We start from the raw sequence: 72,089 nt of genomic DNA on the forward strand, positions 1-72,089 counted from the left end.
AGTAGGGGGGGGGGGAGCACTACTCAGGGATTACTCTTCAACTAAGAAAATAATGAAATCCCCCCCCCAAAAAAAACTCTGATTAGTGGCCTGCTCCTTGAGCCTCACAGGTTCTGTAACATCAAAAACCTTCTTCTCCCCACTCAAATAAAACAGTGCCAGATTATAGTGTATGCATTTACAATATAAATACATCCCACTGGTTACTATGAAGGGAAGCTTCCTGACTGCAAAGTTGCTATTACTCTGGTGGTTTTAAAAGCCTACTATAAGGAAGGTAAAGTGACAGTATAGCTTATGTAACCCGATGCTTTTTGCAATAGATGTAACATGGTTGCATGCTGCTGCAATGGCTGGAGCAGTGGAGAAGCATACTAAAGAATGCTAACAGGATGCTGAAGCTTTATGTTGGAGGAAGACAGTAAGACCTCCTACCAGCAAAAAACATCCTATCTTCAGTTGAACTGCAAACATGTGGGGGTGGGTGGGGTGCAGTTTTACTTTACTTTTAAATAAAGTGACATAGAGCCAAAAAGAAATCAGTTTAGCTCAACAAAGCAATTGATTTCTGATATCAGATTGCTGCCGTAATGCCTTGTATAGCATGGCCTTATGTGGCTTTCCAAGTGCGATGAACTAGAAAAAAACTACAAGTATAAAAATAAACCCTTTCCTTTGTAGAGGCAGAGATCAACAATAGGATACACCGATCAATGCCTATGTTCCCCATCCTAGCAAGGAGGAGATGTTATTTTCCTTTAAAGTGCTTTTAAGATTGTTGTGTTGTGCCCTAGTTCTGCAGGCTGAGTCCCTGCTTCTTTGATAATTGCTGTGGTGAGCAGTGAAGCATAAAATAAGATAAACATTCATTGCAGATGGGGAAAGACAATAACACACAAAAAGAAGAGCCCTTTCTGTGGGTCATCATAATTTGTTGGATTCTGGACAAAATGCAATGTGATCTGCATTCTGATTCAATATTTTGCCACCCAGAGAAGAAAATGTGAATTCTAATTTACCTCAGAGTTGGCTAGCAAAATTCTCCCATTTTGCAATGCTGGGCTTCTGAGGTAGAAACTAGGAATTTTCAGGGAGTCATTTGGTGCCCACCACTCTTTCCTTGCCTCACCTTTCTGAAAATGTTTGTTTAATGCTAGCATTAAAAAATATAAACGTGAAGCTGGAACACAACAAATAGTTTTCTATGGAATTATCTTTATTTTCACGCTTCCACATCAGCAGTCTTTGAAAATAAACATGATTGAGAAATACAGCCTAATTTTCTGATTGGAACAATGCCGAAGAGTGAAAAATATTTCCATCAGTTTCCCTCATTCCCTTCCACAAAAATACATGTTGGGTGAATTTTCAGACATACAGATTTTGGCCCACGTTTGTTACATTGAGTTTCAGATTTTTATGATTAGCACAACTTTCATCGTTTTTAACAGATCATAGGCACTAAAATATTTCTCATAACTTTCATTTATGTCTTTAGTATCAGCGTGGTTATCTTGTTGGCACAGTATTATTTATCTGCACATAAGGTTGAGGTTAATAATGGCTGAGGAGCATGTACCTCTAGTTTATTTCTAGTGAAAGCAGAATGTCCTCACTTTAAAATTTATTAGCCCATTTCTGGCTCTACCAGCATCTGTGAAGAGGTTGAAGGCCAATTATAGATCTACTCTATCAATAATTTTAATTGCCCCCAACAAATCACATCAAAGTGACCAATTTTGATGAGGCAACAAATCAGTAATGGATTTCACCTAACCTTCTATAATCGATGTATGAGCCAAAGGTTCTCAAGTTCTAAAAATGATGCACATTCAATATCCAAATTTATGGCTCAAAAGGTTCAGTGTCATCAACTACTAATTAATTATCACATTTACCATATGTCTTTCTTAGCCATAGATCACAGTTTCTGATCTTCAGAAGAACCCAAACTAAAAGAAATTTCAACCATTGCCTTCATAAATTAAGGAAATGGGTTTATTGACCGTACCTTATGTACAAATGATTATACATAGATATGCAGTCATGAAACATAGCTGAAGATATTTAGAAGGGAGGAAGCTAACATTGTTTCCATGTAAGGTAGATAAATTTCTCAATTGTCATCATCTCCCATTTAACTACAGAGGCAACCTTAAGAGATGAAGTGAGCATCATAAATTATACAGAGATTCTGTTTAGATGCAGTGAACTGACCAATTGGAATGGATTGAAAAATAATTACAAATAGAAACTTGATTGACTTCCAGACTTGGACCAATTGGAAGAGAAGCCCTTCACATGCTAAATATCTGCAAATCAGAAAGTTGTGGAAGGCCAGAAGTAGGGATAATAATAATAATAATAAAAAACAATTTAGTAAATTGGTAACTTTACATGGACCTTCTTATTTGCATGAAGATGCTGAAGACAATGTTTCTTATGATTTTGCTCCCTGTTGGAGAATTAGGAATGTGTAAGTTAGAGATATAGTACATATGTGATATGTGCTTAATTCATATTTTCATATAGACAAATTTGTTTTTCCTTTCCAGTTAATACGCAGAATGAAACAGCTACCCTTTGGCATGTAGTTTTCCATATTCTACAATGCAGTTCTGTCCAAAAAAAGGCATAGAAAATGCACATAGCATGATACAGTGCACACAAAAATGAATATCTTTATGAAAGTGCATGGCAAATATACTATAAACAGGTTTTTTTGCTAAAACATTTGCTTATTAGACAAAATTTGTAAAATGCATACATTAGAATACAAAAGTTTCATCATTTTCATGGATTTTTTTTAATCAAAAGGATCAGAAACACAATATAGTATTACATCAGAAAAATTAAAAATTTGAAGAAACCAAAGCATATTAATTTGGTCTCATAGGTGGAACCCTCTGCATGAAAAATGTCTGTGAAGGGAATGCTGATGGGACAGAGTTCCCATCCCAATCAAAAAATGTCAATTAAATGAATGAATGAATGAATGGCAGTCATAAAGTCACCATGCACCTGTACTCATTAAAATCCCTTTTCTCCAAGTAAACTAAGCACATAGTTTACTAAGCATATTGATCAAGGGTTACAAATAATGGAGAATACAGAATAACAGAGTAGGAAGGGAAATTACCACCTGATGTGCAGGTGAGGTTTCTTTTATCCCATTCCTATGACCACCTAACTCAGTCCTTTCTTCTATTTCAGCTCCTCCCCTTAGTCAACCTTGATTTCCAGTTATAATAGCTATTAAACTGGCTGAACATTCTGGCAGTTTAATCCCTAGATATGAGATAACACTTCTGATTATGGAAGGGGGAAGCTAGGGCAAAGAGTATTTACATTGGAAAGAAGAGATTGTGAAAAAAATATGGGAGACTTTGCCACATTGGAAACTCTTTAGGGCAAACATAGACTTGGAAAAGTTCATTATTCTTCAGAAACTTGTTGTTTGGTCTATTATATGTGATAAAAATCAAACCCAGCAACCCATTGTGAAATGCCTTGATTGTCTTTCTTTCAACTTACAACAGTTCATTTAGTTACTGTTCAAAGTTACAACTGCAACTATAAGTCACAAAAAGTGACTTATAATTATTTTTCACACTTAACAACCATTGCAGCATTCCCATGGTCACGTGATCAAAATTCTGACACTTGGCAACTGACTCGTATTTATGACAGTTGCACTGTCCTGATCCCCTTTTGTGACCTTCTGACAAGCAAAGTCAATGGGGAAGCCAGATTCACTTAACAACTGGGTTACTAACTTAATAACAGCAATGATTCACTTAACAACTATGGCAAGAAAAGTCATAAAATGGGGTCAAACTCACTTAACAAATGTTTCACTTAGCAACAGAAATTTTAGGCTCAATTATGGTTGTAAATAGAGGATTATCTGTCCTTACTGACTCGCAGGTAAATGAATATAATATTTAATCTCAAATAAATCTTAAGAGTAAGCTACCTTTTTCTACTGTAGTCTGAAATAGCATCATGCAACCTGGTAACAATAGAAAATTTCCTCCTTGGGCTTCATTATTTAAAGATAGGCTGGAACTAGGGGTGTAAGAGGGAATCCAAATGGGGACCACAATCACACTAATGAAGGCCCACCCCTTTTTACATGCATCCCTTGTGCAACACATGTACAAAGGGGGGCCAGGCTTCAATTATACAATTATGGTCATCATCTTGGTTTTTTTATACCCTCCAGAAACACCTCTGCCAAAAAGTCAAATTACAAGCACTATTACAGCAAGGAACAATGATTTCAATTGTATATACAGTTTCTTGAAAACTGTGAATTGCTTGGGACACACAATATTTCTGAAAACAGATGCAAAGAAACAAAAAGTTCTGTCAATTTGTAGGAGTCCTAAGTGCCATGGGAAAAATTCTGAGGACGTTCATGCTGCATAAGAGCATATTAAATTGTCTTTTTAAAAAATAGAGCAGTTACATAAGAAATAAAGGCAGGCAAATCAGCTCGCTCTGCACAACTCTTGTTCTTCTGGCTGATTGTAGGTTTCATTTCTTATTTTTTGCTTTTGCGTTATAAATCATATGCAAGTTTTTGCATTGCTGTGGCAAAATAAGTGTCCAGGAGTGGGTCATTCTCAAGTTGGTTATTTCTTATATGTTTCCCCCCCCCCACACACACACACTAAGACAATTTTGGCATTTCATTTTACAGCAGTTCCCACTGAAGTCACATTTTGTTTTCTAGTTTTCCAACAACTCAAGGATGTCAACACGGAGCACTGTCAGATGAGGTATATTCAAACTGAAAGACTGTCAGCCTTTCAGTGCCAATCTTTTCTCCAAGAGATGAAGGAGAGAATGTGAAAGAAGTATATCACAAAATTATTTTGCTTCCAATTTGCCACCTTTCCCTCCTCTGGGCTGTCACCAGTGGGAGAGACTGTTCAATCAACTTTAATTTAGAAAGTCCAAACAGATTGGTATGATATTTGTTGAAAAAAGCCCTCACCTGTAGCAGATTTATGTAAACCATTGAGAACAATAGAAAAAAGTAATCCATCAAATTTGTCTAAGACGCATTCATCCTGCTGTCACAGAGTACAAATCTGGCTAATCTAAGAGGTTCCTGGATTAGGGTTTTCACAGAATTGTTAATATTGTATCGAAGAGTGGAGGTAGCACTGGAAAAACAATTAAAGAAAAGATGATTGAGGTTGACCAGCTTCAATGGATGATTTTCATGCTGATCATGCTGCGTATTTAATTCTTGCAAACAGAACACAACACAGTTCAAGGACAGAGTGTATATGCAGCATTCACAAAGTGACAGCTCCATTCTCTGACAATGTCAATGAAAAGGTTTTCATGGAGATCCTGAGCCATGATCATCACTGTGATGATTTTACAGCTGCTCTTGTACTGATGGAAAACAATGATCCAGTGATCGGTTCTTAGAAATTGCTGACATCTGAAGAGAATAAGGAAGACCTCAAAGGGAACTCAGCCTGGATATAAGCAGAAGTCTTCAGAAATATGAAGAGACCCTTCTAGAGTGTCAAAAAGCACTAGAAGTTGGTTTCCTTCTCCGTCATGCCAAGCACTTCCTTAATTGGATGCTGGGATCCCATTTCAGAACTGCCAATTAGATGCTTCTTTGGCTGGGGCAAGTCTTCTGATGGAGCAGTGAGCTGGTATAACCGCTGTAGAAAGACAAGGAGAATGGCAAGCAGTATCTCTGTTAATTAAACAATCAGGCAAATTGGCATCCAAATTAATCTGCCTCAGTTGGGGTGGACAAAGGCAGCCCCAAAGGCCATCCATTAAATTTTCATCAGGCAAGTTTATTGGAATATACATTTAAAACAGCAGATGGGAAATGGCTTAATGCTTTGTGCTTTTTTGCTTTTAGGTTCACTGCTTGTTGAGATATGGCAGCACACAATAAAATACCCAACAACGCTTACAGTAGGGATGATTTAATGGATTGCATACTTATAAAAGTATGGGATTAGGAAGAAAAACACACTCATTTATTGTGGCAATTAGAGATGAGAATTTTGCTTTCATTAAGGCGTTCAGGTTTTTATTTTCCAATCTTAAATTTGTTTTATCCCATTCCTATAAGAATTTGCTTCTTTGTTTTTACCTCATGAGAATATGCATATTGTCACATTCATGCAATTATGGCAAACTAGATATTTTTATATTCAATTTTTAATCAGAAAACTACATTATAAAGCTTGCAATATCATTGGTTTTGGTTCATATATTGGTTTGAGAAGTGTAAATTAGATAAAAGTGGATTTAAATGCACAGCAAACTAGCTATTCTTCCATACCCATGAGGGGAAAGGTTTCATAAGTCAGCATCCTATGTGGATAGTTCTGTCTCTAATAGCTTTGTAATAATGAACAGCTTCTATCTTTTTTCTCCATAATGGTCTAATAAACTAAATACAGTTTCACAACCTGGAGACCCAAGCAGGCCATAGGACTTCATTGGGCCTTCAATTTCACTTAAAAACCCTCTGCAAAAAATGTCAGCTAAGACTCCTGAAAATTGCTATAGATTTATTCCCGGCTAGCCTCAATCTTTCAGAACTTCCTTTATCTGCTTCTCTACCACCTTCACCCAACGTTAGTCATTTGAGAAATACAGTGTTGCATGAAGTTATCATTTTTTTCTGAGAACCATCTGTTCTTTAGGCTCTAATTCAACTGTGGTACTACAAGAACAGAATCTCCTCAAAAGGGTCATTGTGAAAATGGAAGGGGATATACTGTTTCTATCTGGTATAAATAGTAAATAAAATTAATGAAACCATTTTTCAATGAGTTGCTCAACAATCAAGAAGCCTCCACTCAAATTCAGAGGTCCTTGTGCAATTCTGGCTTGCTCATTTAGATTTCTATCCATTTGAGATCAAGCAGAAGAAAAAAATATTGTCCTCTCCTTACTAAAGTTAACTAAGAGGTCTTAATTTTCACAACTCCACATGTCTCTTTACATTTAGATGAAGGCTTTATCATGTGAGAAGTTGCCAAATGGATGTGATTAGACCACCTCTGAGGCAAATTGCGGTACTCCAGGAGTTATATGTACTGAACAGTATGGCTGCTCTCTAGAGTGCTTCAATATCATTTTTGTAAAATCATTATGTTCTCTAGAATGGTTGCACAAATGGAAATATTAGCAGTTATAGTAAATATATTATTTGTTTATGGCACCCAACATGAACCTATAATCAAATCCACTGGAGGTGCCCAGTGTATTTTTTAAGGTATTTGAATAGTAGAATGTTCACAAACTAAATGTTGGTTTAAACACTAAAACTGGGGCTGACTGTGCTTTTCTCTGTGGAAGTAATTTTAAAACTTTCTACTTCTGGTACTATTAATTAACAGATTTTCTCACTATATTGTTCCGTATTTCTACTTTTCTATTAAATGATGTGCAAAATTTACTCTAGGTCAAATGATTTTTTTTGTTTTAATTATTATATAATAACTGATGTTTTTTAACATTAGCTCCAGCTGTTTATGTTAATTATATTCTGTATTATTTGTTTTGGCCTTTGGCAATAACAATAAGCTGAATTGCAAACAGCAATCCCAATGTAAATTATGTTTTGCCCTCACCTTCTTCCTTTAGTGTTGTTACAGTCCATGTTTACTACATCAAGCTCAGTTCAGATTCAAGCCATGCTGTTCCAAATTCAGATTGAAGGGATTCTACCCAAGATTTAATGAAAAGTGGTTTTCCCCATTCCAATCCATAATACACATTTGCAGAACAAAATAGGATAGAGAATGTGTCTCTCTGATAGATAATATAAGATAAACTCCACATGCTGGATTGAGCTTTTTTTTTTTTAAAAAAAAAGTGTGATCAAGAGCACAAGTTTTTTCTAGATTAGACTTCCTCAGTTGGAATATTTTCTAGATGAAGAATTTGAAATACTCATAATTCACTATCCAATGCAACTGTTGCTGAGATTTTGAGAGATGAAGTCCACATGGCCAAAGGATTGCCCAGGTTGGCAGTTAAAAAGTAACTTAAAAGGACTCCAAATACCTCAGAGGAACAAAGACAAGAATATCTGCAATCTATGTAACGTAAACAAACAAATGAAGGTGATTTCAGAGGAAATGGCTAGTAATTACATCCTGGTAACTCTACTATTTCTTTCAAGCTTGGGCTCCAAATGATAGAAATATACAATCTAAGGTTCAAAATGTAGGAACTAAATAGGAGTAACTCTGGTATACGCACAAATGCACACAAATTATTTGTATCAAATAAATGGACAGAAGTGAGATCTAATGCACCTTAGAGTGTGTTCAATCATAGCAACTTTAAGACTTGTAGACGTCAAGTCCTAGAATTCCCCAGCCAGCATGGCTGGCTGCAGAAATCTGGGAGTTGAAGTCCACATGTCTTAAAGTTGTCAAGGCTGGATATCCTCTCTTAGAAGGAAAGATTTGAGTTAAATTGATAAGGGCTGGCTTTCCAATTATTTAACAATAAAAGCAACAACCCAGGTAGCTTTATATAAATCAAACTGCTGAAAAGAAATTGTTTTAAATATCCATAAGTGATATGTGAGCTGTCACTTCAGAACAAATTTGTAATCTACAAATATATGAATTATTCTGGCTGACCTTCAGTTTCTGGAAGAATGTCAAGTAGAACCTTCAAACTCAAAGAAACTAATTCTTGGTTTAAGATGGACTCATACACATATTTAGCATAAATCCCTCTGAATTTTATGGGATTTCAGTTTATGCTATCGCAGCAGGTAACTACATGTTCTACAATTTCTTCAGCTTCTTTGCAAAAATGACATTTGCTGTGTGCTTATCATTATTGGGTTTTTAGTATTTTAATTAAAATTATAAAAGGAAGATTAAAAACCAGCAAGAACTAATACAAAGTAAGAAAAACAAAAAAAAAGAAAGAAAAATAAGAAAGAAGCTAAAAATAGAAAAAGAAAGAATGAAAAGAAATAGAAAAAGGTCTTTTCCAATTTTCTTTAAAGTGGTTATAACTACAAATACAAAATTGCTTCTTACTTTACGGTTACAAAAAAACTACCCTTTTTTTAAAAATCTATCTTTTCTAAATCTTCAAAACCAAACATCATAAGATCATCTTTTTCTGTTTGATGAAAAAGTCTATACTGTAAGAGAAAATCCTGTAAGAGGTTTCCAGTTAGCAGTATATGTAGATATTGTCTTTTTCTCTAATCAAAGAAATCAGTTTAGCCACCTCTGCAAGTTCCATCCTCTTCAACAATTGTTAGTCTTGGTTGCTTTTGATCTTACCATATTTTGCTTCAATCCTTTGCTTTGCTGTCTGGGTCTTTGTCTCATGTTATCCACTTGAGGTGGATGTTAAATCATTGCTGACATATAATGTCATTTGTTATTACATTAGAATCGCTAATCAGTAAATAAAGTCCTGGGGACATGGCATCACCTTTTTAAAGTCTTGGGGATGGTTTATTTCAGAGCTTGTGTGGGATTTCCCAGCCTTTTGAACTGAATTACAATTCAAATTATTTCATTAAGATAAATGAAAGTATTGAGTTCTATTGTTCTTCTATATTGTCATCCCATAATCTACATATATCAGTGAAGAATCATCTATCAACGAGAAGAAATGGCTGGGTTTACACATTGGCTTATTTTAATCATGGTTTGTAGAAACACAAATTCAGGACTTTTTCAGTGGTTAGATAAGCCATAGTAGTTGAACATATAAAATTAAACTTTCATGAACACATTAGTTTATAATGCTAAAACCAAATAACTCACATAATGTCTCAGTGTGATTTGTGAATTCAACCAATGTTTACCTATAGCTATTGCAACATACTGTATTAATCATAGTTATAACCCGAAGCAACTTTTTGAATTTTACAGGGACTTTTTGGTTTGGATCCCATTTGCTCAATGCCCTAGTCTTTTGAGGAACAGCAACAACTATAATTATGATCATCAATTAGACAATATAACAATCTATGGTTGGCAGTGACTTATTCTGATTTGTTATCATTTGCACAGTGTTACGTTTCTAGTTAGAAGACAAAAAAATGCGTAGCTACAAGAAATAAAAAATACATTTTGTCACCTTGAAAAGGGATTGACATATGAAACATTTCTTAAGGGCTTTGGGATTATTTCTCCATTCTGTCTTTGATTATTTGCACATATTTTTCTACTTGATTTGATCAGTATAATGGCAATCATAATTCAAGATGCAGACAAACTAAATATGTTTAAAATACACAAACAGCATTTATGAAGAGGTCTTGGAAGCACTAAGCGTTTAGTCTTCTACAATTATCAGTAACTAAACTTGCTTCTGTTAGTTCTTTCATGTATCAGAAAGCGTCTGACTTTCTTCCATTATGAAAAGGCATCAAACTAGCTTTGATGGTGTGGCTTTACTTTGCTTATGGAAAAAAAAAAACAATTATCCTAGGATACAGAATACACCTTTTTCAGTAATACAAAATTGCCTGAAAGAACCTGTCAGTTATATCCCTTATGAACAAATGGCCAGTCATGTAAAATAACCAAACAAAGTTCTGGAACCTCAGAGAAGTCCTGAACTTATTACCTCTTTGAAAGATCCTTTGGTTTTCAGGAAGCTGATAATAATATAGGATGGTATGCAGATCATAGAGGACAACGCCAACACCCAACCCACTGCAATCCCCCACGGAGGATATTCATAAACATTGTTGTATTTGAGGGGTTGGTATCTAATGAGGGAAAACAGGAAGGTAGCCTGAGGATGACAAGAACAGATAGCATGACAGCTACGCAGTAGTAAATTAGAAACATCTGTAAGAGATAATTAAGTAAAAGAAAAAAAATACATTTAATCAAGGTCTTTCAGTATGTCTTTTTTCAGCCATGGGCGAACAGAGTCTATAGTGAACTCCGATCATGCAAGCAAAAGTTGAGAGGGTTGTTAGGATCTGCAAAGTGCCTGCTGGCTTCAGCTCAGACTTGGCGTTTAGCTTTCCTTTTTTATTTTATTTTTTGCTTTCCTCCCCACCCCCCAAGTATAGGAAATCCTTGACTTACGACCACAATTGAGCCCAACATTTCTGTTGTTCAGTGAGACATTTGTTAAGTGAGCTTTCCCCCATTTTATGACCTTTCTTGCTACAATTGTTAAGTGAATCACTGTAGTTGATACATTACTAACACAGTTGTTAAGTGAATCTGGCTTCCCCATTGACTTTGTTTGTCAAAAGGTCACCAAAAGTGATCACGTGATCCCGGGAACACTGCAACCGTCATAGATATGAACCAGTGGCCAAGCATCTGAATTCTGATCACATGACCATGGGGATGCTACAATGGTTGTAAGTGTCAAAAATGGTCATAAGCCACTTTTTTCAGTGTGTTGTAACTTCAAACAGCCACTAAGTGAATAGCTGTAAATCAAGAACTAGCTCTATCAGCCAATAGAATGTACTGCATTCTCTTCTATGGTACAGCTGAAGTGATGGTATTAATTCAGAGTAGCATGTATGGTATTCTGGACAGCTCAGCGGAACATGTTTATTTTGATTCCACAACATTCTCCATACAAGAGATGGACTGGATTGAGGAAGGGAAGGTTGCTGTATTTTCTCTTCAAAATCCCTGATGGCCTGTCGTTAAGCCTGGCAAGAATTAAAGCTGTATTGTGAAGGAGAAGGAGAATTTTGTATAAATATTTAAGAACAGCTAAAGGTTACAAAGGTCAGAGTTAGAGTGGTAAAAAATTCTGCTCCTGTGTTCCTTCTGTAAATGCTAGATCACTTGTAAGGCTCTCTCAGATTGACCTAAGAATCACAAGAGGTCAAGTTTAAAGCTCTGATATATGTCCATGAGGAATCAAACTGTTGTCAAGAATTAACTCGATGCAATAGGTAGCTTTTCCCCCAAATTAATTTTAGAAAATATATCAACTGGCAAATCCTGGTGCAGGGCTATTTGATACCCAGTCTAGGTCCAGCTTCAAGCTAGTGTTTGAAATGCAGTGAGGACATGGTGTATTGCTCTCAAGGAACTGGATTGAATTACCTCCAATTTTTTGATATCTTTATAGGTACAATTTCCATGCAATTAAGTATTAGCTCAGCATTTTTGCTCTACAGTATAAACTGAGATTGCAGTGGAAGCATAATTATTTCCCTGCTGGCTGGCAAATCTAATTATTACATCAGAATTTTTTTTCTGCATGAGATGAAATATATGTTTTTCTTACCCTTTCCAGGTATGAGAAGATTGAAACACAATTCCTAAGGCATTAAATGTTAAGATGTTTAAAGATCTTAATTTCCTCAATCAAATTGCCAGTAGTTTTCCATTCATGGATGACTTTAATTCTTTGCTTTGTGGATATAATCACTTTTAATTTACCACAATTAATTCCTAATTTTTGTCCCCTGCAATAAGCGTTTGAAGCTTGTAACTCCAATGAAGGCCAACTTCAAAATCTTCAAGAAGTTGATCACATCATCTGTGTAAATAAAAACACTTTTGCTAGCACTAGGAGATGAAATTCACTTTTGCTTAAGGTCTGAGTTAAGGAGTGGATTGAATAAAGATTAACTAAAAAGGGGGCCAGAATACAACCTTGTTTAATTCCTCTTACAGTGAGAATTGGACCTGAAACAACTCTGCTTACTGTACATTCAACATGTAAATAGAGCATCATAATTAATCTAGTAATTCAGAAATCTATAGATGTCTTTAATAATTTCTACCACAATCCTCCCCTGGAGATCAAATTTTCAAATCTATAAAGGCAGCAACAAGAACAAGATCAAGAGTAATATTTTTCTGTTGGATGGTTTACAATACTACAGTATTCAATAGTTGCTTGTTCTCTTTTAGTCAGCCAAAACTTGTTCTTTTTCTAGCCAATCACTGACTTTCCCACATGGATGTTTGGCACCTGGTTTATTAAAACATTTAAGAGACTGATCAGATGAAATTAGCAGGAATAGACTTATTGCCTTTCTTAATGATTGGGACTGCAATAATACCAATATTTAAGCATCTGGATACAGCACTCAATATGTGTGAAGAGAGAAGCCAACACAGACGACTGTCATTCTGCATTAGCTTTTATAAGTTCTGCAAGAATCAGATCTTCTCAACTGCTTTTCCATTTTTTTAGATGGGATATAAATTTGTAAGTTTCCAAGGTTGAAACTGGAGGCCTACCAAGAAGGGACTTTATGCACTCAAAAGACTACTAAAATATTCAACCTATTTAATAGGCAAATAGTTAAACAGAGATATTGGGCTTTAGGCCTGGGCAATGGTTTGGGAAGCTGAACTGGCAATCAACTGTTGGAAGGCAGTTTTTAATTGCTTGTAACAATTTTCTCCACTTTTCCTTTTGTATCCTCATTATCTTCTCTTTGGAGATACACAGAACCTGGTCTTGGGACCATCTATATACCCCCAACTTCTGCTATGTGACGTACATCCTAGAAGCTTGAAGGGTCATTTCCTCAAAGATGAACCTATAATTCACTCAGTTAATCAAACTAGATCATTCTAAACATCCTGCCACTTTTAATGGGTCACAGGTCATGGCGTAGATTTTTTTTTTTTTTGCATTGAATTGCATTTCCTATATTCTGGAACTACAGGATGGGATGGGATGGGATGGGATGGGATGGAATGGAATGGAATAGAATAGAATAGAATAGAATAGAATAGAATAGAATAGAATAGATGGAAGGGACTTTGGAGGTCTTCTAGACCAACCCCCTGCTCAAGCAGGAAACCCTATACCAGTGGTGGTGAACCTTTTAGAGACCAAGTGCCCAAACTGCAACCCAAAACCCACTTATGCATCATCGGGTGTTGGGTGGGTGTGGCCCATTGGGTGGGTGTGGCTGCGGTGGTAACAGCAGACTTTGCAAGATCTTTTTTTTTCCGCGAGAAGTTGAACTTGACTGATTGATTGAACCTTTTTTTTTTGTACACGGCGGAGGAGGCCTAAAGCAAAAAGGTTTTATAAAACCCAGCTGAAGGCTGATGACTGGAGCAACGGCACGCATGCCCACAGAGAGGGCTCTGAGTGCCGCCTCTGGCTCCCGTGCTATAGGTTCACCACCACTGTCCTATACCATTTCAGACAAATGGTTGTCTAGTCTCTTCTTAAAAATTTCTAGTGTTGGAGCATTTACAACTTCTGGAGGCATGTTGTTCCACTGATTAATTGTTCTAACTGTCAGGAAATTTCTTTCTAGTTCTAGGTCAGGGGTCTTCAAACTTGGCTCTTTTATGACTAGTGTTCTTCAACTCCCAGAATTCCTTAGCCAGGCACGCTGGCTGAGGAATTCTGGGAGTTAAAGTCCACAAGTCATAAAAGGGCCAAGTATGAAGACCTCTGTTCTAGGCCTTCTTATTTAAATAAGACCATGTCTTGATGACATTTTATCTAAACCTGCTTCATTTTGTGCTGTGCCATTTATTGATATAACTAACAATAGATGAGTATATTTGTAGTTCAGGGTTAACTGTAGGCTCCTCCGTGCTCACTGAGCTTGGTGATTTTCTTGCAGATGTTTCATTACCAAACTGATGATGTTATCTAGTTTGGTAATGAAATGTCTGCATGAAAAACCACCAAGTGAAAGAGCACCAAGGACCCCCACTGATGTATTTGCAAAGTATATCTGTATCTCTATTTCTCTTCCTGTAGATTCCTACCTTTGGCATCTCATTGTAAAACACTTGAATAGATCATATAAAAATAATTAAACTAAATTAAAAATAGCTAAAAGGAATTACTAAAAAGAATAATGCTAATAGAAAGAAATATACAATTAATAGTAATATTTTTGTAATATCAGGCAAGGGAAGTTAAAGATTTTTTTCTACACCATCACCACCCTTGCCATACATGTGTAAAAGACATAGTCAATGCACTTACCAAACAAATTCCAGGTGTGAGGTAGAGCCAGCAGTATTTAATCAGGGGCCAGGGTTTGTAGCCAATCATATCTTCAATATTGTCATAAAACCGATCAGCTCCTTGACCGTTACAAAAGAGAATTTTATATAAACCTCATGCTGTCAGAAACCAGACAGATAAAGAAAAAAGCCACCCCTCTGGCCTGGAATTCAATTGTATATCTTCTCTAGGAGATCAAAGCAATCTAAAGCTCTCCATAGGAATCTGCTAGCTTAAACCAATTTTCTACAGCCCTTCAAATCATTCAGTATTTCTCAAGATTCTGGATTAGAATTCTTACCATTCTTTTAGAAAGTGTTACCTTCAGGTAAATTGGATTGTGGCTGCCCTAATCTCCAGCTATCATGGGCAATAGAAGACATACCTGTATTATTGGACATTAGGAAAATGTGAGATAGTCTGAATGATTGGAACTGTAGTCTAACATATCAGCAGGCTGAGAAAGGTTGGTCGAAGGGATAAAGGCAATTTTGTCACCTTCATGATTAGAGTTTTAAATCATGTCTCTCAGACCTCTGTACAATTAGAATTAATCCTTTCAAGATGACAGACATACTAAAATCATATTTATAAAACTAAAATGAAAGGCAAATGTTACAGTTTTTATTGAAACATTAGAATAATAACAATGGGAACTTATACCTGTCAACTCGGTAGTAAATGCTTACTAAATTTAAGGAGATTTATGGCCATAAAAAGCCTTTATTACCAAGTCCCAGATAAATTGGACTTTTAACTCTTACAATCTTTTAGCATAAAAGCAGGCAATCCCATTGCACTAGTCAAGAGGCAGAAATGGAAGAATCTGATTTGGCAACAAAATGGTAGCCATTGTATCATCTGACAAATGGTGCCAAAGGAGGCAATTGGATAATTCAAGGAAGAAAAGAGCTTAAGAGGTTTTCTTGTTCCATCTGAACTATTCTAAGCAACATGAAGGACAGTCATGTTAATTTACAATGGCAAAAAAAAAACAACCCAAAAATCTGGTAGGACCTTCTATGAGTAACACATTGTATTAAAAGGCAATAAACTGACATAAGCTGAAGTTCATGAGATGCCTAGAGTAGTTAAATTGATACAAGATTGAAATTGGGGTAGGAGGAGGGACTGGAAAAAATAGGTCAGTTACATAGACCCAGGTTACATGTAAGGCAAATTCTAAGCACCTGATCAGTTAACAATGGGGATGTGGGTTTTGACAAACATGGGTTTGTCAAAAATAGATCATGCCAGACAAATCTTATTGCATTCTTTGACGAAGTGACAAAATTAGTGGATCAGAGGAATGTTGTGGACATAATTTACTTGGACTTCAGTAAGGCATTTGATAAAGTAGATCACAACCTACTACTTGATAAGATAGAAAAATGTGGGGTAGACAGAATCACCACCAAATGGATCCGTAGCTGGCTGACTGGCCGTACTCAGCGAGTGGTCCTCAATGGAACTGCATCTATATGGAGGGAAGTGTGTAGTGGGGTGCCCCAGGGCTCTGTTCTGGGCCCAGTGCTCTTTAACATCTTCATCAACGATTTGGACGGAATAGATGGGGAACTCATCAAATTTGCAGACGACACCAAGCTGGCAGGAATAGCCAACACTCCAGAAGACAGGCTTAAGATACAGAAGGATCTGGACAGACTTGAACACTGGGCACTAACTAACAAAATGAAATTCAATAGTGAAAAAAGCAAGGTTCTACATTTAGGCAAGAAAAACCAAATGCACAAGTACAGCATAGGTGGCACCATGCTCAATAGTAGTAACTGTGAGAGGGACCTCGGAGTCCTAGTAGACAATCATCTAAATATGAGCCAGCAGTGTGCTGCAGCTGCCAAAAAGGCCAACACAGTGCTAGGCTGCATTAACAGAGGGATAGAATCAAGATCACGTGAAGTATTAATACCACTCTTCAATGCCTTGGTAAGGCCACACTTGGAATACTGCATCCAGTTTGGTCACCACGATGTAAAAAAGATGTTGAGACTCTAGAAAGAGTACAGAGAAGAGCAACAAAGATGATTAGGGGACTGGAGGCTAAAACATATAAGGAACGGTTGCTAGAATTGGGTATGTCTAGTTTAATGAAGAGAAGGACAAGGGGGGATATGATAGCAGTATTCCAATATCTCAGGGGCTGCCATAAAGAAGAGGGAATCAAGCTATTTTCCAAAGCACCTGAAGGCAGGACAAGAAGCAACGGGTGGAAACTAATCAAGGAGAGAAGCAACCTAGAACTAAGGAGAAACTTCCTGACAGTGAGAACAATTAATCAGTGGAACAGCTTGCCTCCAGAAGCAGTAAATGCTCCAACACTGGAAGTTTTTAAGAAGAGACTAGACAGCCATTTGTCCAAAATGGTGTAGGGTTTCCTGCCTGAGCAGGGGGTTGGACTAGATGACCTCCAAGGTCCCTTCCAACTTTACTACTACTACTATTATTATTATTATGTAGGAGATGAACCTGAGGGAGACTGAGCCCGAGGGAGGGGTCAAATGTGTCATCAGTCATGAGTCCCTTTGCACCCACCAAGAGATCTAAGAACAGCTCATCATGAATTTCTTATTTACCTCCAAATTGCTTTGATCACTAGTAGTTCAGATTCATGTGGAGAGCTTAAACTTACAATAAATCTTTATATCCATTTGAACTGCCTGGATCTCCTGATTTCCCTAGCGCTTGACAGGTGATGTATTACAAATCTCTGACATATTCTTATAATCTTAGTTATTCCTCTCTTGCTTATTCATCATGCTATCTGAATTGCCCTTCAATTCTGAATTATTTCTGGCCATGTCAAAACAGTCTTTGCCATTTCTTTATATAATACAAAGGCAATACTCCCCCCCCCACTTCTGTAAATAAATTCACTTCACGGAGATGTAATACTTGTGACCCTCCAGCACTGTGTTTCTCAATTTTAGTAATTTTTAGAAGTGTGGACTTCAACTCCCAGAATTCCCCAGACAGCGTTGCTGGCTGGGGAATTCTGGGAATTAAAATCCAAGCATCTTAAAGTTGCTAAAGTTGAGAGACACTGCTCCAGAGCTTCCTGCACTGTAGCTTCCCACATCCATCACTTTCATCTATGCTTTCTAAGTCTTCTACAAGAATCTCAAAGGACCTGATCTATCCCTGATCTTGGCAGCGGAAAGAGAGAGAGAGAGAGAAATATATGTTCCCTTGCTCTTCTATACCCTAATCAACAAAATCACATTGCTGATAAGGGCCAGAAGGGAATCAGTTGTGCCCAGTTGTTAAGCTTGCTTAGCTTCCAAAACAATGCTACTGTTGAGAGTGAATATTCCCTGGTTGCTAAGCAACTGAGTTCCAGGATGTAGGCCCATCCTAGAAGTTATACAATCAGCTCTCCACTAAAGGTAAAATGAATCTGCAAAACTGGAGGGAGTCACAGTAAACAATACCAACATTCCTTCTACTGCTGATGGTTTCCTTCCTTAATTTTCCTTCCCAATAATAAGCAATAGTGAAGTGATGTAGTTTTAGATTCTGGCTTCCAATTTACAACAACTCCCAAAGTGTGTTAGGTTTTGTAAAAAGTAGGATTCCTTCCACCCCTTTCAGTCCTCGCAGGCTGTTCCCTTTGGCAGTTGCAACAACAACAACAACAAGTTGGCTGGAAACTAGAAGATCTTTCAAAGGAATAAATCAGAATGCAGTAAATCCTCACTTTTTAGCAACAACCATCTGCTTGACAGGCAGGAGGGAATTCTGCCAAGCTGTGGGCGGTATTTTCGAGGCTGGCAACAGACAAGCCTAGAAACATGTGTCTTTATTCACGACATTTGCTATTATGCTTCATGGTGTAAACAAAGAGGATCTGGCCTGCCAAATCAGACACCCTGGACATGTGTTTTTCATATCAAAACTGGGTGAGGGTTTCCTGGATGGGAGGATGAGGGAGAACTTAAAGAGTTAAAGAAATCAGGGAATTCTTAATAATATCCAGATGCACTATTTTGATACAAAAATAGCTATGAATGTTTTGTCTTGCAATAATCTAAAACAGCAATCATTATTCCGAGTAAATGAGGAGAAAGTTCTTTTACCCAGTCAGTTACGTTGTAGGAGAAACTAAATCCAATCAACTGACCCATGGTCTCTGGCCTCCTCCTCTAAGTAAAAGAGTGGCTGAGAAAGGCTGAAAAAATTTCCTAGTTGCAAAACTAATTTAACAACCCAGAACGCATCTCTAACAATGATTGACTAAGACCATCCAGTCCCTCTGCCTAATGGGAAAGATTATTCTTTAATTATTTTTTTTAATTTAAAGGTATTCCACCTTTATTATTTTTACAAACAACTCATGATGTGGGGACACCTTCTTCCTCCTATTTTTCCCACCACATCAACCCTGTTTGATGGTTGCAGAAATGGCAAAAATTTCTGCTTATTTGAAGGATCATACACAAGAAAGATATATTATTGTATGGAGAAGATGGATAGATTATATTCAGAAAAAGTATGGGACTACAAAGTTTCATTTATTTTATGAGTAAATTTTATAGCAACTGTTGTAGAGATTTGTTTATATGACTTAATTTAAGGGGAGTTAAAGGTTAAGTATGATGGTTTTTTTTCTTTTCTTTTCCTTTTTTTAAATTATTGTTAACTTTCTTATTAATAACCCTGTACTCTGCTCTGGGAAGTGAGGGGGGGAGGGTTGAGGGTGGGTGGGTGGGTGAGTGGGTGGGTAATGATAATATAGTCATGGTAGTTTATAGAGAGGTGCCACTTGGGCATTTCCCCTATGCTGCGTTCATGTGTTTGAGAGGGATGAGAGGGGAGGTAGGTGCAGGGAGGAAGTAGGATGGTTAGAGGAGAAGGGGAGGGGAGGAGAGAAAGAGGAGGGAAGTAGGGAAGGTACTAGAGAGGGTGGACGCGGTCTGGGGGGAATGGGCAGGTGGTACCAATGGTTAGGAATTTATTTTATCTTGTGAATTGAATTGTATTTTGTATGAATAAATGGAAAATAAAAAAAAATATTAAAAAAAAAGAAAAAAAACCCTGTTTGATGGGCTGGGCTGAAAGAGAGTGACTGGCCGAAGGTCATCCAGCTGGATTTCATGGCTAAGATGGGATGTGAACTTAACAATTTCTTGCTTGCTAGCCTGGTGCCTTAACCACTAGACTAAAGAGACGAGTGATACAATGAAAAATAGTCTCCTTAGGTACTTTCCAGAAATGACAATGGGTAGCATGATTTTACATTACCAGAGACACGGGTAAAAATGTGTTGTATTGGTGGCTAACTGGACTGAACATGAACATGAAGTGGATTATTTGGATCCTTTAAAATTATGTTATAGCGGAGAGACATTTTAGCCCAATTGCAAGAATGTCCTACAGATGAGTTTGTTCTGACCTTGAACAGTACTGTCATCATCTCCCTAGTGGAAAAAGAAACCCTTCAAATTCAAATCTAGCAGCACAACAAAATAAGTGCAGCCCATTCAGTTAGAAAAAAATAAAAACAGGAAATGAGGATTTCATCCTAATTTTAAATGTTACGAAGCATTTAAGAGCCTGCAGATAGCATCTGTTTAAAAACATTATATAAGAAGTGCTCTGGATCAAATCAAGGTTCAGCACTTGATTCCCACAATAGCTACCAGATGCTAAGGGAAACCTTCAGAAAGGAGTTGGATTCAGTAATTTCTCTTGCTTTCTTCCTAAGCAACTGGGATTCAGCATCAGTTCCCTCTAATGTTTCAGAAATGCAGAATCATCAGGACGAAAAATCTTGGCAGCTTGAGCCAGCAACAAATGGGGGAAAATGTGTGCTGCTTGTCTTTTGTTTATCCTGCTCTAAAAGGAGATATTTCTAAGGCTTAAGTTCAATACTTTCACTATTCAATTTTTGCATTGTTTTCCTTGATATTGTGTAATTATAAGTCATGTTGTGGTGGCTGTATCTAAAAGAGGGGGGGAAACCCCAGTATTTAATTTAGGGATTAAAATACACGTCCTTGAACTGTATATATAGCCAGTTCAATCTAGTGGTTAAGGCACCAGGCTAGAAACTGGGAGACTGTGAATTCTAGTACCACCTTAAGCATGAAAGCTGGCTGGGTGATTTTTGGGCCAGTCACTCTCTCTCAGCCAAATCCAGCTCACAAGTTGTTGTGGGGAAAGAGGAGAAGGAAGGGGTAGTATGTTGCTGTTGGGACAACAACAACAACAACAATAATAATAATGTAGCCCACCAGATTCCATGTTGGGACTCTTGAGTAGATGGGGGCAAAAATCTGACTCCCCCCTCTTTTATTTTATTTTTTCTTTTCCTTTCTTTTTTGGGGGGGCAGGAGTGAGTAGTTTAGAGTTTGGAATAGTTTGGTCCAAACGTCTGCCTTAACCTTTGCTGTTGTTTAAAATGTGATGAAAAATTTTGTATCACAAGCTGACAGGAACTGTGTTCGTCTAATATAGTGATGGTAAACCTTTTAGACACTGAGTGCCCAAAAAACACCCCGCCCTCACTCGCCCCCTGCCCCGCCCACCTGCAGGGCCAGCTGCTTCCATGGCCCACCACAAATCGCCCAGGTGGCCCTGCAGCACCATGGCAGCTAAGTCCTCTGCCCGCACCCCGCAGCATCATGTGTGACGGGGTGCGAGGGCGGAGTCTTGTCCCTGCTGCCCGTCTGCCATGTCCTTGGCTGTGCTGCTCCGTGTGGGCCACGCCTGGGGGCTACTCTCCTCTGGGGGGGCTGCTGGTGAGGAGGGGGCCACAGGGGAAGGTGGGGCTGGGGCAATGGTGCGCGTGCCCACAGAGAGGGCTCTGAGTGCCACCTCTGGCACCTGTGCCATAGGTTCGCCACTACTGGTCTAATATATGAATTGAAGAATGAGTGCACCAGAAGACTCATCCAACTAAAAGAATTGGAATAGGCACAGCTAGATGGGAAGTAAAAAGGCTGATCAAAAGAGAGAAAAAATAACATCTGCTTGGACCTGCTGCCTTGCAGGTATGTTGGAATACAATTCTCAGAATTCCCAGGCCTGCAATTGAGCAATGCAGTCTTGACACACATCTAGAGAGCTGTTCTAGTGTGTCAAATGTGTCTTCATTCTTAAAGGGAGCCCTGTGCATCAAACGTTGCCTTCATGTAATTGAATGCCTTACGTACCGTAAACCCAAGCAATGCAGATGACTTCAAAGATGGCAAGAAAGAGAAGGCACGTGCCGCTGGCTGCATAATAATCAAACAGCTGGAAGATGTACATCCCACCCTACAAGAACCACAAAGCAAAAGGGTCAGAACCCAAAGCAACAAACATGCAGGTAGTCCTTGTCTTAAAACCATTCATTTAATGACCATTTTAAGTTATGGCAGCAGTGGGAAAAAAAGTTTTTCCACTGACAATCACTGCAGTATCCCCATGGTCACATGATCAAAATTGGATGCTTGGCCATGAGCTCATATTTATGACGGTTCAGTGTCCTGGGATCATGTAATCCCCTTTTGTGACCTTCTGACAAGCAAAATGAAGTGGGAAGCCAGATTCACTTAACAACCATGTTACTAACTTAACAACTGCACTGATACACCGAACAACTGTGCCAAGAAAAATTGTAAAATGCAGCAAAATTCACTTAACACTTAACTGTCTTGCTTAACAATGGAAATTTTGGGCTCACCTGTGCTTGTACATCCAGGACTACCTGCACATATTATTTCTCATTCTGTGCTATATAAATCAAAGAATGAGTAAAAGAATTTCTTGCTTTAGCTTTAAAACAAAAAGCTAACGCCAAAATCTGAACCTATTAACTTCTTTGGAGGAAAAAAAACCCTATTGCCTGAGGCATGTTTTCATAAATTTGCAGTCTAGTTACTCGTCTGGCATCTACTCCTCTTCTCCCAATCAGTAAAAAACTGCAAGCATTTTATAAATGGCCTTTATCCTACATCCAGTCTTATAGGATAAAAGGTTTGTGGTCACCATTCTGATTTCTCTCCAGTTGGAATTTGAGTTGAGACACAAGCAACAAGAAAAGAAAGCATTATCTCTAGAAGTGCAATTGGCATACTGCATGTTGAGGAAAACCAGCTGCCAAACCTCATCCAGACCTCAGAGATACCGATGATTGAGCAAGTGAGGAAACCATGAATTAGCTGTCCAGGAAAAAAAAGAGGGATGTGATAACTTTTGATTTAAGGAGACAAAATCCCAGTAGAAATCTGAACTGGTTCAAGATTAATTTTCAAATGCAGTCTTTGAAAACCTGTCATTCCCATCCCTTTCAAGCTCTTGAGGGACATCAGGTCCTACTCTCAGATCAGAGGGTTGAATTGTAACCAATGACAGCAAGCAGTCAAAGGCCTCCTGGAGCTGTCCAAGGTTCAAGAGTTGTCTCAATCTTTCTCACAACTCTCCACTCCTGCTTTTTCCATGCAACTTTGCTTTCTCCTGTGATGCTCCTCCTTGGTGTCATACAAATTCAGTAAGCATTCTTAGTATTTCTGAATTGGTTGATGCAGTTAAATGATAGAGAGCTGAAGATAATTATTTACTTATTCAATTATTACTTATTGCTTCTTTAGGTTTCTATTGCTTCTTTAGCATATTCTATTAGCATCCATCTACATACTTAAAATCTATGTGGTAATCTTCCTCTCCTCTCCTCTCCTCTCCCATTTGTCTTCTTCTTCTGATAACATGGCTTCATGTCATCCTCCTTTAAGTAAGAAGCTCTTTCTCCTACTTACCCCAGAATAAGAGTAAGAAATAAGGATAAAAATCTCATATCATTGTAGTTGTCTCCCTACCCATATTACTCCTTCATTAAAATATTTTTTCATGTCCTGGATAACGAATCTCATTACCTGCAGTAGGCTCTTCTATATTTGGTTATGATCAATTGATCATTAAAGTTCCATTTTCAAGTTTCAATTAAAAAATAATACCAAAATGACTATACTGATTATAGACCTTCCGCAACTTAAGCCCACTATGCTGTCTGCAATAAGTATCTATGAAGGAAGCAAAATAGCACACTTGTTATTTTGAGTAGCAATCACAAAGGAAATAGCCATGTGGTCTGGTCATGGCTTTAAAAAAATGGAGAAACAAAAATGCCATATATTTTTTTTAAAAAAAATCCTGTTCAAGTGTTGACCAAGTTCAAATTGTAATTGTGCACATGTGATATTTCCATAGACTGTATGCATATCTATTAGCAAGGGTATATCCTTCCTTCCTTCCTTCCTTCCTTCCTTCCTTCCTTCCTTCCTTCCTTCCTATTTATTTATTTATCTTTTTTATCAATCAAATTTTGAAACAGTTCATCTCCTTCATAGAAGGACAGAATGGATTTAATCTGTTTCCAGAAATTTCACAGATGATATTATGTGTGACCTTGTAGACATCGGATTACAGAAATAAGTATCCCTAAATATTGGGATGATAATTATAACTCAAGGACATTCTAAAAGCAAGCACAAAACAGGATTGTGATTTCTTGGAATAGGTGCCAGAAAATAGGAATGAATACTGGAGGAAGAGAAGAGAATGTATGTAAATTGAATGCATTTTATGATCTGATGATCATTTGGGTAACTTAATCATGTGGGCTGAAATGTTGGAGGATAGTTGCTAATATTACAGTAGTAACATATATTTTGCAGTTGTATTTCTTCCTCCCACTGACCTCCTCTTCTCACCTCCGTGACCAGCAGCAAGCCAATAAGATAGCAAATCACAGCAATCCCCAGGATCAGCAGCTCTCTACGTCCTTTCTTACGGAAGACCTCCGGGAACAAGTCAACAATGGCAGTCACTAAGCTCTCGACACAGACAAACTGGGGAAGAGAGAATGTCAGAAGACCAAATTCCAAATTTTCCCTTTGTTGGCTCTTAATCTCTTTAGCTTTCTTCCTCTCTCTTTTCTTTCTTTGCTAGTTAAGAGCTTCCTGTAGCAATTTTAGCACATATGTATTCCTAGATTAGGTTGTGATATATTGCTACAAGTCAGAGATTTTCCCATCATTTTCAATATACCCCAGATGGGATTTAAGAATTCTTTCTACACACACACAAGAAATCATAAGTTTTGTCTATGGAGGGCCTCTAATTCTTGGGATTTTTCTGTCAAAATCTGTTAAAATCCAGAGTCTGCTGGACAACCCAAGAGCTTCAAGAACAGCATTTAGCTAATAGGATCAGTATAATAAACCATCCACTGATGGTCAGTATAATAAACCATCCACTGACATTATATGCCTGGTGGCCATGTGTATCATAAATGAACATATGAGTAAATCCTTTGCCAACTTCTTATTTCTTTCTTTCTTAAAAGCTACTTGAGAAAAAGCAGTTCAATTTGAAAAGGTGAAAGAATCCATCACAAGAGAGCTTACATCTGCATTTGTGCTACAAAGAATCTGTGCATCTTTGTTGCATCAGATCAAAGTTCTGTTCTCCAAATTTATATAAACAATTAATGCTGAGCATCATTTACTCATGGGGCTCCTTTCTTTCCAAAGAAGAAAACTGTATTTCTTCTGCAAGATGTATTACATACAAAGATATAAAAATATTCTACATTCTAAGAATACATTAGAGGGTCTTATTTTTTTTTTTATTAAAAAAATCATACTTGACTATCCAGCCCCAAGAAGATCAACATAAGGAAGAACAAACAGGCCCACAGCTGAGATACAGGCATCATGGTTACTGCTTTGGGATAGGCAATAAATGCTAGGCCAGGACCTGTCAATCAAAGAAAAAGAAACAAAGCAATGTTCTATTAGCTTAAGCTAAAGAACCAGCATCCTTTCAACAGTTATTAGATCACAGTTCCTGTTAAAACTTTATCCCAGTGGATATGATGATTGGAGTTGAATGGGAATTCATGCAAAGAACACCGGTTTTCAGCTTCTGCCTTATCAAACATGCTTACTGGATTAAGATAGACAAATACACAGTTATCAGGGACTACCTGTGTTTCTCAATCTAGTGCCTCCCAGGTATGGGAGACAAAATCAGATGAATGTGGAGAACATCAACAAAATCAGACATACGTGAGTTTCTCTACCCATCTTGTAGAGAAATTATATGGAAGGCCTCCTCCAAGTTAGCATATGTGACAACTCACAGAATTCCAGCCAGCATGACCAAAACAGAAAATTAGATTGGGAAAGAGAGTCTTATGCTTATGTCATGGCTCCTATTCCTAAAGTATAGAATTTATATTTAGGTATCTCCTTCTGCAGCCATCAGATCCTTACCTGATTCAGCTACTTTTGAAATGGGGACATTTTGTTCCTGTGCCATGAAGCCCAACACAGAGAAGATGGCGAAACCCGCCACAAAGCTTGTGGCACTGTTCAAGAAACAGAGCATGAAGGAATCTCTGTTGAAAATTCCAGAGAGAGAGAAATTGAATCAGATAAAGCAACAGTCACATAATCAGTATGAAACAGAATCTGCCTTTGAGGAATAGCTCACAATCTGTGTTCTCACCATAGAACACAATCAGGTTTTCTGGGCATCCAGGAAAATGGAAGTGCTGGATTGGTTGTCATAGTAACCCAACATTAGGCCCTTTCCCTCCTACTGTATGTCTTCTGGACTGCACTGCTGATCATAACAGGTAATCCTTGACTTATGACCATTTGTTTAATAGTTCAATATGTTCAATATTATAACAGTGCTAAAAAAAAGTCCAGTCCTTGAACTTACAGTGTTGTACTGTTGTACCACACCCACGTTCCCATGATTACAATTCAGGCACTTGGCAACAGTGTGTGTTTATAACCAATTGTGGTGTCCTGTGGTGACCACAATTTGAGACTTTTTTTTTTTTTTTTGCTGTCTCTGGAAAAAAGCTGCCCATTTGCAAGAATAGGTTGGTATTTATCATCATGGTGTTTGTCTAAGATTCCTTTGGAAAAGTTTACACATCCATACCATACAGCATATCATAGAAGCATAGAATGAGAGTTGGAGGAGATTTTAGAAGTCATCTAGTCATGAAAGGCTTTGTCAAGAGCTTTGCTGAACTTTAAATAGACCATATCTATGGCATTCCCATGATCTACTAAGATAGTAACTTAGGAATTGTTGGTAGTCAGCTTGTATACTATACACTTAGTATGTCGATGAAGATTCTCAGTCATTCAGGTAAAGTTGTCTGGAAGTTGAGTCATGGCAACTGGACTATACATTTAGTAAACTGTTATTTAATTTCATTATGTGAGGTTAATTTACAGTTAGAGTTAAAGACTGGTAGAAACTTAATAATTCAAGTTTTAACTAAGAATTACTAAAATGGCATTTTTATTATTATGGTTGGTCATGCAGTCAACCAGATGTTTAGACTGGATTTGGCATTTTTACCTACCTATCAAGTCCTTCCCAAGGACCTGGGATAGGCAGATGTTGTCATGTGATGGGGTTAAAGATATTGCTAGAATATGTAAGCTGTTTCAAGTAAAGTTGCCTTTTGCAATCAACTGATCATGAATTTGTCAATACTGATGGTGTTCAAGAGGTACTCCAATTATTTTGGGATTATACCCAAGGCATCTATTACTATTGGCACTATCTTTGCTTTCTTTTATCACAGCTGTTTTACTTCTACTTGAATGTTTATTTGTTCACCCTTAATTATTGTTAAAGTTTTGCTTTATTCCCTTTATTGTTTTGGAACGCATTTCCAATTAGATTAGACAGTTTAAGCTATGTTTGTGTTTGTATGTAAGCATGTGAGAGGCAGAGAGATAGAGAGAATCCATAGACACACAAATACATATATGTTCTTAAAGTATATTTTCTTACAAATATTGATAATTGAACCAGAAGAAATACATACATGCAAAGAAAACAAAGCAAACATAAAATTATGTCTTACTAGAATATACATTACAGAATGTATAAAATATACAGGTAGTCCTAGATTTACAATAGTTCATTTAGTGATTGTTCAAAGTTATAACAGCTCTGAAAAACGTGACTTATGACTGTTTTTCACAGTTACGACCTTTGCACCTTCCCCATGGTCACGTGATTAAAATTCAGATGCTTAGCAACTGGTTCATATTTATGACCATTATTGTGTCTCAGGGTCATGTGATCACCTTTTGTGACCTTCTGAGAACCAAAGTCAATGGGGAAGCCAGATTCACTTAACGACCGTGTTACTAATTTAAAAAGTGCAGTGATTCACTGAACAACTGTGTCAAGAAAGGTTGTAAAATGGGGCAAAACTCATTTAACAAATGTCTCACTTAACAGTAGAAATTTTGGGCTCAATTGTGGCCTTAAATTGAGGATTACCTGTATTAAGAGATATTACAGTGATAGATTAGATATCTGTGTGTGTGTGTGTGTGTCTATATCTATATTTACAGAAATGAGTGAATGGTTGTTACATGATGTAGGTAGCAAGATAGAGGACTGAACTGCAATGATGTGAACTATTCCAGAAGATCCTGCATTCCAGAAGAACTGTCAGACCACAGAGAAATATATATTAAAGAATTCAGTGGATTACAAACACAGATAGGAAACACGCAATGACTGATACTACAAAACACTAAAAGTCTGCAGAAATTAAAAGTGATGTTTTACTTCTACCTGTAACAATTGTTGTTATATTTGTTGTAGCTGCCAAGTGCTGTCAAGCATCCCTGACAAATGGCATATGAAAAGAAGATCTGTGTGCCTGCATCCATCCATACCTGAAACAAGAAAAGGACAATAATTCTACAGTCAGGAAGTAGATCATCAAGAAGAACGTGTTAACAGCCGATGCCATCCCTAGAAAACAATTAGGGAAGAAGTAGAAGTTGTAAAAGATTTCCTTGGTTCAAAAATTCACAGAGATGGTAGCGGTATCCACGAAATAGAGAAGAATTTCCTACATATGAGAAAGATTGTGATAGATCTATTTAGATATTAAAGTATAGATGCATCACACTGAAAAAAAATGCATGTGCTTTTCTAGTTGCAACACATGGCTGAGAAAGTGGAACCAGCAGAAAGACTTAATGAAGGAAAAAAGGATGCCTTTGAATTCTGCTGCTAGAAAATTTGTTGAGAATACTTTGGACTGTCTTTGAAGAGGAACAAATAATTCAGTATAGTTCAATACAGAACAGTATTACTGTTCACTAGAAGCATCAATATTGAAGCTAAAGCTCAAATATTTTGCATATGTAATGCAAAGGCAAGAGTAGCTACTGTAGAGAAGATCCCAAGGCTTGGAAAAAATTAAAGTCAATGGGAAAAGAAGTCAACAGAAGATAAGGGGGTTGCTATAATCACTGATGACACAAACAGGAGCTTACAAGAACTTAAAGAAGCAGTTACATTGGACCATAAAAAGGTGGAAGTGATGGAACAATTGATCAAAGCACAAGGAAGCATCACTGAAAAATTCACAAAACATACATGTATAAATCAAAATCTAAAACCTTTTACTTTCATAATTGAAGTAGTCATTGCCTATTTGTCTAAAAATTATAGGAGCTGAAGTCCAACACATGCCATGTGGAAAATAATTGAGTTGCAGAAGAAACAAACTGCATTCTCATGAACACACACATTCTTGGAATACTCGACAGAGACTCTAAATAGTCTGAAAGTAGAATATCTAAAAGACTACCTCTCAAGTGTAAACTTGTCTGTGTACTCAATCAACATTAAATTTTCTAGACTTAGCTATGTCATTCCAGTGTCAGAAGTCCAGCAAGTGAATGTGTGAGATGATAAAATACAAAAATAAAACCAGCAAAAATAGTACTTTTGTGTTTTTTTAACATTTACAACTTAATTTTGTAAACTGCTTTGTTATATCTCTAAGAGTTAAATATAAATTTAACAAATAATAATAGTAATAGTAATAATAGTAATAATAATAATAATATTTGGCAGACTGGTGCCCTACCCAAAAATCTTGGACGGCACTTAGAAAATCTGCTCATTGACAAAATTTCCTTCTGGCCATTGCAAAAGGTCACACCACACATACACTTGCCAATACATCACAACATCCAAGGTTCTTGGGAAAAACTCAACGCATATGAAGGCCAACACCAGTGATGATTTCACATTGTTGGTGTATTTAATAATAACAAACAACCATTTATATGTTTGAGGACTACTTAATTTGAATGTGTGCATCAGTTTTGGTTGGTTGGTTGAGGGGTTTTTTTTTACTTCTAGCTTGATCTGGATTTATAAGGTATTTTATTGTTATTTTATTTGTTTTAATATTTATTTATTTATTAAATTTATATGCTGCCCATCTCTCCGATAGGTTGACTCCAGGGAGATGGGTGGCATCTTTTGTTTGTGGTTAATTCTCTTTTGGAGTGGCTCAAAAAAGTCACTCCACACTGACTGTGTGACTCAAAAAGAAAGTAAAAGTATTCCAATAATAAGGGATAAAAACCTGATCAGCTGAACCTTCCCCATTTCAAAATTAGCAGTGAAACCCAAATTGCATCCAATTCAAAGTAAATCATAGTAAAATAAATTTAAAGGCACACCCTAAGAAATCTTTTTGCTGGGTTTCTCTTGCTAGGAACACCAGTCTCTTGGGGGAAATTTGGATATTAGACATGAGAAACCTGACCCAGTAAATTGGAAGAGACATTATCTTTCTCTTGCCTAATCATTTTCACTTAGGACTTGGCAAAACCATCTGTCAGATGCTGAATATTTAATAGAAGAGTCTGCAGTGCTGTGCCTTAAATGGCAGTAACCGAGTATGTCCATATCTGTGTACATCTTTCAGTGAAGCTGGGGCTGCTTTTTAGGAAAGGCCCTTTGCCTTTACAATGGCGTGCTTGGACCTGTCTTTCAAACATTAGATTTCCCCTAAATGACTAAAATAACTTTGTCTAGGATCTAACAGCACACAGCACAGATGAATAATGAAAAGCACAGTAGTCCAACATGACATGTACATACAGGTTGGAGAGGGCCTCTGAAACACAGCACTTGGGAACACGGTTCCTGCTAGCTGGGTTTGCTACAAATTAGAATTCAGCCATACCTTCAGGACCACAAGTTCTCTGCCTCTAGTATTAAGCCCTGTTCAGAGATTCCTATCTCCATCCCTCACTCCTTATTGTACAATGTCTCTGAAGGATTCTCCAGGCCAGCTCTCTTCTGTATTATATGAGCTGTTAGGTGGGCAAATACAGTGGTGGCTTTGAAATATCTTTTCTGGGACGATGTACCTAGTAACCTCATTTATTTGTTTGAATTTTTTCATTAGACTTCCATGGTACACTGTGACTATTGGATGGTTTCGAAGATTACAAAACATATTGAAGAATTGCTAGGGCCCAAGCTGAATGCTTCCAAGTTATTCAGAGTGCTGCCATGGGACAGCTCTTAATGTATGTGTTGCAATTTTCCCCACCATAGCAATTTCCAGATGCATCAGACCATGACGCTCATCATCCCCAGCTACACATCACAACAGTGGCTAGGGACAACAGGTGTTTAAGCCAATGCACCTGGAGAGGACCCAAAAGGGAAAGTGATAGATGGTATTTTATGCTTTCATGTGCATTTTGTTTGACTGGATTTATTAGGTCACGCTTAAGATGTTATATTACTGACAATCCCTCAGGTAAGCAGTTAAGAGTAAGCATGTCAAATAAATCTTTCAAAGATTTCTTTTCAAGCAAATGGTGCAATCATCCAGAAAGGAATTTGTTGCAACAGGAATGAGCAAGCAATCATCCACAGGGTCTGCTAGAATTCTCTTGAAAGATTCTTCTCCTTAAACATCACATTTAAAAAATGAATGCTTGGGAAAATTGTACGCAAAACCTGAATATCTTAGGGAAAGATGTATATACGATAGGCCCAAAATAGGTTGCCTGCGCAACATATGGCAGGCAAAATCAATACAAATTATCCTGTGTGAATGTTTGCATAAATTTGTAGATAATGCAAAATTTTAAGAGAAAGGAGCAACACCAAATAAATGACAACAACTAAGTGTAGACCAGTCCATGCTCCCTATATTAGTTAGGAAGGAATTTTGATCTTATGAAATTCATCTGCCCCTATTTTCATAGAATTCTGAGGACATCAAAAATCATTCTGACCTGGCCAATAAAAGGTCATCATTTCTTTAAAGCAGCCACATCTTTTTCCAGGTCTTTGTCAAGCCTGAAAAATGCCTCTGCTTTAAAAGTCACTTAGTTTTAATGACATGACTTAGCAAAGCTTCAATAGCACTTTCAGGTTTGTGCAGGAATATTGTTGTCCCTGAAAAATTGGAAGCACATCTGTCAAATCCATTTGAAATGTGCATGATCTGCCTATTGAAACGCAATAGAAGTGACAACTCACCTGAGGATCAGCCAACCTGGAAAGATCTGGGTTTAAGTAGAATATAATTCCATCTAAGGCCCCAGGGAGAGTGACTCCTCGAATTAGCAGCACAATCAACATTAGGTAAGGGAAAGTGGCAGTGAAGTAGACTACCTGTGAATAAAGCAGAAGAAGCCTCAAAAAAACTAGTAAATAGGTTATTTACAGGGTTATTAACAGACACCGGAAGAGAATAGAGGCAGGCAATCTCTGGCCATAAGTCTGCATGAAGACTTTCAACCAATTGTTACAGCCCCACTGACCACAACTTCAGAAAAACAAAAAAACCTCTGACTCCTTGAAATGGGGGAAAATCCTAGCCTCATGTAATGCATATGATTTGGCTTCAGTTATTTTGCACCCTTAGCAAGTTAATACTAAAAGGCAGACACTTTTCACCACTTTGATATCTTCATTGTCAATTCTCTAGGCTGGTTGTTTTATCTGTTGTCAATAGTTTGGTCTCCTTTGTATTGAATTTTAGTCCCATTTTTCATTGTGCTGCTTTACTTTTATTACTAGAGTTTGCAGGATATTTGCATTTCTGGCTATCAAAGCAATGTCATTAGCACAGAGTAGGCCATATTATTGATGTTTCTTCCCCCAATTTTAAACCCATGTTCATCTTTTTACAAGCCCACTTCTCTTAATAAATATTCAGAATATAGGTTGAATAATTAAGGGGGAAAATATGCAGCCTGGTCTCACACCTTTGGTAACTTGGAATCATATTTCACCATGTTCTGTCCATACAGTGTCTTGTATATAAGTTTCCCATGAGGACAATGAGATGTTCTGATTTTTTAAAGCACATTTGACAACTCAGTGTGATCCACACAATCAATGCTCTTTTTATAATCAATGAAGCACATAATGACTTTCTTTGGGTATTCTTTGGCTTTCTCAATTACCCAGTTGCATCAGAAATAACTTGGCATATTAGGCAGCCTTTTCTAAAGCCACTTTGAACATCTGTGTTTCTCTTTTTCCATGTAAGGCTTGAATCTGTTTTGGATTATCCTACTATTTTCTAATATGTGAAATTAAGAATATTGCTAACACTCTGTTAAGTCTCCCTTTTTTGATATTGCAATGTAGCGTGACCTCTTTCAATCTGTTAGCCAATATGTCACCTTCCAAATTTATTGGCATAACTTTTTAGAACATTTACTATTCCTTCTTCTATTGCTTGCCATGTTTCTGTGGGCAGAATGGGAAAACTTGCTGCGGACAATTTGCTGTGGCCAACTCACCACAGGACAACACAGCACAGCCAACTTGTTGCAGGACAACTTCCCACAGGACAATTGGACAATTCAATTAAATTATTTCAAATAAATAAAAAAACATTTTAATTTTTGCAGTTCAAATTTCATTTTGTCCTTCCTTTTGCATCCTTTCTTTAATGATTCTAGTACAGTGGTTCTCAATCTTTTTAATGCTGCGACCCCCAACCGGTCGTAAGTTGAGGACTACTCAACCAGTCGTAAGTCGAGGACTACTCAACTGGTGCAGCACCATTTGCAGAATGGGACTTTTGGCGGGCTCAGCAGGGCAGAGACAGCCTGGACAATTCCTATTGGCTTTTGAAAGCCAATAGAATTAGACTCTATTCAAGAGAGTCTATTCTATTGGCTTTCAAAAGCCAATAGAATAAAAGGGAGTAGCACAGCTAAGGAAAAGGGGGAAAAAATGGTGGACTGCGTTGTTTGGCGACCCCCGTGAAATGGTCGTTCGACCCCAAATGGGGTCCCGACCCACAGGTTGAGAACCACTGTTCTAGTACTATTTCTTTGTTATTAGTGTAATGCTTGTCCTGCAGTGAGTTGTCCCACAATGAGTTGACCATGGATAATTGTCCCATAGCGAGTTGGCCGCAGCAAGTTGGTTGTGGTGCGTTGGTCATGGCGAGTTGGCCGTGGTGATTTGGCAGTGGTGAGTTGGCTGTGGCGAGTTGGCAGTGGTGAGTTGGCCGTGTCAAGTTGACTGTGGTGAGCTGGCTGTGGTGAGTTGGCTATGGTGAGTTGGCCATGGCAAATTGTCATAGACTGTTCTGTGGGTATTCCATCCTGTAACCTTTTGACTTGATAATAACCATAATGAATTGAACTAATTGAACCTTATATTTTCTTTGTCCTTCCAAAAGAAATAGCACTACCTATTTTAAATTATGGTAGTGCAGGCAGCTTGTGTTTCCTGGCCTACAAGAAGAGCATGATGGAACTGACAGAATTGCGAAATGTCCAATGTTATAACAGCAGTACATGATGCAAGTACATTTTGAAATCCATGCACTAGTCTCTGTGTTGTCCCAGAATCAATAAAAGTATGTTCTTTTCCCTGAACAGTATTCATTTGCATTCTGAATTTTCTTAATTCAATGTAACTTTAATGCAATGCTAATTTAATCATACTGATGCTTTCTATTACCACTGCATCCTATAATGTAAGTAGCCAAGCGGGAATATACTTATATTCCACATTATGTGTTTTGGCTTTCAATTAAGGAATATCAGTTAAAATCTTGAATTTGCCTTGTCTGACCTATATTTCTCATTTCTATCCTGGCAAATACCAAAACGTCTGACAAAAATGTTAAATGAAATTGAATACTAACAATTTAAAAACACAGATTAATATGAATAATAATATAATGATTAACAGTTGGTAAAGAGCTATGTCTTTACAGGTCTTTTCAAAATGTGGAGACCAAATGCAACTTCCAAGAAACTGATATCATAAACCTGGGGGCAAATGCAAGAGAAGACTAATATATCTCCTGCTTGCCGAATGATGGGCCTCTAGCAATGATGGGAATATTCTCAGAAAGGACTCTTTTAATAATCAGACACTTTCTTAACTGCAACTGTGCTCCTAACTGTTCATAGCTTTAAAAATTAATGCCAACTTTAATTGTGCCTAGTAGGAATTGGCAACCAATGCCATTAGGGATTGGTTAGCAGTGTAGCTGTGCATTTTATAGCAGCTGCAACGTCCACATACTTTTCAAGGATGGACCCATTTAGTCAACATGCAGTAGTCAGGTTGGGATGCAACCAAAGCACAAACAAAACCAACATTCAGATCCACTATTCATCTACAACACCTCTATTTTATCCAGATGTAACATCAGATTGTTTTCCTCATCTAATCTATTATCAACTTAGGCAACATTCAAAAGTATGAATGCTTCACTGAAATTGAGTGGAATGATGTAATATTCCAGGAGACCTCCTCCAGCAGTTCCATAGAACATCAGAGTCAAAATAGTCTAAAGATTAAACAATAGTTTTCCAACACTGCCTCTAAAAAGGACCCAACAGGAAAGAAAAGAATTATTGTTAACAATGTTTCTCAAACCCAATCCCACAAATGGTTTAGATATACCATCAACAATAGTAAGTTTCTAATGTTGGCTACTTTAATAGTTCTGGGAAATCCAGAAGCAGGAGGACTCTTGCCTCTGCATTCCAACAACTGGTGAAACCTAGAATAGGATGTTTCTACAGGAATTTTACAAAGGTTGAACAATACTATTGATACATCAAATGCTAGTATACTGTACCTGCCCTCCATGAATTTTCCTATGTAGTGATGTATTGAAAAAATTCTCACAAGTGAATGCAATTCTTGAAATGAATGCAGGTCTAAGCTACAGTTTTTGATTGGACAATGTGAGCCAACTATGAACTAGATCAATTTTTTTCAATCTGGAGTCTTTCACAATTCCTATCACTGTGTACCACACCATTAGGAGTGATGGGATTCGTAATCTGAAACATCTGAAGGTACACAATTGAGGGAAGTTGATTGCGATGAAACTATTTTGCAAAGGTATTGCTATAAGAATTACGGCCGGGGCTTTGACCTTTTTCTCAGGCCTTAATGCCCACTAAAATGGAATCATATAATATTCCCCCTCCACACAGACATGAATATATGTCCATGCATACTTTCATGCTGCTGCTCTCCAATGCAAGAAGACTGACAGGACACATGCAATCTAAGCATTAACCAAGCACAGGGTAACTCCTACTTTGCCAGTGGACTTGACTCCTTTCCAGATGCAGAAATAGCAGATGATCCAGGCCAGCATGAGGCAGAGAGCCAATTCCCAGCGCACAGTGCCCAGATTGTGAATACCTTCTGTTATTTTCAGCGTACGCCTCCTAAGAGGAGAGATGGAAGGATGGGAAAGTGAAGCATCTTTCTGCCAGCTCCTATTAACCCTTCATACCTGCTTCCTTGACAGCTCTTCCTCACTAAAAGCCTTTAATTTAACTTGACCATTGCAGAATAGACACAACAGTATCTGTTAGCCCTTCAAAGTCCTCAAGCCGTAAACCACAAACTGTTATTAACACTACTTTTACTGTAAGCTATAGAAACAGAATCTTGCACGTCTGAAAGCTCTTCTCCCTGTTTTACTTTCCAGAAAAGGGTTCCTTCTGAGATGTTCCCATGCCAACTTTCCTTGTGTGGGCTGAGGTACCTTACACATGATGATTGTCAAGGCTGCAGCTCTTCCTCCTGTCTCTCAAGGTAATTCTCACAGACCATCTTAGAAGAACAATGATGGTGCTAGTCAGACTTGCTACAGACTGTACTGTCTTTATTGGTGACAGAGTATTGAGAAAGAGAGAAAATGTGTTGATGATACTGATAAGCTTATAGATAGACAATGGCATGTATTTCCCACTTGCCTTCATAAAATTTAGGCACTTTCCCCAGAAATTAATCAATGATTAATGAGGTTAGAGCTGATCACATGTACATTCCTCTTCAAAGAGACAGTGGGGGTGGGGAAAAAACAGCATAATATTTATACAGTATAGTTTGGCACTATGATTCAACAGGGAAAACTGGTCAATTTTTGCAATTTTGCAATAAAAATTGCAAATGCAGAAAGCCCTAGTCCTATGAAGTATTTCATTTAGAGCCCACTACTATTATCACGTCACCATCAGGTTGCTTTCCTGTTTTCTGTTTGTTTACCTTCTCTTATTAATCTAAATATTTGGATTTTTCTCTCTGCTACTCTCAAAACAGCCTCTTGCCCAGCCATCACTGCAACTGCAATAATATCTGAGCTCAGGAGGAAACATAAGATAAAAATGTGACAAATAAATACATTAATAAAGTCTACCAATAATTTATATGCCTCACATTATTTTAGAGGTTTTTCTTCTGGGATGATGCTGTCCAGATGTTTAGGACAGTAAAGAAAGCTGGTAGGAACAGGGGGAAAACAACCATCAATTACAGATGATGTAGAGTACAGTGCTGCCATCTTGATATTTTTTAACCACCCCCTGCAGACACCCCTGGGATGGTGGATATGTTGTACATGTATACAATTCCTGCTTTTTCTGTAGGCCTCATTATTTCAAAAACCTGAGGATGTTTTCCCCACCTGCAACCTGCAATACTATGAATTTCCTTCTCCTTAAGCTTCAGCATGGCCAAATCTACACATATCCCCTCTAAATCCCAGGGAAAGGGTTTAGGGAAAGGAAATAAATAACCCAAACAATTAAAATACATACTCCCAAAACTCGATAACTGGAGAGGGGGCATTAGTATTATTTCCAGGATCAGAACCATTCAGAGAGTCCACACAGTACTCTGCCAAGAGAGAGAGAGAGAGAGAGATGTATGAATAAGAACAGATCTTAAAGGTCAAGTGATCCAACCCCATAATCAGTGCAAATCTACAATCTGTTTAGAACATCTATTCAGGACCCAAACTGTCTGGTTTGGTACAGCAACCAAACAGGACAAGTACAGACTCCAATGAACAGTTAAGTTTGCAGAAAGAACAATTGCAACCAACCTGCCTCCTACAGAAGATCAGTATATTGAGCGAGTCAGGAGGAGGGCTGAGAAAATATCTACAGACCCCTCACATTCTGGACATAAGCTGTTCCAACTTCTTCCCTCAGGATGGCGCTATAGGGGATTGTAGGCCAAAACAACTAGACATAAAACAGTTTTTTCCCTCTTGCCATCAGTCTGCTAGACACCTAATTCTCTCAGTGCTGCCTAATGTCTATTAACCCATATAGTGTGGCTGTAATATTACTGTTTATCCTTCTTATTATCTCCTTTACTCCCCCTTTTATTGGCCTTATTATTATTATTATTTTGTTGCTTTGCATGTACACTGAGTGCTTTTGTACTGGAGATAAATTCCTTGGGTCACACTTGGCCAAATAAAGTATTCAATTCAATTCAACTTTGCTGAGATACTTTTAGCAAAATAGATGTTTCTGCTCCAAGAAAACTGACTCTGAGAGAGAGCCTAAGGCTATATTAAAACATCCATCCTTCCTTTTATTGGATTCCTCTTGTCTGGTGCTCCTGAAGGACATGGCAGTTCCTCAAACATATATGAAATCCAGATGTCTCTGGAATGTAGATTGTTATCAAGTCATGCTGACTGTTGTAATTTAGGATTGCAGACCCAAACCCCTTCCTTCCTCTGCACATTTGCCTCTCTGTGTACATTCTGTCCCCCACACCCCTTTTCATGTATGCAGTTGCCCCAGACAGCTGTTTGTAAAAACATCTAGAGACAGAGTGCACTACCAAAGCATCTAAGAGGGTTAGATAAATAGAGGATGAGAGGATATTATGGAAAAAAGTGTGACTAATGTAGAGAAGAAAAAGCAGGAGAAAGGTCATGAAGTACAGAATGGGTAACTGTCGAATATTTTGTGTACTGTGCTTTAAGGGGTTTGGAAGTGTAAAGAGGAAGGACTGAGTAGCTAAAAGGGGAAAAGTTTACTTTGGGTGTCAATATGCTGTGTTGCAAGGAAGTTGCTTCTAATAAACAAGTTGTAGATCAATTTAGTCAGGCAAATACATGTTGTTACAGAACCAAATGTTACTATTTTTGTGAAAAAATAATATTGGTTTTATTTCTCTTGAATAGAAAATGATGCACCACATAAAAGAAATAGAATTGAAATTGGATCAACCGTTTCTATATTGCCAGAGTGCCTGTGCAGAAAATGTTGACAGTTTGGCACTTATTTTTTATTTTATTTGTTTATTACATTTTCATCCTACCTTTACTACTTTAAAGGTAACTCAAGGCAGCGAATATACATAATACTCCTTACTCCTACTATTTACTTCACAACAGCCACACTGTGAAGTGTGTTGGGCTGAAGGAGAGTTACAGCTTTCATGACTAGAACTCACAGCCCACTGATTTTTAGCCTGGTGCTTTAGGCACAAGATCAAACTGACTTCTCAAACCCGATGACTTGAAAAACTAAAATTCAGGTATGTTTACCTGTAAAGGTAACTTTTGGTTATGTAGTTCAGCAGAAGTTTGTATTGTCATAGGTAGGAGAGATTTGCTGCATAAGACCTGAGGAAATTGAATGGATGGGTTACACCACTACATCTAATCTACTTCCAGGTCCTTCTTCAGAGAATGTGGTTATTGACATTGTAGGACGCCTTGATGGGATTCCAGTGAGTTGCCATTGTGCTAAAATGTTGATTGAATATTATAAGTGGCCATAAGTAGCTTTGATATCACTCTTCAGCGGGAATTACTGAATGTTGTTCTGTTGCTTTTAGTAGGGAAGGTGATTCTAAAGTGTTAGTCTCTAATAATAGGAGGCAATTTACTTATGAAAATGTTTAGCAGAGAATAAAATTATACATCAATGTATTATTATCAAACAAATGAGAGACTAACACTTTTGAGAGATTCAACAGAATCTGAAAGATAGACTACTTAGAGCAAAGTTATAAGGAAAAAGTTAGGAATCCTTGATTATGGAATATTGGCAATTATATGCCATTGAATAACACAGAGAAGTATTGCATGGAAGTTCTGGCATCGAAAAGGCAAGATGGTGGAAGGGTCATGATGCAAGCCTTCTTTGCATCACCATCACCATCATCAACAACACACACACATACCAGTGGATGCCAATGCATGGGAGAGACCAGGTGAATATGGCTGGCTCAGAAGATCAAAGCCAGAAGCTGACTTAGGAAGGCAGATGAGGAAAAGAGTGGAGAAGACATAGAGAAATTGTAAAAGTATAGGCCAGTGTGGTGGCACTAAGAGTTAGAAATGTAAATGTGTTTGTGGTGTAAAAGATTTTAAAATATAGGTACTAGAGATAAAAGCGATATAGTAGTAGATCTATATCCCTTTGTAAATGTTTTAAAAGAAATGGTCTTCATATTTACAAACTGTTGGGTGTGGGTGGGGTAGAAAGTTCCCACTTTGCTATAAGATAGGGATGAGCACAGAGAAAAAAGGAACAGGCCTCCAATAGCACGACTGTGGCTACTATTTTGACTTTTGGCACATATCTCCTCATTTATTATTTAACTAATCCTTATTATTTAATTAAACAGAAAGGAGGTAGTGCACCGGCAACCTTTGACGGTGCTGTATGAGCCCCAGGTTGACTGACCAAATCACCTTCACAGGAGGTAAAGTTGAACAAAATCAGTGAGAAGTTGAAGCTGAAAGATGGCCAGTCCAAACAAGACATCTGCCAATTTGGACAAACCATTGTGTTATGTAAAAGCTGAATAATGCAATGTTATGAGGGAGAGAAATGTACCTTCTGCCTATAAGGAATTTAGGAGAGTAAGCCAGCAGGAAGACAGGAGTAGCCAAAAAGGAGGTTTGGCTGTCGATATACTACATTGTGAGGAAGCTGCACCTGATAAATATTGTGTCAGGTTTATTACTGCCTAGGGGACACAACAGAAACATGGAGGAATATATAATATTGCATACCATCCTGTAAATTTCTGTATCTGCTAGGACATAACCTAGTGGTGCCATCAATGGAGGACTTAGAAGTTTGGGATACTAGCTAAGGCAGGAGTGTCAAACTCACAATGTCACGTGACATGTCGTGACATATCGCGACTTTGCCATGGCCGGCAATGGGGTGGGTGCGGTTTTGCTATGATGCATCTGGTCCCTGGGCCGCCACTTTGAGCTAAAGGATTCCCAAAGACAGCAAGATGGAGTAATTACTTTTCAAAGGATGTGAAGTGTCTATTACTACCATCTCTGGGAAGGCAACCCCTCTGATACAACACTAAATCTGGGGTTTAAAATTATCTAATTGCATTGCTGTCTCCTAGAGGTGAATAGAGAAAAGATGCATAAAGAAAAGAACAGAGATAGGAGGCTGTGTCTTCAGTGGGACATAAACATCAACATCTGGTTGTAGGAAGTTATAGAAGGCAAGAGAATGGCCTTGAGAGACAGGAGGCGAAGGCAATGGTCAGATAAAAGAGGTCTGAGTCGAATGTAATGTGAATAAATGTCTCACAAAGATGAGATGGTGGAAATGCATTCAATCTTGTAAGATTCTATTAGTGTAGATTAACATTAAAATATTACAGATTTAGATGATATTGATTTAGTCTGATCTACCTTGAAGGGTGGACTGATGGAGGATGGAGAATAATATTCATATTCTATATTCCCTGCTCCCCAGAGAAAGGAGATAAAGTGAATATGCAAAGCAGAGTATACCAGACCACGAAAAATGTTCAGAGGTCAACCTGAATCATTATTGGGCCGTCTTGCTTTTCCAGGGCTTATCAATTTCCACAAAAATTAAACAAATAGAATTCTGCCTAAATAAAGATACAGCCTGATGTTGAGGAATACTGGGAGTCATAAAAGGGTCAAGCTTGAAGACCCCTGATGTAGCCTCTCTGCTTCCTATCCCAACAAAGCCAACACAAATCTGGTGGTTGCAATCCACCTATCATTTTGCAACTTTCCCTTATTGAGGAGTTACATCAGCCTCCCAACCTGAACCAGAAGTTCTACAATTTTAAAAAGTCTTTTTTTACATAAGGAATATATTTTCTAAGTGAAAGCATGCTAAGGTTGTTCAATTTCAGGAAGTTCACACCCCACATATGTAACACATTTACGGAGTCAGAGAAAGAAAACATAACATGCCATTGACCTAAAGCAGTGTTTCCCAAACTTGACAACTTTAACATAAGGAGACTTCAGCTCCTAGAATTTCCCAGCCTTGCCTACTGGAGAATTTTGGGGGTTGAAGTCCACACATCTTAAAGCTGCCAAAGTTCAGAATCCTTGACCTAAAGACATTAGTGCACATATTATGAGTCCATGCTGTCTTGTCACTCAAAGCCAATAATAGATTTACTGTTATTACTGTTGTTATTATTTGCTGCAGCCAGTTGCAGCCAAGGGTATTCATGCACCTACCTGAGTTCCAGTAATTATTGCAATTAGCCCAGGGTAAGACAGCTGAGAAGGAGTTAAAGAGATAAAATAGGGCCCAAGACAGAATGACAATGTAATAAATATTCAGGTAAGATTCAATCACTTGGGAAGCATATCCAATTCCTGAAAGAAGAGAAAAGACAGGTAAGAGTTAAATCAGGAAATGGGAACCGGGCAACTGGTTTTGATTCAATGAGTGTTGATTACAGCGTAGATGGAGTCCCGGTCATTCTTCATGATAGAACTGTGCAGAAGCTGTGTTTACATAAAGCATCAAGCCATGGATAACCAAAGTTTGATTTCTTCAGTCACCACTTTTCTATGTTCACATGTCACAATGAACCAACTATTAGCAATACTAGCTAGAGTTGCAATAATATGCTAGCTAAAATCTATAGCCCTTGGACAACATCCAAGAGACAGTAAGATCCTCCCCTCCAAGATCAGGGATAAGACATGAAGAAGGAAGAAGAGGAGAAATCTAATATTGTTTTTTACAGCCTGTTTGTTATGAATTTTTGGAGGCAAAACTCAGCACAGAAAGAACCATTTTTATTTAAAAAAATGGTTCAGTGTCCTTGATCTACATCTCAAACAAAATTGTTAGATTGAGCATTGTTGATGAAATATGTATTTATCATCACATGCAGTTTGGCCTTTAGATTGGTCATGCATCATAGCCCAAACATAGCTCATTTGGAATATAAACAATAGAAAGCCTGTGGGAGGATTTAACTCTTCTTTGCTGATGCTTCTGGATGCTAACAATATACATGAGACAAAATGAAATACTCTGGAGAAAAATAGATTACATAGGTCTATGCAATGTAAACTATAGGTACTTTCACACTGTTTCATTGTATTAAACCGCCTTAACTTTAGGTCTGAACTTTAGAGTACAGGGGTTAGGCACCTTGCACACTTATTCTTTGCCCCACCCTAATTTATTGGTTCCTCTTTTGATACCATTCCAAATGTTTAGGCTGGCCCAGCTTGGTTAAAAAAAATCTGCAATGATGCAGCGATGTTTCTATCAGAATGTTTTTCAATAACCATAGTCAGAAATACCATTTTCAGTTTGGCAGTTTAAATTTGGGGGGGATAACTGTCATAATCTGTGCTTTGTTTGCACCAACGTGCATCATATAAATAAAAGATTTTTTTAAACCCTACCAATATGCAATGGTGGCGCAGTGGTTAAAATGCAGTACTGCAGGCTACTTCTTCTGATTACCATCTGCCGGCAGTTCAATTCTCACTGGCTCAAGATTGACTCAGCCCTCCATCCTTAACATGACTGGTAAAATGAAGATCCTGATAGTTGGGGGAAATATGCTGATTCTGTAACTGCTTAGAGAGGGCTGAAGCACTGTGAAGTGCTATATAAAAGTCCAAGTGCTATTGCTATTTCAAAAAACTTGCTTTTCAGATTTCTCTTATAAAGTTGTTTGTAGAGCAAAGTATATAAGTTAGTGTACAATTCATAAAATTTGTTCATATTCTGACTTTCTTACAGTTGTGACCATTAGACAAATTTTACTGAGGATTATCTCTTTTGTATTTCTGCCAACCCGTCTCATTTTGCTGCGTGAGATAGACCCAATGAGCACCCTCCCACTCCATATCCAGGAGCGGATTGGGATTGGTCTTTAATCACATTCAGCACTGGTTGTAATCCTTCATCACATCTGGAAAACAGCAGAAGACTTAAGTTAGGGGTCTTCAAACTTGGCCCTTTTATGACTTGTGGACTTCAACTCCCAGAATTTCTCAGCTGAGGAATTCTGGGAGTTGAAGTCCACAAGTCATAAAAGGCCAAGTTTGAGGACCCCTGACTTAAGGAATGCTGAGCTGGCTGAGTAGCATAAAGAGGGGAATGGAAAAGGAACAGCTAAGAAGCTCTACCTGGTCCAGGAAGAGTAAGCTGGGGGACAGAGTGGAGGAGGAACCTGGTATGCAGCTGTGTGTCCTAGCAGTACAAATGGCTGGCTATATGATATGTGATGTATCATCAGTTACTACAACATCACCCAAAATGAGTAGATATCTGTAACTGTGCAATCCAGCTCTCTTGCACTTCTCTGTACACAAGAGTAAAACTACAATGGCCCTTGATCTCCAAACCGCTATTTATAACTTGGTTCAAAATGTCCTCCCGTATTAGAGCTGAAGACAAACAACTTGTGACTGTGGAATCCTGGAAGTTGAAGTCCACAAGTTTTAAAGTTGCCAGGTTTGGAGATTTCTGCTTTAGTATATTCAATGTTATTCCTATTTTCCTCAGTCCATCTTCTAAGCCAAGAAGAAGAAGAAGAAGAAGAAGAAGAAGAAGAAGAAGAAGAAGAAGAAGAAGAAGAAGAAGAAGAAGAAGAAGAAGAAGAAGAAGAAGAAGAAGAAGAAGAAGAAGAAGAAGAAGAAGAAGAAGAAGAGAAGAAGGAGAAGAAGAAGAAGAAGAAGAAGAAGGAGAAGAAGGAGAAGAAGTTGGAAGGGATCTCCGTTGGAAGGGACCTTGGAGATCATCTAATCCAACCCTCTGCTCAGGCAAGAAACCCTATACCATTTCAGACAAATGGCTGTCCAGTCTCTTCTTAAAAACTTCCAGTGCTGGAGCATTCACAGCACTGGAAGTTTTTAAGAAGAGACTGGACAGCTATTTATCTGTTTCATTGTTGGAAACTGTGGTCCAACACATCTGCAAAGTCCCATGCATGAAACTTAGGCTCATGAAAAATGATTAAAATTGACATTTTCCATTTGCAGATTGAAATTATGCAGAGTGGGTGAACAACCCACTAAAACAATTGACTGAGGCTGACCGAGACATTGATTTGCAAACTAACTACCATATTTCCCCCAAAATAAGACTGGGTCTTATATTAATTTTTGCTCCAAAAGACACATTAGGGCTTATTTTCAGGTGATGTCTTATTTTTTCATGTACAACAATCTACATTTATTCAAATAAATAATATCAATATTATTTATTTATATTTAATTATATATTAATATTATTTTATAATTCAATACGTCCATCATGTGTTGCAACGAATGTGTCCATCTAGCATCCAAAAAAAAAATTACAGGCATCCAGAAAAATCATGCTAGTTAGATCTTATTCTTGGGGAAATACGGTATATACTCTAGTGCAAGCCACTATGCTAAAATGTGTTAAGCTAGTCCATGATTTGAATGGAGCCAAGAGTCTTCTCTACTGGTCAGGGAGCAGACTCTAGTTCACTAGCTGGCCAGAAGGAGAAACTTCCTGTCAGTTAGAACAATTAACCAGTGGAACAACCTGCCTCCAGAAGTGGTGAATGCTCTAACACTGCAAGTTTTTAAGAAGAGACTGGACAGCCATTTGTCTGAAATGGTATAGGGTTTCCTGGCTGAGCAGGAGGTTGGACTAGATGACCTCCAAGGTCCCTTCCAACTTTATTATTATTAGATAATGTTAATTATCTAAGTCTAGCAACAGAGGATTAACCTCTACTCAGAAAGTTTTCAATATCCAGCTGCTTCTTGAAAGAGATGCCTTCACAAATCTATCCCAGTCCATAATTTACTTTGCTGCTACTTTCACCTAAATCCCATCACTGGACACATTTAAAAGTAACTACTGTCATATCTTTTTGTTTTGATTCCAGATTCCTTTTCCAAGTATCTGCCCTTTGCTTTATCCAGCATCCTGGACAGGTTCCAACTCTATGGTGTGCCTTGTCCCAGTCTCCCCAAATCTGGTTATTTCTTTAGCTCTCTCTTTGGTTACGCAACACTAATTCTACCTCCAATAGAGAATCTCCGGATGACTCACACTGTTATCTTTGAAGGTAGGATGAAACAGGTGCCCTGTCAGCATTTGGCCCTCAGCCCTGCCTTGCGACTGGGAAGCTCAGAGGGAATTAGATCAAAAGGTACACCAAGTACTTTATGGAAAGTTACCAGGATTTCTGATGTATCACCAATGTACCTTCAAAGATAGGGCAGATCTTTCTCCAAGCAGTGATTCCTCCTTGACTGGTATATTGTCCCAAGGCTGTCTCCAAGAAGAAAAGTGGAATTCCACAGATAAAGAGAAAGATGGCATATGGAATTAAGAAAGCTCCTGTTGGCAACAGAAAGGGAGAAAATGTTGTTGGAACAAATTTGATTGTTAAATGTGCTTTCAAGGAGAAGAAAAAAAATAACATCTCACATTAGGGTAATTATGCATATTTTCCACTAAAGTTTGGCAGCACTGTGAATTTCTTTCCCAAAAGGTACTTAAGAGCAGGTGGACTACAAATGTCCCAAAGGTGCTTTTCAAAAGGCAAGTTTCAAAAGGCAATTGCCTCTTTGAAAACACCTTTGGGACAACCATGACCTGGATGATTGAGACTCTCCATAGACATGTGGACTACAAATGTAGTTTTGCAGTTTCTTTGAAGCACACTGCATTTCCCCAAAATTACACAATGAGGAAATGTTCTGCAAAATTCTTTCCAAACCTTTTTTTTATTGCATCTGAAGCACTGCACACTCTTGTTTATTACCGTATTTTCCGGCGTATAAGATGATTTTCTAACCATGCAAATCGTCTCTGAAATCGGGGGTCGTTTTATACACCGAGTTGTCTTATACGCCGGAAAATACGGTAATTAAATCTATATACTGCCCATTGTTGCTGTTTGGAGCAACTCTAGGTGGCAAAACTGCTGCACAAATTCTTGTGTCAGACAAGAATAGGCAACACCCAAGGCATTCTAGATGTTGCTGACTTGCGAGTACTGTTCTTTCAAAGCAGGTCATGCTTCCTAAGGCTATTGGTAGTTATTGTTTATCAACTTCTGGAGTATCACTAAATCAGATCCTAATGAAAACCACTTGAGAAAGGTGCTTTTTCAGGAGGCAACTGGACTTTCTTCCCCATAGACACTTGAGAAAGAAGATAATGGTGAGAACCTAGAAAAAGTATGAAAAGTTAAATGCTTGGGGTTATGCAGATTGTAATCCCACCAGCTGAGGAAGGCTGTGTTATAGACTCAAGAAGACATTGATTTTTTTTAATAAGATTTTATTAATTTTTGACATTGAATTGTTACCACGTATGACTAACATATCTGGCCTGCAAAAAGCTAGAGCATTCTGTATTTCTTTGCTGCTGTTCAGTGGCATCTGGATTTTAGCCGCTCAGAAATGGTGGTCCTAATATTAAGAGTTCTCCTGATAGGGGAAATTCCAAAGATAGGGGAAATTCCAAAGCTGCAAGCATTTTAGCCAAAGTGCGATTCCCTGGGAAATCAGGCCAGATGAGTCTTAACCATGTCTTTGTGATGCATGTTTTATTTAGTTATAAACCACAAGCTAAACAAAAGTGGAAATCAGCCTCATTAATATCCTGGCAGATTATTTGAGATGATTGGAGATTTATTTATTTTATTTTATTTTATTATTTTATTTTATTTTATTATTTTATTTTATTATTTATTTATTTATTTATTTTCTCTAGCCGCCCAACTCAGCAAACGACTCTGAGCAGTTCACAATTCAAAAACATATATTGCAATTAAAATCTTAAAAACATTTCAAAGCAATAAAAAGAATAAAAACTTTTAAAATACCAAAAAACCCATTAAGACATCTAATCCGAGTATATGTAGTCCTCAACGTACGACCGCAACGGAGCCCAAAATTTCTGTTGTTAAGTGAGACATGTGTTAAGTGAATTTTGTCCCATTTTTTGACCTTTCTTGCCACAGTTGTTAAGTGAATCACTGCAGTTGATAAGTTACTAACACGGCTGTTAAGTGAAATTGGCTTCCCCATCGATTTTGCTTGTCAGAAAGTTCTAAAAGGGGATCACACTGTCTCTGGGACAGGACAACGGTCATCAGCATGAACCGGTTGCCAAGCATTGAGTTTTGATCATATGATCATGGGTTGTAAATGTGAAAAACGGTCATAAGTCACTTTTTTCAGGGCCATTGTAACTTTGAACAGTCACTAAATGAACTGTTGTAAGTTGAGGACTACCTGTACATACAAAGCAAGAGGAGGTAGGGCCCTTGGTGCATGGAGAACCCAGTGGTAGGATTCAAATACCTGAACATCAGGTTCTCTACGTCAGAGCTTTTCAACCTTTTCACCCATTGTACCACTTTTAAGATATGGCAACATCCGAGTACCACCAGTGTCAAAAACTTGATGACCAAAAAAAAAAAAAAAGAAAAAAGTGATAAAGAACAGGTAATCCTCGACTTACAACAGTTCGCTTAGTGACTGTTCGAAGTTACAATGGCACTGAAAAAAGTGCCCCCCCAAGCCACAGCCGAGCAAGACTTCCTTCTGTCTGAGGTTTTCATTGTTGTGAGCAGCAGGGGTGGGGTGTGGGGGTGTTTGATTTTTATTCCCCCCGTCTGCTAGGTGGTTGCAGCAGGTTTTTGTCACTTCACATGACTCTAGGACACTGAGACCATCATAAATATGAATCAGTTGCCAAGCATCTGAATGTAAATCATAAGACCCTGGAGATGCTGCAACATTCCAACTGATTGGTGCTTCTTCTGGGCTCAGCAGAAGCGCCAGGATCAGTGCTGAGCTCCAGCTGGATCCTGGTGCTGATCCTGGTGCTTCCAATGAGCCCTGACAGCCCCGAAGCGCCAATCACCTGGAAAGCGGCACTGATCCTGGCACTTCCGCTGAGCCCTGACAGCCCTGCAGCTCCAGCCATCTCTCGTTCAGGCTTGTGCAGTGCTGCCACCGGCTCAGCTCATTCCCCTCCCCCACTACCACTTTTCTAGGATGGTTGCATACCACCTGCCAGGTACCAATGTACCACAGATGGTACCCGTACCACTGGTTGAAAAGCCCTGCTCTACGTGGATGAAGGCCTGGGCCTCCGAGGCCTAGAATGGACTTCTGGAAGTGACATCCACGCACTTCTAGTAGGCCGTTCTAGGCCTGAGAAACCTCCTCCAGGCCTCTGAGGCCTAGAACAGACTTCCAGAAGCAGTATGGGTTCAGCTGGTTCTCCGAACTTATCAAAATTTAGCTACTGGTTCTACCGAACCGATGCGAACCAGCTGAACCCCACCACTGGTAGCATCCCAGGCAGGAGCTTAGCCGGGACTTTAAAGCTTTATGGAAGGAGATCAGGGCTGGAGGCCACTCTAATCTCTGACGGGAGGATGTTCCTCAGAGCAGAAGCTGAAAAAGCTCATTTGTTGATCTTCCTTATGGGGCCACCTTTTCCTTCATTAATACTGAAGGGTAAACTTCCCACCAGTTCAGGCCTAAGCCTAAGTATGGCTGCCTAAATCAAGTCAGTGTTTTGTGTTCTCACATACAGCACATTGTGTCACACTTCAAAAGAACATCATTGAACTGGTGCAGAAAAAGTTACCCCAAATAAGTGAAACAACTTCCTTCTGGTAAAAGACTACATGAGGACTTTTTAAATTTCAAAAACGTAGTGAACGGAGATAGTATAAATGTACAATACAGGCAGTCCTTGACTTACAACCACAATTGAGCCCAAAATTTCTGTTGCTAAGCGAAACATTTATTAAGTGAGTTTTGCCCCATTTTACAACCTTTCTTGCCACCATTGTTAAGTGTATCACTGCAGATGTTAAGTTAGTAACATGGTGGTTAAGGGAATCTGTCTTTCCCATTGAATCTTTGCTTGCCAGAAGGTCGCAAAAGAGGATCACATGACCCCGGGACACTGCAACCGTCATAAATATGAGTTAGTTACTAAATGTTCAAATTTTGATCATAAGACCATGGGGATGCTGCAATGGATATTAAGTGTGAAAACTGTCATAAGTCACTTTTTCAGTGCCATTGTAACTTTGAACAGTCACTACCTGAACTGTCACAAGTTGAAGACTACTTGTACCATGCAAGGTACATAGAATACAAATTAACTCAATGGATCTTTGGACTTGAGAATGCTGAAACAACCCTTTTCGTCTATGCCAAACTTTCTCTTTTCATTTGTTATCTTATCAGTACAACCTCTGTGCAAATTGCTTCTCAAGTCTATAAAAGTTGATTGAAAGTAGGATCATATAAGCCAAAGATGGCTCATCAGCAATGGCTTTTTAGTAGTCACTCATTGATTCAAGAATTTCCCATTCTCTTCCTTTATTGAAATATAAAAGCAGCACCATTAAAGTGGTGTTCTTTTTTTAAAAAATATTTCACAACTTGAGCCTGTGTTTTTGGCCAAGGCAGAGAACCGTTAATCAAAATCAGCAAGTTTATTTTCAGGATGTTTCATGATTCTAATCTCTCCATAGACTATGTGCAAATCCACATAGGTTAGGTGTAAAGATAAAAATGGGCCTTTTTCACACTTTAATTTGGTACTTTTCACTACTATTAAATCACTCAAGTGATTTGGAAAATCTGGAAAATAACTGGTTTAAGCTCTGATTAAGTATCAGGGCTACATGACTATCAGAACTGAATTAGCAAGGAAGGCAGTAATAAGTCCAGTTTCTGTTCTGAACGTTAAGATAAACTCTAAGAATGTGTGGACATGGTAAATTCATAAAAGAGAAGGAGGGAATGTGCAACACCACAATAGTGCTTAATTTACTAAATAATCTGAGACTCAAAGATGTGGGCCTTTAAACGAATAGGAACTTTGAATCCTCAGACTTTTCCAAGAGTTTTGGGGTATTTATGGAACTTGGAGTTTTGGAATGCAAGAATCTTCTCCCTTGGACCTTGCATTGTGCAAGCTATCCTAATTTGATCAAATGAATTCTCTCTGTGGCCAACCCATAAGATTATAAACCCCATCACTTTGAAAAACAGGGGAAAAAAGGAAACACACGCTTTGTTCTCCACACTGACCCATGTTTTCTGGACTGTTGCAATAATGCATCTGTTTGCAGTAGTCACATTCTGTTTCCTAGAAAAAACTGATTTTGTTTTCTATAGTTATTTGTCTAATCCTAGCAACAATAACTCTGACTGTGATGCATTCCCATTATGGACAATTAACTACAAGGCCTCAACAAGGAGCATTTCCCTCTGGCCTGAATGTAGCCATGTTAAAAACATTAGACCTCTGACATCCTCAATTATTTTCTCAGCACCAATTTAAATCCAGAAAACTGGAACTTGAGGCCAAAAATAAAGCTACCTTATTTTGAATCCATACCGTATCCAATGAAATACATGGAGTAATGCATCATCAGCTATATGTTATAAAAATGTGGGTCACTCTCAAACGTCAGTTTCAAGCACATCCAGTGTTCAATATTTAGTTAGCCTTTTGTCACCAGAACTTTGTCAAGTGCTTCTGATTAAGGATAGTATCTTCCCGGTTTCTCAAGCACGATATGTTGTCATTGGGGAAAAGTGATTTCCTGCCCCATCCTTGAGTCAACTATCTATACTGGACTGTAGCTACAGGTAGTCCTTGAGTTGCAAATGTAAGGGAGCCTGCCCATTCCATTTGTAACTCGAGAATTCGTGGGAGTGAATCTCGTACCTTAAGATTTCACCCACACATTTGCTAATTGAATGTGTGGGCGAATGCATGGTTTGTTAAGTGCACGAGGTGTCTCAGGATGGGAAAGGCCATGTGGGGCCTAGTGATGGAACACTCCCCTAAGATACCTCGTGCTTCCCCCTCTCTCTCTGCCATGCCAGACTCACCTTGCAAAAATACTCTCAGCCGTTGTTTCTCCTCTCTGCTGCTTTGAGGGAGAGGAGAGTCAATGGAAACTCCTGGGTGCCGTAATATCGCATGAGTTCAGGCACCCAGAATCCTCTTTTGCAGAGAATGGGTGTCTGAACTCTTGCAAGATCACGGACCCCAGAAACTTTGACTTTCAGGGCGGAAAGTTTTTGGATGCCTGTCTCCTGCTCCCACCCACCCCAACTCCTTTCCACCATCGCTGTTTGAGTGCCTATGGGGCACTTTGAAAAGGAGTGAAACAGAGCGTTTCAAAGTGCTCCATAGGTGTTCAAACACTTTTTAGCTGGACGGAGACCTTGGGGAGGTTGGAAGCTCCGTCTGGCTACAAATGGGGTGTTTTAAATGGAGCATTTCAAAGCATTCTATTTGCAGCCAAACAGAGCTTCTAGCCTCCCCAAGGTCTCCGTCCAGCTAAAAAGTGTTCTGGTGCTGGTGGAAAGGAGTTGGGGGGGGGAGAGAGAGCAGGAGACAGGCATCCCAAACACTTTTTGCTCCAAAAATCAAAGTTTCTGGGGTCCGTGATCTCGTGAGAGTTCACGCACCCATTCTCTGCAAAAGAAGATGGGTGCCTGAACTCGCGCGATTCTTCCACAAGTTAGATTGGACTGGGAGAGATGAGCTAGGGGTAAGTTCACCCTTACTCAGTGAAATTTCATGGCTTACATCTCCCGTATCTTTTCATTTCCTTAAATACTACACCAGTGCTGTTCATATAGACTCTTGCCAAGTACAGTAGATACTGTATGTAAAACTTCAGACAACAGCTGCTTCCATCTAATAGTCATAAATATAAATAGGAATATTTATGACCACTAGACAGACATGGTCATTATCCATTCTCATTCCATGTCCATTCTACTTCTTCCCTAGACCAAGGATTTTGGCACAATTTTAAAACAGAAAGTGTAACATATGGAAGGCTGTACAGATTTGTGATTTTCCTACTGATAGGGACAAATGTGTGGCTCATAACATATTGCACTGCCAGCACAAACAATCTGCAAATAATCTGTCCCGCCAAATATGATGATGAGATGACTCACAGGTTGGTCCATCACCCAATGGTTTTATTATGAGTTGTTCATTTTACATTGTAAACGTTTATAGCCAGTTTTATTTTTTAATCTCTATATTGCACATGATTTGCTAATTTGCAACTTCACATTTATTTCAGAGCTGTTGCATAATAAGCAATGGTCCAAGCAATTACATGACACTGAAAAATTATGAATATTGCATACTTACCACCTCCATTCTTGTAGCAGAGATAAGGAAATCGCCAAACGTTTCCCAGACCAATGATCTCTCCAGCCACAGACAGCACATACTCTACTTTGTTGGTCCACTGTCCTCGTTCTTCCAGCTCATCCTCCCCAGTCCTTGGTTTTGCCTTTGTCTCTGGCACAATTACAGCCCCATTGAGCTCTACATCCCAAGACTTTTTGTTCCCCATGGCCCTGGAAGTTTAGGAAAGAATGAGAAAGGAAGATCACATCTTGATATAAGATGCTGGCATCATACGATGCTTGTTCAGCATCCTGAGCAGGGCTCCTGGAGTGCTGAAAGTGACCAAAAAGAAAACCCATGGAAGTGAACAGGGATAATAATAATAATAATAATAATAATAATAATAATAATAATAATAATAATAATAGTAATAGGCTCCTTGGGTGCAATCCCAAAACAACTGGAGCACCACTTGAACACCATTGGCATTGACAAATTCGCTATTAGTCAATTGCAAAAGGCGGCCTTACTAGGAACTGCTTCCATCCTGCGACGATATCTGTAATACCATCAAACATCCACATCTGCCTATCCCAGGTCCTGGGTAAGGACTCGATAGGTAGACAAAATGCCAAATCCAGTCTGAACATCTGGCTGACTGTGTGATGATCCATAATAATAATAATAATCCCCCAGTGAGGCACTACCTTTATGTGGTTGTGGGGCTTGTGTACTCTGAGAAAGATGAAACCAGAGGTTCAACCATACTGGACAGGTCTCATCAGAGGAGTCAGACAAAGAGTGTCTCTCCCATAAAAAATATGGTGAGATGTAAATTTCAGAATGCCATACCGGCTCGGATGTCACCCGGGTTAACAAGGTCCGTGCTAAATATTGGAGTTCCTGGATATCTGGTGAAAAATGGGTTACAGGACTCAGGACTATTGGCTGAGCAACCAGGGCCAGCAGCTGCAGAACTACTGGAAGAAAAGGTGTTTACCCATCGCAGATACACAGTGATTGAAACCAAAGAAATAATGTTCTGTTACTACAGATCAAGTCCAACAAGGATATCTAAAACGAATGCACCAGTTCTGGAAAGAACAACATCCAGAATAGAGAAATAACAGAACAGAGAGTAGGAGATCAACGCAGATTTATAAAATAAATTTATAAAATAAAGTATTCACAGAAACAGAATTGGACGAACTGCAAAGGTTTACCCAGGGCAAAGAAATCAAAGCCTTACCAGAAGTAATTCAGAATGTAGAGGCAAACCAGGGGGAGTTGGCAGTGAAGGAATCCAGCAGAGATATACAACTGTTCTCATTTGGAAACCAGGCACCTCTTCCTCAGGAAGAACAAAACCCTCTAACTAAAGAAATAAAAGAATTGAAACAAAGAATAACTGAGCATCTAGAACAGCACAAAAACAACAGAATAAGGCTACCTGCATTGAAGCTTGTTCCAAAGAAACAGCTAGCACAAGCATTAAAAGATGCAAATACTGCAATATCAAGTATAAGCACCAATTCACTGCAAGAAACAAACCAACTAATGTACAGCACAGCTGCAGTTATAACTGAATACCTGGGATGCAAAATCAACAAAGAAGAAAAACAAACAAACAGTGCACCACAAAAATGGAAGGTTAGACTAGAAAATAAGATCAGCAAGTTAAGATCACATGCAAGCAAGCTAGAACAGATGAAAGAAAAGAAGCTGAAGAACAAGAAGACCAAAGAATACCTAATCAAGAAATACCACTTAGAAACAAGGAAGATCAAGGAAGCACTGGAAATAATAAAGCAACAAATAACAGCTATAGCCAGGAAAATCAGTAGATATGAAGCTCGAATTGCAAACTATAAGCAGAACCTCCAATTTCAATCCAATCAGAAACATTTCTACCAATCCAATGGAGAAACTGCAATGAATCAGTCAGTACCTGACAAGGAAGAAACAGTGCAGTTCTGGAAGCAGATATGGGATAACCCAAAGAAATACAACAAGGATGCGGCTTGGTTAAAAGAGGTGGATGCAAATAAAACAGAAGTTGAAATGAAAGAACTAGTAATAACAACAAAAATGGTAGAAAAAAGAGCAAAGAAAATAAAAAATTGGTCAGCACCAGGTGAAGATGAACTGCATGGGTTTTGGTTGAAACATCTAACTGTTATACACCCACTCATTGCCAAGCAGTTCAACAATATACTACAAGGAGGAGAAATTGAAAAGTGGCTAACAACTGGGAAAACCTACCTAATAATGAAAAATCCAGCAAAAGTGTTAACACCAGGCAACTACAGGCCAATTACCTGCTTACCAACAACTTTCAAATTACCGTATATGCCGGCGTATAAGACGACTTCCAGAAGCGCTAAACTCGGCGCCAAAGACAGAGGTCGTCTTATACGCTGAGTCGTCTTATACGCCGGAAATACTGGTAGTTTCCGGTGTATAAGACGACGTTCTAGGAAGGCGACTCGGCAATAAAGACGGGGGTCGTCTTATACACCGGGTCGCCTAATACACCGGCATATACGGTACTAACTGGTGTGGTAGCTGATGCAGTACAACAGCATCTAGTTGAAAACAATCTCTTTCCACCTGAACAGAAAGGAAACCACCCCAATAGCAGAGGAACAAAAGATCAACTCCTAATAGACAAAATGATCTTGGAAAACTGCAAGAAAAGGAAGACCAACCTGAATGTGGCATGGATTGACTACAAAAAGGCATTTGACTCTCTGCCACATGATTGGATAATCAAGTGCCTAGAAATAACAGGAGTCAGTAGAAACATCAGAAAATTTGTGCAAAGATCGATGGCACAATGGAAGACACAGTTGCAGATCAATGGTGAGAGGCTGGGAGAGGTTAATATCAAGAGAGGAATATTTCAAGGAGATTCATTATCACCATTCTGTTGAGTCCGTGGCGGGAAACAGACACGAGAAGCAGCTGGAGTTCTCAGTTTTCTTTTATTCAGCGTTCAGCTTACAGGAAGATGGCTTCAGCCTCGCCCAAACGCCTCGCAGCCTCTTATATAGGCAACTCCCGTGGTAAATGGTTACTTTTCCCGCGCCAGCACCCGCGCATGCGCACGGCGCTGGCGACAGCCTGTCTGGTCCTGGGCAGCTTTGCACCTGCCCGGGACTGCCTGCAAACGCCCGAGCCGTTTGCAAGGCTCGGGACATAACACCCCTTTCCCCCGTGCTAAAACTACTACCAACATACAATCATTTATTTTATATACGACAATTTGCTTCCCCAGTGCTCCCACTGATTACTGGCTTTTGCCTTGCCAGCAATGTTATGTAATCTTCTAGATACTTAGGAGATTTCTTTGCTCTCTGTGACCTTCTTAGCTCTGGGTTACTGGCATAAGTTCCCTGACTGGAGGGAGGCATGAGCCTGTTCTCTCTACTGTGCCCTGGTGTCTTCCAAGGACTGTGCCCGATGCCTGGCCTGCTTGCTTGCCCACCGGGCTCGTCAGGCCAGGGCTTCTGTTGCTTTGTGACCTGGTTGTCCTACCTAGCTGTAGACCCTCAGGCCCCTTGAAGTGATAGCCACTGCTGGGCGTCTCTGTAGAACCCCCTAGGTCAGTCCAAGAACTGTCAGGAGGCTGTCTATTCCCTGAACCCCATTCTGTGTTTGGGCTCGTGTGGGTTTCTGTACTCTCCCAAAACTCAGGTGTTCCCTGATTTGTGCTAGGGGTGTTGTAGTCGGGACTCGGTTCCTCGACTAGCTCTGTGTATGATTGACCCCCTGTAGGATTTGGGTTAAGGTCAGGCCAACCTTGGGAATTGTGTGCCAGCTCTCTTGCGGGGAATGATTTGTTGGGATGCCCCCGGGTATCCTCCGTTACTGGAGTGCTGTGTGATGTGTGTGGAAAGTGAGTATGCCCTCGGGGTGACTCCCTGGCTGGAGTAGGCGTGAGTGCCTGTTGTGTGGGTAAGCTCCATGACTTCCTTTTCGGAGCAATTGCGGAATCTTGGGATGGGCCGTTTGTGGCTCCCTCAGTGGAGATGGGCAGTCTCTCTGCCTTCCTTTGCTCCAAAGGGTACCCGCTCCCCCCCTGGAAAAATACCCAGTAGTCTCATCAGAAAAAGTCCCGCCTAGAGCGGAAGTTGGTCGTGTGCCGACGCAGGACACGACCGTTGTCCAGGGCTACCTCGTAGGAGAGAGGACCTGTGACCCTGGAAACAGAAGCAGGGTCCCATGTATGACCAGGCCTGTAATTGCGAGCCCAAACCGGGGCACCCACAAGTAGTTGTCTATGTGCCCTAGGATGTGAGGTAGATGAAGGCAGTCTGTCCGGATGCAACCGGTCAAGCTTCGTAGTAAGTTTGCGCCCCCAGCGAAGTTCAGCTGGGCTTCTCCCTGTAGAAGTGAACGGTGTGGTGCGGTAAGAAAGGAGAAAGTCAGCCAACCTGTGATGCCAGTCCCCGGAGGTGAGTCTCTTCAAGGCGTCCTTTGCGATGCGCACCATGCGTTCAGCCATACCGTTGGTGGACGGTTGAAAAGGCGCAGACGTGGCATGACGAATCAGGTTTGCCTGTAAGAAAGCTTGGAATTCGGAGGAGGTGAATTGAGGGCCGTTGTCGGACACAATGACATCTGGCAGCCCGTGTGCAGCAAAAATCCCCCTCAGTACCTGAATATTCTTTGCAGTGGTGGTGGATGAGACAGGCACAACCTCAAGCCATTTTGAATGGCTGTCAACAAGGACCAAGAAGAACTGGCCCTGAAAGGGCCCAGCGTAGTCAATGTGCACCCTAGACCATGGGGACTGTGTTTCCTCCCATCTATGCACAGGAGCTTGGGGCATCTCTGGGCAGATCGTTGGGCACAGTGGGGCATGCGTGTACCGTTTCGCCTCATACCCTTTATCTAAACCAGGCCACACAAGTGCTTTCCAGTGCAAGAGCTTCATACGAACAATGCCAGATACCCTCCGTGAGGGATTCTAGCCCTAGTCCTCATTTTGAGGTGGGAATGACAACGTCTGTTTCCCCAAAGCAGAACAACCCTGAAAAGGGACAGTTCGTTTCCTTTTGGACAGAAACTCTGAACTCAGGACTAGGGCAGTAGCTCAGGCCACCCCTGACAGGCACACCATGAGCGAACACATGAAAGTGGTGTGATCTGTACCCGTTTCAGCGGTAACATCCCTGGCACTAAGCGGGAGCTCGGGCAAGGCTTGGATTGATAGAATGTTGACAGCTGGCGCGGGGTCAGCTTCTACTACTGGCAGAGGCAACCTACTGAGGCCATCAGCATGGCCCATTTCTTTCCCATGCTTGTGGAGTAATGAAAAATCATATGCAGACAAGAAAATAGACCACCTAAGCATTCTAGGGGAAATGAGGTGGGGAGTCTGCTTACGTGTGGTAAACAGTCCCAGCAGAGGCTTATGGTCAGTGAAGACCGTGAAATGCCTGCCATATAGAAAATCGTGGAATTTTTTAATTCCAGCAACAACAGCCAGAGCCTCCCTGTCTATCTGAGCGTAGTTGCACTCAGCAGAAGACAATGTTCTGGAGTAATATGCAACAGGAACCTGAGTTTCCATCAGACCTGAGTGAACTCAGGACAGCGTCCAACCAGCCTGGTTGGACGAATCACAGCGAATGCACACAGAAGAGACTCGTGAAATGTGCAAGAACACTGTTAGAAGTGAGCAAGGCCTTGACTTCTTTAAAGCAAGCCTCATGTGCTTGTGACCACAGCCACACAGCTTGTTTGTCTAGTAGCCTGTGAAGAGGCTCATCTACACTAGCTTTATGTGGAAGAAAAGAATTGTAGAAATTCAGGAGGCCTAAGAAGGCCTGAAGTTCGGCCTTAGACTTTGGCCTGGGTGCTTCTAAAATAGCAGTTAGTTTGGATTCAGCAGTATGAATCCCAGCAGCATCAATTTTGAATCCCAGAAATTCAGTAGAAGTCACACCAATCTTGCATTTGTCTTTTCTGAGCTTGAGGCCTGATTTCTGAATCTTAACAGGACAGCCCCAAGCCTTCAGCTAAATGTGTGTGGAGTCTCCTGCAATCACTACATCGTCAAAGGTAGGGCAAGACCCCTGGTAATACGTCTAGTTGTGTTTTCCCTTCCGCTTTGGAAATCCAGAGCGACATTCACCCCAAACTGTAGCCCTTTTTACCTAAGGCTCCCCTGTGGGTCACATTGGTCTGAGCTATACAGCTCAGCACAACAGGCAGCTGTTGATATGCTTGAGCTAGGTCAAGCTTTGCAAAAACACGCCCCCCCTTGAGAGAGGCCAGGATTTGACTGACCACAGGAACAGGATAGGCATGTTGCTGCAATGCCTTATTGAGTGTGCATTTGTAATCAGCACAAATGCGAATGTCCCCATTTGCCTTTAGAGGCGTGACAATGGGGGTCTCCCATGGGCTGGAATCAACAGGTTCTAGGATTCCTTGTTGGATTAGTTTTTCTAATTCAGTGTCAATCTTACTTTTTAAAGCAAAAGGGACCCTTCTTGCTTTAATCCTAATGGGAGTGACAGTGGGGTCTAGCTTTAAGGACACAGGTGGTCCTTTGAATGTCCCCAGCTGGGGGCTGAAAACATCTGCAAATTCTGTGCAGACTTCCTGTAGGTCGAGTGTTTGTAAGCTATTGAGTCCTGTGACGTGTATCCCCAGGGCCTCAAACCAATCGAGTCCTATGAGACTCGTTCGTTCACCCCCTACTACTAATAAGTCTAGTGGACCTTCAAAACTCTTGTATTGCACGTTAAGGGTGGCCTCCCCCTTAACACACACTCTTGATTTCTGAAAATCTGTTAATACAATATCAGAAGGCCTTAACTTGGCCTTAGACCCACTTCTGGAACAAATCTTCCTAAATGTATGCAATGAAATGATGGACAGGGCAGACCCTGTGTCTAGTTCCATAGATAATGGAACCCCTTGCAGCTTCACGTTGAGTGACAGCTTTTTCTTCATGGGCTTGTGTGTGCCTGTTCTACCGATGCTTCTTCGCGAAGCGCAAAACCCTACCCTATTCTGGCTGGGGAATCTGGTACCTTTCAGGCGTTCTTCTTGGGGTTGTGCCTTTCGTCGGCTCAGACACACAGCTGCAATATGCCCTTGTTTGCCGCATGCCCGGCAGTTAGCGGAGCGGAACTTGCAGTCGGTTCTCCTGTGGCGACCTCCACAGCCGATGCACTTGAGCGGAGCCGACGGCTTCCTCTGCTGGTTCTCGTATTCCTTCGCTGGGGTGTAAACTGTCGGCTTCCTAGCCGGATCTCCTCAGAGTTTTTCGTCGTACGTGCCTTCCTGGTGCACTGGACCGCCCTCTGCACTGTTTCTGATCGGCCCGCCATGTTTTTGATGCGCCGCCTGCTGCTCTTCTGCGTGACTTCCCTTAGGGCGCTTGGAATGATGAATTCTTCCTTGGCATAAAGTCTCTGTTGTAGCTCTCGATGCCTTAGCCCGCACACGAATCGGTCCCTCAGTCGTTCCTCGAGGTCCTTGAACTCGCAGGGCTTGGCGGCCTTCCGTAGCGCTGCGATGTATTCCTTGGCTGTTTCACCGGACCGTTGATCCCTCTGCTCGAAGGTGTGGCGCCATGAGATAACGGACAACTTGGGGTGGAAGTGCTCTTTCAGCAGCTTCTTCAGGTCTGCGTAGCTTACAGACTCTACTGGAACAGGTGCTACAAGATTTTCTGCGATTTCGAAGGCGTCTTGGCCGCAACCGCAAAGCAGGGTGGCCGCCTTCAAGCTATCTTCCCTCACTTGATTTGCCTTGAAGTAGTTCTCCATTCTGGATACGTAGGACTCCCACCGCTCTGGATGTGAGACGTCGAATTCCGAAAGCCTTCCGATTTTCGCCATCTTCGGATCTTCAGGAGACGGGTCTATCAGCCAGCCTACCCCCGAATGCGCACTGGATTGGCGGGCAGCTGCTGAGTCAACACCGTTCCTCTTCCGCCGCTCAGGACTCCTTGGGTACGCTTACACTTTTTCCTTTCCAGGTAGTGCAAGGCATCCCATCCTCGTCGCCAGTGTTGCGTCCTTGGCGGGAAAACAGACACGAGAAGCAGCTGGAGTTCTCAGTTTCTTTTATTCAGTGTTCAGCTTACAGGAAGATGGCTTCAGCCTCGCACAAACGCCTCGCAGCCTCTTATATAGGCAACTCCCGGGTAAATGGGTTACTTTTCCCGCGCCAGCACCCACGCATGCGCACGGCGCTGGCGACAGCCTGTCTGGTCCCGGGCAGCTTTGCACCTGCCCGGGACTGCCTGCAAACGCCCGAGCCGTTTGCAAAGGCTCGGGACATAACACCGCACGTTATAAACTTAAAAATAAAACCTTTAAATTACTGCAAATAATATTGCCTTACTTTTTAATTAACAAAATGGCATTATTTACTACCTGGGACTTGGCTTGTTTAATGCCTTTTAATGGGTGCATCAATATAACTTTAGTTAATGTGGTTTCCAAAAACAATAAAAAGTTAAATGTCTTATATTTCTATTTCTTATGAAAATGAACTTATAAACTTGGCATTTATGATTTTATGCACTCTACAATATAAGCTTATTTCAAATTGAGGGAAACACTGCTTTTTAAGTCATTTTTGGACATGTATATGATCTATTTCAATCAAATGTTAGTAACACAGATGATATGCCAACAAATATACTTTATTCAGAATTGTGAAGGAAGGCAACTCTTCATTTCTTTTATAAAATTCTGAGCAGCAATTCAAAAGTTACTGGCAAAGGCCTCCATGCTGTATGCCAGCACAAGGATGTGTATAAGAAATTAAACAGAAACAGCCTACAGTAGTACTAGATTATAAATTTTATTTCTTTTAATGGGCAATCAGAATATAATTGCAGTCTTCATTTGTAGTTTAAATTTTTCATTGTAAACTTAGAGAAGGAAGTTTAAATAATAAACAACCCAGGATCTTCCCTTTTTATTATAATTTAGCATAAAAAAGCTTCTAGATATTTCAAAACCTTGGTCCCTATTTAAAATTTTGCTTAGTTCAATTAGAAATATTTTCTTCTGTTCTTTCAATTCACTGTAATAAATAAATATAGTTACTGGAATATCTAGTTTATATAAGAAACACAAATTTCAGACAAAACTGTGAAAGCATTCACCATGAAAGAAATCATTAGTATCATAATAAACCTAAGAAGAAAAACTCATTAAGATACATTGGTAATGATGGATGATATTAGTGTTATTTTTTTCTTTTCAAACACCAGAGAAGCTGTGTTCTCTGCAAGAACAGGAATTTTTCAGGTGGATATTGATAACCCTCCTCTTCCTAAAAAAAAAAAAACCCTCTTGTTAATTTAAGACTTAAAGCTTACCCATGTTGGCTAAACCAAAGCTAAGAAAGTGAAGCCACATCATGCAAAATATGCATTTCCTTTATAGAATCAAGTATCAATGACATAGAATATCTTACTTTTATGCATCTTCTAATACTTCAATCATGGGACATGCCTATTAGCATCCAATTTCCTGGGTTTGTGAAGCTTGAGACAATAAAAATCAGTCAAATGAGTACATTCTTGGATCAGGTGTTATGTTACCCTTACCCTGAATTCAGCATTGTACACTAAGCTAAAAGTGCTGCCAGGAACAAATACAACTGGTGGGCAGGGAGAAAGAGACAAAATCTATATTTTAATAGTCATCAAACTGAAAGAACAAAGAATGAAAGAATATTAAACCATTCAGCTAATGAAAACTCAACACAGACAACATTCTCACAGAGGAATCTAGGAAACAGTCAATAGTCTTTCATACTCAAAAATATTGTTTCTATGAAATGTCACAAGGTGAACCATCCATTCCGAAACAGCAAGCCCTTAGGATAAAGAAAGACATATTTTAGCTGGCCAGGGCCCCATTTTTAAGCTGTAGGAGAGATTGGTCTGGCATTCCTTAGCCTTGACCTTCTCTGCCTCCCAATCTGTTCTGGTGTCATCTGTAATTTCAGCACTGAAGTCAGTGAGCAACCTGCTCTAATAATCTGACAGAAATAGTGAACTAGTTGAACACGTTTTTGCTTTTTCAATATATGCAGGGATGTACAACAGCCTTGTTGGATCACAGCAGAGATACCTCTCTCTGCCCAATGTTTACTGAGAAAAAGCAGTTCACTTACTTTCATTGTCACCATCAGGAGGATGATAGAAAGAGAGACCCAGAGAAATTATGGCTGCAATTTCCAAGATGATTAATGTGACATCCTGCAATGCTTCCCAAACTAACTGCAGGAAGGTTTTGGCCTTTTTGGGTGGAATGAAGTTCTGGCCAAATGCCTGTCTTCTTTTTTCTAGATCTGCTGGGTTCCCAGACAAGCCTGTAAGCAAGGAAAAGGGAAATTAAACATTACATCAAGAAAATGAATTCCCTTTCATCTCTTTCTCTAAAGCATCTTCCATATTGTCCAATATTTCTACAACTTAATAATTTCCTGCAAGTGAAAACATAGTGTTCTTTGGTACTAAATTCTGCCTGCAAATAAATCTAATGGAAGAATACTGTCTAAAATAAGCTGAAAACCTGGGGAACGGAATGAAAACCAGAACAAAAAGAGGCAAAAACATGCACCATAGCTCTGAAGAACCTAAGTGTTGAGTCCGTGGCGGGAAAACAGACACGAGAAGCAGCTGGAGTTCTCAGTTTCATTTATTCAGCATTCAGCTTACAGGAAGATGGCTTCAGCCTCGCCCAAACGCCTCGCAGCCTCTTATATAGGCAACTCCCGGGTAAATGGTTACTTTTACCCGCGCCTAGCACCGCGCATGCGCACCGGCGCTGGCGACGCCGTCTGGTCCCGGGCAGCTTGCACCTGCCCGGGACTGCCTGCAAACGCCCGCTAGCCGTTTGCAAGGCTCTGGCATAACGCCCCTTTTCCTCCGGAGCTAAAACTACTTACCACATATCAACCATTTAATTTTAATTACATTTTGCTTCCCCAGTGCTCCCACTGATTACTGCTTTTGCCTTGCCAGCAATGTTTTGTAATCTTCTAGATACTGTAGGAGATTTTCTTTGCTCTCTGTGACCTTCTTAGGCATCTGGGTTACTGGCAATAAGTCCCCTGACTGGAGGGAGGCGTGGCTGTTCTCTCTATTGTGTCCTGGTGTCTTCCAAGGACTGTGCCCCGATGCCTGGCCTGCTTGCTTGCCCACCGGGCTCGTCCGGCCAGGGCTTCTGTTACTTTGTGACCTGGTTGACCTACCTAGCTGTAGACCCTCAGGCCCCTTGAAGTGATAGCCGCTGCTGGGCGTCTCTGTAGAACCTCCTAGGTCAGTCCAAGACCTGTCAGGAGGCTGTCCATTCCCTGAACCCCATTCTGTGTTCGGGCTCGTGTGGGTTTCTGTACTTTCCCAAAACTCAGTGTTCCCTGATTTGTGCTAGGGTTGTTGTAGTCGGGACTTGGTTCCTCGACTAACTCTGTGTATGTTTGACCCCATGTAGGATTTGGGGTAATGTCAGGCCAACCTTGGGAATTGTGTGCCAGTTCTCTTGCGGGGAATGATTTGTTGGGATGCCCACCGGTGTATCCTCCTTTTTGCTGGAGTGCTGTGTGATGTGTGTTGGAAATCTATGCCCCCGGGGTGCACTTCCCTGGCTGAGTATGGCGTGAGTGCCTGTTGTGTGGGTAAGGCTCCATGACTTTCTTTCGGAGCAATTGCAGACCTTGGGACGTATCCTTTGTGGCTCCCTCATTGGAGATGGGCAGTAGCTCTTGCCCTTCCCTTTGCTCCAAAGTCACCCCTCCCCCCCTGTAAAAGACCCATGAAGTCCTCGCAGAAAAGTCTCGCCTAGAGCGAATTTGTCGATTTGCCGACGCAGGACAATACCGTTTCCAGTGCACCCGCTCGTTAGGTAGAGAGGCCTGTGATCCTGGGACAACAGAAGCGGGTACCAGGTATGACCAGGCCCGTAATTGCGAGCCCAAACCGGGGCACCCACAAGGAGTTGTCTAGGTGCCCTAGGATGTGAGGTAGATGAAGGCAGTCTGTCCTGATGCAACCGGTCAAGTCTAGTAGTAAGTTGGCGCCCCCAACGAAGTTCAGCTGGACTTCTCCCTGTAGAAGTGGACGGTGTGGTGCGATAAGCAAGGAGAAAGTCAGCCAACCTGTGATGCCAGTCCCCGTAGGTGAGTCTCTTCAAGGCGTCCTTTGCGATGCGCACCATGCGTTCAGCCATACCGTTGGTGGATGGGTGAAAAGGCGCAGATGTGGCATGACGAATCAGGTTTGCCTGTAAGAAAGCTTGGAATTCGGAGGAGTTGAATTGAGGGCCGTTGTCAGACACAATGACATCTGGCAGCCCGTGTGCAGCAAAAATCCCCCTCAGTACCTGAATAGTCTTTGCAGTGGTGGTGGATGAGACATGCACAACTTACCAGCCATTTTGAATGCTGTCAAAAGGACCTAAGTAACATGGCCCTGAAAGGGCCCAGCGTAGTCAATGTGGCACCCTAGACAATGTGGACTTGTGTTTCCTCCCATCTATGCACCGTGAGCTTTGGGCATCTCTGGGCGAGATCGTTGGCACAGGTGCATGTGCGTGTACCTATCCCAATATCTTTATCTGAAAGCAAGGCCACCACAAGTGGCTTTCTGCAGAGCCTTCATACGAACAATGCCAGGATGACCCTCGTGGAGGGATTCTAAGACCCTAGTCCTCATTGAGGTGGGAATGACAACTCTTTTTCCCCAAAGCAAACAACCCTGAGAAAGGGACAATTCGTTCCTTTTGGACCAGAAACTCTGAAACTCAGGACTAGGGCAGTGCTCAGGCCACCCGGACAGGACCCAGGAGCGGACCCGTGAAAGTGTGTGATCTGTACCTGTTTCAGCGGTAACATCCCTGGCACTAAGAGGAAGCTCGGGCCAGGACTTGGCTTGATGAAGTTGACAGCTGCGCGGGGTTCATTTCTACTACTAGGCAGAGGCTCTACTGAGCCATCAGCATGGCCGCATTTCTTTCACCCAGTTCTGTGTAGTAATGAAAAATCATATGCAGACAGAATAGACCCACCTAGCATTCTATGGAAATGATGTGGGGAGTCCTGCTTACGTAGTGGGTAAAGTCCCAGCAGAGGCTTATGGTCAGTGAAGACCGTGAAATGCCTGCCATATAGAAAATCGTGGATTTTTTTAATTCCAGCAACAACAGCCAGAGCCTCCCTGTCTATCTGAGCGTAGTTGCGCTCGGCAGAAGACAGTGTTCTGGAGTAGTATGCAACAGGAACCTGAGTTCCATCAGACCTGAGGTGGCTCAGGACAGCTCCAACCCCGTAGGGGGACGCATCACAAGCGATGCACACAGGGAGAGACTCGTTGAAATGTGCAAGAACACTGTTAGAAGTGAGCAAGGCCTTGACTTCTTTAAAGCAAGCCTCATGCACTTGTGACCACAGCCACACAGCCTGTTTGTCTAGTAGCCTGTGAAGAGGCTCAGCTACACTAGCTTTATGTGGAAGAAAATAATTGTAGAAATTCAGGAGGCCTAGGAAGGCCTGAAGTTCGGCCTTAGACTTTGGCCTGGGTGCATCTAAAATAGCAGTTAGTTTGGATTCAGCAGGATGAATCCCAGCAGCATCAATTTTGAATCACAGAAATTCAGTAGAAGGCACCCCAATCTGGCATTTGTCTTTTCTGAGCTTGAGGCCTGATTTCCTGAATCTTAACATGACAGCCCTAAGCCTTTCAGCTAGAATGTGTGTGGAGTCTCCTGCAATCAAGACATCGTCAAAGTAGGGGCAGACCCCTGGTATACCTCGTAGTGTGTTTTCCATAACGCTTTTGAAAATCCCAGGAGCGACATTCACTCCAAACTGTAGCCTTTTTACTTTAAAGGCTCCCCTGTGGGTCACAATGGTCTGAGCTATGGCAGCATCATCATCAACAGGCAGCGGTTGATATGCTTGAGCTAGGTCAAGCTTTGCAAAAACACGCCCCCCCTTTGCAGTAGCCAGAATGTGGCCTGAACCACAGGAACCGGAAGGGCATGGTTGCTGCAATGCCTTATTGATGTGCGATTTTGTAATGCAGCACAAATTCGAAATGTCCCCCATTTTGCCTTTAGAGGCGTGAACAATGGTGGTCTCCCACGGCTGGGAATTCAACAGTTTCCTATGATTCCCTTTGGTATTAGTTGTTTCTAGTTCCCGTGTCAATCTTACTGTGTAAAAGCAAAGGGAACCCTTCTTGCATATTAATCTAATGGATTGACTAGTGGGGTCTAAGCGTTACTGACAGCAGGTGTCCGTTGAATGTGCCCAGCTGTGGGCTGAAAACATCTGCAAATTCTTTGCAGACTTCCTGTAGGTCGAGTGTTTGTAAACTGTTGAGTCCTGTGACGTGTATCCACAGGGCCTCAAACCAATCGAGTCCTATGAGACTCGTTCGTTCACCCCCTACTACTAATACGTCTAGTGGACCTTCAAAACTCTTGTATTGCACATTAAGGGTGGCCTCCCCCTTAACACACACTCTTGAATTTTGAAAATCTGTTAACACAATGTTAGAAGGCCTTAACTTGGCCTGAGTTCCACTACCGGAACAAATCTTCCTAAATGTATGCAATGAGATGATTGAAAGGGCAGACCCTGTGTCCAGTTCCATAGACAATGGAACCCGTTTGTAGATTCACCTTGAGTGACAGCTTTTTCTTAAGTGGCTTGTGTGTGCCTGTCCTAAGGATGCTTCTTCGCGAAGCGCAAAACCCTACCCTATTCTGGCTGGGGAATCTGGTATCTTTCAGGCGTGGTTCTTCCTGAGGTTGTACCTTTCGTCGGCCCAGACACACAGCTGCAATGTGTCCTTGTTTGCCGCATGCCCGGCAGGTAGCGGAGCGGAACTTGCAGTCGGTTCTCCTGTGGCGACCTCCACAGCCAATGCACTTGAGTGGAGCTGAAGAGCTTCCCTTCTGATTTTCGTCCTTCGTGGGCTGGAGACGGTTGACTTCCTCATCCGGATCCTCCTCGGAGTTTCTTTGGACGTCTTCCTGGTGCACGGATGCAACCTCTGGACTGTTTCTGAACGGCCGCATGTTCTTGACAGCGCCGCCTGCTGCTTCTTCTGCGGTGACTTCCCTTAAGGCATCTTGGTAGGACAATTCTTCTTTAGCGAAAAGTCTCTGTTGTAGATCTCGATGCCTTAACCCGCACACGAATCGGTCCCTCAGTCGTTCTTCGAGGCCTTTGAACTCGCAGTGCTTGGCGGCCTTCCGTAATGCGGCGATGAATTCTTTGGCCGACTCACCGGGCTGTTGATCCCTCTGCTCGAAGGTGTGGCGCCATGTGATGACGGACATCTTGGGGTGGAAGTGCTCCTTCAATAGCTTCTTCAGATCTGCGTAGCTGACAGACTCTACTGGAACAGGTGCTGCAAGGTTTTCTGCGATGTCGAAGGCGTCTTGGCCGCAAACACAAAGCAGGGTGGCAGCCTTCAAGCTCTCTTCCCTCACTTGGTTTGCCTTGAAGTAGTTCTCCACCCTGGCTACGTATGACTCCCAACGCTCTGGATGTGAGACGTCGAATTCCGAAAGCCTTCCGATTTTCGCCATCTTCAGATCTTCAGGAGACGGGTCTATCAGCCAGCCTACCCCCGAATGCGCACTGGATTGGCGGGCAGCTGCCGAGTCGACGCCGTTCCGCCACTCAGGACTCACTTGGGTAAGCTTACACTTCTTCCTTTCCAGGCGGTGTAAGGCATCCCACCCTCGTCGCCAGTGTTGAGTCCTTGGCGAAAAGCAGACACGAGAAGCAGTTGGAGTTCTCAGTTTTCTTTATTCTGCGTTCAGCTTACAAGTAGATGGCTTCTTAGCTTCCCAAACGCTCGCAGCCTCTTATATAGGCAACTCCCAGGTAAATGTGTTACTTTTCCCGCGCCAGCACCCGCGCATGCGCACGGCGCTGGCGACAGCCTGTCTGGTCCCGGGCAGCCTTGCATCTGCCCGGGACTGCCTGCAAACGCCCGAGCCGTTTGCAAGGCTCGGGACATAACAATACCTACCTGGAGCAAACCCATCACAACTCATGGAAAGCAAAAGTAAGTCAATAAAATATTCTTGGGGGGGGGGGCTGGAAAAGTTGATAGCCCTGACCTAGACATTTATAGTATTGCCTCCTTTGTCCTATTGCTGACAATCAGTGTTATACAGTATAAAACACTAAGAATAATTAAGATTTAGCAAGATTCCATACCTTGAGAAAATTAGTTCTCTTGCCTGCAATTTCCTTAATGGAACCTGGTAGAAGGATATTTTTGCCATGTTTCTGACTAATGAAACACTTCAAAGAACTTTCAGGCATTTTTTAACCTAAAAAGCTTTTATTAATGTAAAGGAGTGTCAGCACGGCATGGAGAATGCCAAGATCTGAATTTCCCTTCCTTCGCACATAACATTCCAGGCATTCGCACATAACATTTCCGTCCCCTATTTTGGGGTCATGATTCATATCTTCCAATTAACCTGGAGGGCAAAGATTCACTTCTGTTCCCTTCCGCACACTTTTCCCTCCTCTTCCATTCTCATCTGAATTAACTCTAAAAGTACCAGACAGTTCTGCATATTTTGGCAAAGCAAGAATATTCAATATTAGCAGCGTTGACAATTTTATTCTTGTTTTAGGATCTCACTAGATTTGATAATTAGATTTATGCAAAAATCACATCTCTTGTAATATGCAGAAAATGAACACTCTTTGAGCCCCCGATCTTTGTGTAATGGGGATTTTGTTCATATGTTCAGTTTCAATTAAGAAATCAGCAGGCAGAGAAAGACTTGTAAAAAAAAAAACTATCTATAAATTCTGTGAAGTGAGTTTGAAGAGGAATATTCTCAGTGCCAATCTCACTCAGGTTGTTTCTACCCAGCTGAGACTGCGGGAGACTAATGTGATTATTTCAAAATGCAATGATTAGGCTGCCTCATCATCTCCTGGTCTTTCATCTGATCCTATAGGTTAGCTATTTTCTCTTGGATCTGTTTAAGTGTGTTATTATATCTCCATACAGTAGTTATTGTTTGAAGAAAAGAGATAGACTCTTGGATTTGCTTCAGAATCTTTAATTAGCAAAGAATCTGTTTTAATAAGTTGGCAGGGACAAATCCTTTTTATTTATTTTTGATACCGAGGGGCGTGATGGAGGTGATGATGGAGCCGAGTATGAGATTTCTTGGTCTTCATTGACCCAGACCAAAATAATCAATTGCAGCAAGATAGCACAGTGTAAACATCCTTAATTTACTGAATTGATGGCATAGTGTCCAAGCAATGCAGGGTTTCACATTGTTCAAGGAAGAAGTGAGCAGGAGAGAAGGGAAAGCCATCAACTCCTCCTGCTATTGCCACACTGATTTCAAACATCATCACAAAAGGACCTTCCTCTTTTCAGCTCAGGAAGGAGAAACTCCCAATTGGTATGGACTTCCAAGGAGCAATCATTGCTTTGTAAAGGAAACTTTTGCTAGGGAGCCATGCTGTCTATCATCTCATGGATTCTGAGACAACTGGAAAGCTTATTAATTGATCGGATTTTTGGGGGGTGGGGTGGGGGCAAAACACCAGTCTGCAAGATGTGTTTCAGGGTATCCTGCAGAATTTTGGGAAATAATCGGGCAATTTCCATTGAGAAAGAATAGCAAATGGGATTCCATAAGAAACAGCTTGTGATCATCATTACTGGTCTCAAAGCTTAAAAGGAATGCTCCGTTTGCATAAAGAAAATATTGAGGTCAGATCCTTATAAAGGAGTTCCTGTTAAAAACTGCTTGGCATATTAAATAGCTACTGTCAGTCAGAGTTCACTAAATTGTTTGGGCAAACAATTTACCTGTTATAAAGGAATTCTATGTGTTTCCTGATAGACTAACTTCAGTTAATCATTTTAAGGGTCATAGTAATGATGAATTTTTACCTACACGGATCATAGTTGATTAAAGATGTATTGGCCTCAGGGAGATGCAGTTTATGTACTCCTTGTGTCAAGGGATCATGCATTAAAAAAGATAGTCACAGAGCTATCCATATCATATCCGTGAACTGTCAGGTTTCATCTGCTTCAATCTAAACCAAATAGAAAGCCTTTCTTCTGACCAATACCACATTTTTCATCCACATTCATTTTTCACCACTAGGATGCTAGCAAACAGATTATCTTCTCTGGGAATTCTGTAGGGCAGCGGTCCCCAACCTCTCTGGCTTGGTGGCCTAGCAGGAGGAGAAGAGGGGATAGTTGCCTCTGAATGGCAGGTAGGCATGCAGGAGTGCATGCTATTCCATTAGTGTGAGCAATGGGTGTGCGTGTCCGCCACTCACATGAGGGGACCTTCAAACAAGGGGAGCTTCGTGCACAAGCAAAGCAGCTGCCACTCTTGTGATGGGAACTTCACTTGCACACATTTGCCCACAGCTTGGCCTGATTCTGAACAGGCTGCAGCTAGTTTACAGGCCATGGCCCGGAGGTTGGGGACTCTTGCCGTAGGATTTGTTATAGAATTAGGTTCCAAGGAT

At 40.3% G+C, this 72,089-nt stretch overlaps 1 protein-coding gene across 3 annotated transcripts; it reads right to left on the reverse strand.

Moving 5' to 3' along the window:
• Window positions 1-3,773: 3,773 nt before the first annotated feature.
• On the reverse strand, window positions 3,774-54,835 carry LOC120303743 (sodium- and chloride-dependent betaine transporter-like). 3 transcript variants are annotated; one of them, XM_039333466.1, is made up of 15 exons: window positions 54,799-54,835; window positions 53,568-53,779; window positions 46,596-46,730; window positions 42,611-42,751; window positions 37,911-37,989; window positions 36,401-36,533; window positions 32,344-32,478; window positions 28,603-28,706; window positions 26,253-26,377; window positions 25,622-25,734; window positions 24,687-24,824; window positions 22,149-22,251; window positions 14,956-15,056; window positions 10,618-10,788; window positions 3,774-5,693 (listed from the first exon to the last, which is right to left on the reverse strand). In XM_039333466.1, the coding sequence occupies exons 2-15, from the start codon at window positions 53,773-53,775 to the stop codon at window positions 5,559-5,561; spliced, it is 1,821 nt and encodes a 606-aa protein (XP_039189400.1). In that variant the 5' UTR covers window positions 53,776-53,779; window positions 54,799-54,835; the 3' UTR covers window positions 3,774-5,558. The 3 variants fall into 3 exon arrangements, 1 of the variants encoding a protein (XP_039189400.1); XR_005555529.1 differs by having other exon boundaries at window positions 5,561-5,693; window positions 10,618-10,762; XR_005555530.1 differs by lacking the exon at window positions 3,774-5,693 and adding an exon at window positions 12,265-12,519 and having other exon boundaries at window positions 10,654-10,788.
• Window positions 54,836-72,089: the final 17,254 nt, after the last annotated feature.

This window comes from Crotalus tigris, unplaced genomic scaffold, assembly GCF_016545835.1.
Source record: "Crotalus tigris isolate CLP2741 ecotype Arizona unplaced genomic scaffold, ASM1654583v1 scf7180000017625.6296891, whole genome shotgun sequence".
In the NCBI taxonomy this organism is placed as follows: domain Eukaryota; kingdom Metazoa; phylum Chordata; class Lepidosauria; order Squamata; family Viperidae; genus Crotalus; species Crotalus tigris.

Coding starts and splice junctions, on each gene's coding strand:
- LOC120303743 (XM_039333466.1), bottom strand. CDS start 53,775: ATGGGGAACAAAAAGTCTTGGGATGTAGAGCTCAATGGGGCTGTAATT. Junction 37,990..42,610: donor CAATAATTACTGGAACTCAG/GTAGGTGCATGA, acceptor CTCTCTTGGCAG/AGTACTGTGTGGACTCTCTG. Junction 25,735..26,252: donor TTCAAAAGTAGCTGAATCAG/GTAAGGATCTGA, acceptor TTTGATTGACAG/GTCCTGGCCTAGCATTTATT.